The sequence below is a fragment of the Zootoca vivipara genome, chromosome 4, assembly GCF_965207765.1.
Source record: "Zootoca vivipara chromosome 4, rZooViv2.hap1.1, whole genome shotgun sequence".
Taxonomy (NCBI): domain Eukaryota; kingdom Metazoa; phylum Chordata; class Lepidosauria; order Squamata; family Lacertidae; genus Zootoca; species Zootoca vivipara.
In genome coordinates, this window is record NC_142587.1 from 66,723,482 (window position 1) to 66,774,890 (window position 51,409).

Below are 51,409 nucleotides of genomic sequence, written 5' to 3' on the forward strand. Positions count from 1 at the left end.
ATTCCTGTTTCTGTCAGTGGATGTTAACTTCTACTGTATTTAAATGTATACACTTGAGGGCTCACCTGGATGTGATATTAAATCTGTGTCTAACTTGTAGCTTTATAAAACCGCAAATCACACAAGCTGTGGGTGCGCACATCATTATTGGGATCACAGCAGCTGTGGAGTGGGGATTTAACTCTTTCCTGGCACCAATGGATTGAATCTAGCCCAAGGGGTGCCAATGAAATCGGTGTGAAAAGTGAATCGTGACTTTAAGACCCAGTGATTTCAGTGGGAGCTAATTGCTGCTGGGATCCAAACCAGTCAGGAATTTCCTAGCAATGCAAATTTGAGCTTTATGGGAGGGATTTTCCCAAGGAAGGGTTCAATTGCTCCTGCTGTGATCTTAATAATTATCAGTTTCTCCAGCTGGTGCTATTTGCATCAAAACACCACCATAAAAACCACACTTGTTAAATGTAAAGACACATTTTTAACATGACATGCAGAATCAGAGCCTTAGGGCATTTCAGGTACCAAGGAGGCAATAACCCTCCTGTTCCTGGATCCTAGCAATCATGCTCAAGATCTCCTGATAGCACATGACTCATTTCAGGCCTGGCACCAGACAACTTCTTTGTATACCAACCCTGCCCACTTCCTGTCTCATTCTAGCAAAGGTGCGCCCTGAATGAGATAGCATTGGTGTGTGGCCAAGGTTAGTGTCTGACGTGAGACTTTGTCATCTACATGCTTTTATCTTGGGATTTTACCTTCTGATTCAGGGTTGAACCAGACAGTAATGTACCCTTAGGGCTTGCTCGCCAGCTCTCTGCTTTTTAAATGACTAATTTCCATTATGTAGCATCCTTACCTATAACTGAACAATACTATTTCACAATATTTCTTTCTAAAAGAAAGACAGTATGAACCAAAAGCAAGTATCTGATCTGCGCATGAAGCCTCCTTCTTCTTGGCAAGGTGCATTGGAAGGAAAGGCAGCTGGGTTAAGACTGTGTCTGTGGTGCATTGTAATTGGCTTGCAGAGGAGATGATCCTATGAGGACTGTGCCCCAACATGCTTGGAAGCAAGTTTATAAGGCCACTGTATCCAAAAGGAGCTTTTAAAGAAACACACACATATATATGTGCAATTTTATACACTAAAATGCAATGCTAAACTTTGGAATTTTAAGTAATAAAGGTAAAGGTAAAGGGACCCCTGACCATTAGGTCCAGTCGTGACCGACTCTGGGGTTGCGGCGCTCATCTCGCTTTACTGGCCAAGGGAGCCGGCGTATAGCTTCCAGGTCATGTGGCCAGCATGACAAAGCCGCTTCTGGCAAACCAGAGCAGCACATGGAAACGCCGTTTACCTTCCCGCTGTAGCGGTTCCTATTTATCTACTTGCATTTTGACGTGCTTTCGAACTGCTAGGTGGGCAGGAGCTGGGACCGAGCAACGGGAGCTCACCCCGTCACAGGGATTCGAACCGCCGACCTTCTGATCAGCAAGCCCTAGGCTCAGTGGTTTAACCACAGCGCCACCCAATTCTCATTGTAATATTTGAACATGCTAATTTTTTGGGGGGTAAAAGAGATATTTTATATAATACCCCACCTTTGAAGCAGATTACCAGTGCAGCATACAATAAAAGCCATATAGGTCTCACCTGGGCAGCCAGTAGAGCACAAGACTCTTAATCTCATGGTTGTGGGTTCAAGCATTGGGCAAAAGATTCCTGCATTGCAGGCGGTTGACTAGATGAGCCTTCGAACTCTACAATTCTACGATTCTACGAATGTGGCTTATTTCACATAGCTTCCTGTGGCTCCTTCCTATGTGGCATGCAGCAAAACAAGGGGTGCATAGGTACCCCCTAACCAGTCAAGGTGTTTGCAAATTCTGATTTAGACATTCCAATTGCTGGCTTAAGAAATACTGAACATTCTCCTAAACTGTTCCAAATAGTGCAGCCAAATATTGCTATTGCTAAGGATTAGGTAAAACCTCCTCTTATGAAACTAAAATAGCAAATAGTAGTAATAATATGGCTACTCTAGTTCAGGTATTTTAATCCACTTGTTTGCTTTACTTTTTTGAACAGTACTTTGGACTTCATCTAGTGGATTAATCTGAAACGTTGGTTTGAGAGGATGAACACCCTTTTTTCCAGCTCCAACAAAGGCAAGTACACTTCAGATTGTTGTCCCCCCCCCCAATTCCAGTTAACAGAGACCTCCTGCCTTGAGTGAATGATTGACCTTGTTTCCAACTGAATGTGGCTGGAATGCTAAATTAGTAACCAACATTTACTTAACTCTACAGGTTTCATATGCGCTGCTTACCTTAAGAATAAAGTATGTGCAACAAGACCTGCTGGCAAACACTCCACGGCCCCAGCTGGCTTTCCTTCAAAAGGCATTAAGAGAGCATTTTCCATCCCCAGCCAAGGGCTCTGTGATGAGTATTTCATAAGAGGCAAATTCTCTGCCATGTGCCACTCAGGAATGTGGCTGTCTTGAAGCAGCAACCATGAGGCTTATCACATTGCCAAAAAGCCTTTCCACAAGGTAAATTAATGAGCTGTTGCACAAACCAAAGTACTTTGGGCTGCTCTGTAATGAAGCTTAACTCTTTTTCTTAAATGCCTTTCTCTAGACAAAAATAACTGGATAACCTTTAATAATAATAATAATAATAATAATAATAATAATAATAATAATATGCTAGAGATATAATGCTGTGGTGGCCTCACAATTTTCCATCCCCATACTGGTCCCCTCACAATTTTTATTTTAAAAATGAGTGGGTTTCTGCTGTTGCTAGCAGGGGCGTAGCCAGGATGAAAATTAGGGGGGCAAGGGGTGGGGCCAAGGGGCGGGGGAGGGGCCACAGTGGGGCAAGGAAAGCTCCCTTCTCCCTTGCCAGCTTTCCCTCCACCCGCCCCGGCGATCGTGGAGGGGGAGGAGGGGGCGCCAGGATCATCCCGAAATCGGGCTGCTCCGACTCCCTCCTCCCCCTCCGCAATCGGCAGGGGCGAGGGGGCGCCAGGATCAGCCCGAAATCAGGCTGCTCCAATCCTCTCCTCCCCCTCTGCGATCGCCGGGGCGGGTGGAGGGAAAGCCCCAGAGCCGTGCAAAGCGGTTGCCTGGCTTTCCCTCCGCCTGCCCCACAGCCAGCCGGCTAGAAGGGATGTCTCCCTTCTCCCTTGCTGGCTGTGGGGCGGGCGGAGGGAAAGCCAGCCAAACGCTTTGCGTGGCTCTGGGGCTTTCCCTCCACCCGCCCCACAGCCAGCCAGGGAGAAGGGAGACGGCACCGGGCGGGCAGCAGGGCAGGCTGGCCAGCGGCCCTGCTTCTAGGGGGGGGTAACTGCCCCCTCCTGCCCCCCTGCCTACGCCCATGGTTGCTATGAGGGTTGGCCTGCTTTTTCCCCTTTGTTTTATTTATTGTGGGGTGTTTAGTCTTTTGTTGGGGGAGGGGTAATCTTTACCAGATTTTCCCATAACGGTTTCTTAGCTTCCCAAAGGTAACTGCCTATAAATGTAGGCCTATTTAGACAAAGACATGCTTCTGGGACAAAATCCAAATCAAGACTCCTTTGACCACATGACCAGAAATATTGGTCAGCAAGTCTGGAAACTGGTAAAGGAATCACCAAGCTGAAAATGCAGCCACTCTTAATTTTGCATAGGGATCTGCATAAAGTCATAAGCAGTGTGACTTTTGCACTACTTTTGACCTTTGCGAGTTTCCTACACGATCAGAGAGATAGGGCAGGGCTCTGCACATTTAATAGCTCTGCAGAAGGGTAAATTTTCAGCAGGTGTTCCTCTACAGAACTGTTGAAGGTGCTGAACCCTATGTCTCAGTGCGTTCATGCAGAATACCCGGAAAGGTCAAAAGCGGTGCAAAAGTCATGCTTTCCTTTTCACCTGGTGGCTCTCTTCAAAGGCAGGATGTGTCCATGGAGGACTGGTCCTTGTTACACTCTCTGATTATGTACTTTGCCCCTTAGCAGTTCTGCTCCGTCAAACAAACAAAACTGGAAGCAGCTTTGTTTGATTACGGCAAAGCTAACTTCAGCATTTTCCAACAGCTAACGGCAAGTCATCATGCGAGCGTGGCAGTTTTGGTTTCCACCAGACAATCTGGGGGAGAATTCAATACATAAGCACTCTGATTCTGGGCTCCTTATTGCATTATGCTACACTGGAGGGACGCAGGTGGCGCTGTGGGTTAAACCACAGAGCCTAGGGCTTGCTGATCAGAAGGTCGGCGGTTCGAATCCCTGTGTCGGGGTGAGCTCCCGTTGCTTGGTCCCAGCTCCTGCCAACCTAGCAGTTCGAAAGCACGTCAAAGTGCAAGTAGATAAATAGGGACCGCTACAGCGGGAAGGTAAACGGTGTTTCCGTGTGCTGCTCTGGTTCGCCAGAAGCGGCTTTGTCATGCTGGCCACATGACCTGGAAGCTATACGCCGGCTCCCTCGGCCAATAATGCGAGATGAGCACGCAACCCCAGACTTGGTCACGACTGGACCTAATGGTCAGGGGTCCCTTTACCTTTACCTTTACCCTGGAGTACTCTATGGTGGGAATTATTTGAGATGGTTGTTCTTCCATCTCAGACAATTCCCACTATAGAGTACTCCAGTGTAGCATAATGCAACAAGGAGCCCAGAATCAGAGTGCTTATCTATTCTATTCTCCCCCAAACACCTCCATCCCTTGCTCAAAAAGCCTGACCAGTATGCTCTCTAACTTGGATGTACCTGCTTTTATTAAGGAATCTTACAAAGGATTCTTTACAGCAGGGTTTCCAAAACATGGGTCTCCAGCTGTTTTTGGACTACAATTCCCATCATCCCTGACCACTGATCCTGCTACCTAGGGATGATAGGAGTTGTAGTCCAAAAACAGCTGGAGAGCCAAGTTTCTGAAACACTGCCTTACCAAAATGAAGTTCTACTTAGAATCAAAGGTAGAGTAATTTCCCAGGCTGAAAGACAAGAAGGTGAAGTAGCACCTTTTAGATGAAAGCAACAGTAATAAACCTTGGCAATGAACTACGACATCAGGGATCACTGCTGTGGGCCACAGGCAGGCTTGTGCTCACAGAAGCCACCCCTGGATCCCACAGGGTCCTGTCCCACTGGCACCACTGCCCCCCTTCTCCCTCTGCTGAAATCACACTTGAAAGAAGCCTTCCTTAGACAACAGAAGGCATTCCCTACCAAGTCTAATAGTCGCATGAAGTGCAAGGGGTGGGGGGTGGGGAGGTTAACACTTGGGATGGAGAGTGTTATGGAATGGGTGTGGTGCCCATGACGTTTCCTCTGGCCTGCAAATGCACCCACCAGGTCAAAAAGGTCAGCTACTCCTGAATTAGATAGCACACAACTTTGCAATCTATACAACAAACTTCTTTCTAATGTGAATTCATCTGTTTATTGTTATCTGCATTTATAAGATGTTGGGAGAAAAGTTGTACATTTCCTGTAATTGCTTTGCACAACAGAAAGAAATAATCAAAATAATTTTATTACAATTGAACAATTAACAGAATAATTCCATTGTATTCAGTCATGGTGCACATACACATATAAAGTTAGAAATTTCACAATTAGAAACAAAACACCGAGTAAACTGTAGGAACAGATGTAGCCCCAAATTTTACGTACAGAAATAAAGTGAGGTATACTGGCTTTACAATACCCAGGAGTTTTGAAATAGAAAACGCAAGGTACAATGAACCAAGTCGACTTGGAACAGTCAACATTCTGGAGAGGGGAAAAAAATGAAATCTATACTTTTTCAGGAAAAGAATCAAAGGCAATTAAAGAAAGACATCAGACAAAAAAAGTGTGTAGCTCACAGAAAGTCAGATATCAGGTACTTATAGGAAATAAATAGTCATAATAAATACTTGACATCCTAATAGACCTTTTCAGATATTCTTCTATTACTTTTCTTTGTAGCAAAAAGTATTAGCTGCAGATTGCTTATGGACCATAAGGATATATTTCATGGGCTACACTGTGAAAATCAAACAAAAATCTCTCATATTTTCTGTTAAATTTTAACCTGATAGAACACAAATTCTTACAGAGTCTTTCTCATATCAGCATTGCATAGTAGAAGCAAATAGACTCCAAAACCAGACAGCACATTTGCTAACCATGCATTGGGTTCTTAAAGTAGTGTTTCTCAACCTTTTTTGGGCCACAGCACACTTGTTCCGTGAAAAAAATCACGAGGCACACCACCATTAAAAAAGTTTAAAAATTTAACTCTGTGCCGCCCTATATTGACTATAATTATGACTGTAAGAAACACTTGCCAATTGCTGTGTTGGTTGCAATCTCCTGTAATAAGGCTTCACAAGCCGTCCGGTGGGTGAGTGTTGTACATTGGCGGCCGCCAGGCACGTGACAATGCAAATCGCCCTTCTCGTTGCCGCACGTCGCGGCACACCAGCCAGCGTCTCGCGGCACACTAGTGTGCCGCGGAACAGTGGTTGAGAAACGCTGTCTTAAAGAGAGAGATTCTGCACACAAATATGCTTTCCCTTTAGCTGGCTCATAGCTTTTTCCCACCTGATCTGCCTGTCTGCTTCAAAATCAAAATGTTTCTAGCTGTTTCTCTGTTCCACCCCTGCAACTTGGATGGTTGTCACATTTCCAAGACTGCAAAGGAGTTCCAGGACATTAAAGACCATTTGAGCACTTTTGTTAAGTGTCCGATCACCCATTGCTTTGGTCAGCCAAAACCATAGTGATAAGCATATTCATGCTAATTGAGACAACCAAACTCTCACCACCACCCTTGTATATTTCTGGCTGCAGGAATGCATCAAGTTGCCCCAAGTACTAGGGCTTACTGTGCTAGGCACTGGACAAAGTATAATATTTATTCTGATTCATTAAAACAACATTTTATGCAGTCCATAACAATTCACAACATAATATGGCCCATAACAATTCCAAATGCAATAATTTACAGAAGCCTACACAATAAATTAACAGAAGAATAAATAACCATTAAAAAAATCCAATCCCTTTATATCACAAGGTCTCATCTGCACAACCACTAAATTGCACAATAAAATCCCAGCCTAAAGTTGGTAAGAATTGAAATAAGATTGACATACTTGGCCTTATTTTTGTGCCTTTGATACCTTTGCTCTTAAATGTATTCTGCATGACTCTAATGGCAAATGATAAATACTACAAACCACATGAGTGGTCCTAGTTCTGCAAACTTCCTCTGAAAAGCTGTTGGCGACCCACAGTAAGATTCAGGTGGGTTTTAATCATATACCCTCCCCATCTCCACAAGAGAGCCAATTCACAAAGCTGTGTTGTGGAAATCTGCACTTGTGCCATTGTGGTACAAGCAACCATGCATGTGCAAATCAGCCTTAAATGTTCTTTCTGAAAAGGAGTGGAGGACAGACTATGCTCAAGGGACACTTATTAAGCCAGAGGAATCAAATAGATTAGGTCCTTCATAAACCAGAAAACAGCCTCCTGTTTTATGTCTAGTTGCTATGCTTCTGATCACCAAGAGGACTTGTTTTATTATACACCAAGCTCAAATGAAAAGGACAGCAAATGAAATTCACAGTAACTGTTCGAGTTATATAACCCCCTTTCTCAAGAAAACAGACACAGACCAAGTACAGATTTCCATGTAGCAACTCATCTTCATGCAATGAGGCATGATATTTAGCATGCCAGGTCTAACTTTAATCCAATTAAAGCCAACTTGCTCAGGGACTGCATTTGCCCACAACATCAAACCATAGTTTAAAGTAAATGGTAGCTTTAAATGTATGCAAGGACTTTGTTCCTTCCCTGCTGCTGTCTGGGAGAGGAAACAAGGCAGAGTCTGGCTTGTTTTCCCAGGTTCACACTGACACCAGATTCTGCTTTGCTTCCTCTGCTGTGCAACACAGAAGTGGAGGAGGATCAGATTGCTCATGTATATTAAAATCAACACTGCATGTGAACCAGGACAGAGCGTACCACCTCTCACCAAACACTGAGGAAGCAACCAAATGAAATATTGATCGTGCAAAACAAGACATCACAAAAATCACCATGTGGTGACTTTATCATGTGAAAAAGTTTAATGAGGCCCCACACTGAGAGTCTTCTAGCATTAACATATGGTGTTCTGACAGAGTTCAACTGGTCATATCAAAGATATCAAAATATACCTCTTATATTTTCATTTGCTCTGAATTATACTTTTGCTCTGAAACTTCCATGGTAGGACTGAAAACAAACTCAAATAAATACCAAGTAAATAGAACAAACTCACCATCTTAATACAGGCAGCTATCAAACCCAACTGCATACATGTCTGTTTCAACTCCACATCAAAGTATCCACATACCTGATCAAGAACCAGAGGTCATTATCAAATCTTTTCTCAGCAACTACCTCTGTCTACACAAATAGGAAATTCCAGGCAGTTTCAGTCACACCACTGTGATTCCTTCACAGGTCACTTCATTTTTACTGAAAGGTGAGCTTATATAGTCACATGTTCCAAACAAATCAGTGTTTGACTCTTCCAACCACTGATTCACTTCTTGAATGGTATAAACAAGTTCAGGTGTGGAGTTGTCTATTCAAAGGGAACCTGTGTGAACTTGTCTCTCACCCTGAGACTTGCAACAAGTATGTCCCCTCCATATGGTAATGGGACCTCATTAGGAATAGACCTCAAAATCTTAAGCACTTGTCCCTGACCATCAATTATTTTCTCTTTACTGGTGACAAAACCATCAAATACCTTCAAAGTCCTGCTGTGCAAATGCTTCAGTTTCAAAAGGAAATCCCTCATGCCAGTTTTCGTTGCTACACTGTTTGCTCAGCAACCACATTTTGTTATATCAAACTATTATGTACAAATAAATATAAGCTGAGATGAAGAAAGAAAGAAAACACAACCACATGTCCACCTTAAATCACTACTATTAAGCCCAGTGATTCCAAGTAGGTTCATAAAATGAACAGAAACTCGGGCTCTGTATATACCTGTGAAAGCCCTTTAGAAAGGCAGGAAAATAATGCCTTCATTTCCTGTTCAAACTAATTCACACAGGTTGAAATGGTTCCTAGCATGAGGAATGGACATAAAAGAAAACTCAAGCCACCAGATTTGAAACCTGGATTTTTGGGGGACATCATTTGCAATCATTGAAAGCCTGAGATCTGAAGCTGAAATTCCTTTCAGCAAATCTGCTTTTCCCTGAAGGTCCATTAAAATTATATAATAACAGCAGATAGATCTAACCCTAAAGGGAAGAACTTCCAAACAGGAAGTTATCAAAGTCAACACAAATGTTTTTACCCATCAAGTACAAAATTCAAAAAGAGACACTAATCACATATTCATATGTGAAACTTAAAATAAATTAAGCTGCTACATGTTAGATATTGGGTTACGAAAGCAGCAGATGTAGCAGCACCAGCAAACTTTTGAGTCAAATATTGGAGGGGCAACATTGACCCACCTAAGGCTCATAGAAACCCTATATATATTGCATACTGTCTTGGAGACAAACAAGAAAATAAGCAAACTTCTGCCAACATAAAAGTAGTTTTGATCTTAGTCATCCGCCACCAAACTGCACACACATTATATAGGAATGCAAAACTCATATGGATTCTGTAGGAAATGTCCATGAGTGCTCACATGTCCCGCCCCCCAACTTCTTATGACCAAACTTCACTTTAAAAATTTTAACACCAAAAGAGGGTTACTTTCAGAGAGTGTAAGAGCAAAGATTACCCATCTTCACCTTCTGATCTGGGTTCATCTTCTGACTGGAAGGAGGCCAGGGCAATGAAGCAATTCATGCAAAGATGTAACAAACTCCCCTAATGGTAGAAAAATTGCTCCAACTCTGCATAGGGGAGTATTTGAAATATTCTGCTACAGCTGGTGCAAAACTCACAGCAGAATTAACTTCCCTCAGAAGGTGGCTAATTGGGGAAGGCAAGGTCAGACTTGCTGAGAGATGCACAATTATATCTTCTTTCATCACCCACCAGATTGTGGTACACAATCTGGGAAACATTTCCTACAAAATCCACAAACTTATTACATTCCTGTTGTACTTCATACCACCATAGATATTCCAATTGCTACAAAATAAATATCATTGTATTTTAAAATACAATAGTTTTAATTTACCAAATTTACCAAATTTTCTTAATATATTAAATTAAGAGTTCAAGTAAAAGAAAGAAAGAGGTTTAAAAGATTCATTTATACCTTACAATAAACTCTTAAAAACTCATACACGGTACTATATTTACATAAAGATCACTCTTAGCAATTGAGACGCTGTTTGTGCTTTGTATTTTAGTGACTGAGGTAGTTTAATATACAGTACAGCTGAAAGGAAGAAAGCAGAGCACATGCCTGACTGTTGTCGCCAAGAACAAAATCTTTTGGCTAGTCTGGTAAATGTGTACTTAAGAGTTCAATAATTATCTTTAGAGTTGGGCTCCTGGGTTTCATAACATGCAGGATGCACAAACTCAGCAAGTCTAGAGAGAGGCTCCTGCTAATGATTTACAGATGTTGGAGTGTCCAGCCGGCATCACATTCTGTAATTCAGCAGATGTAGGCAGAGCAGCCATACATGCAGCACAGGGACGAAGGAAGCCATGCTGTTGAGGACTGTGCAGTCCAATCAACACGTAGCCTTGTGCCTTGGCATTGTGTGAAACAGCAAAACTGATAGGTGGAGAGAGAGCTTGAAAGAAAGTTCTTGATATGACTGGACACCGTTCCCACATTAAAACTTCTCCTGTTGTCAGGATTCGTCGTCTTCTAGGAGAAGGTCATTCAATGCAATTACGGTAGCTGCGAAGTCAACTAGCTCCACAAAATCTGATGTAATTATGTTAACGCCCATGACGCCTGGTTTCTGCAGCTTCACCCAGTCCAGAATCGAAGGGAGATTCCTAAAGGGAAAAGAAAGGAAAATGTAACATGATCCTTCGTCATGTGCATGAGGCACATTGCATCCTGTATATAATCAACATGCTGGCACTGCGTGCTGGATTTTACAAATACAGCGTTCTCCCAAACTGCATTGTCTTGAACCCAGAGTTCTGTGAGTGGAGCTCAACTCACAGGGTGCACTCAGGACTCACCCCCCTTCCTCCTGCAGCTCACTATGCCCCCATCTGCTATGGAGTTGGGGATGGGGGCTCCCCAGACCAGGGGTGTGAAAGGGGTTTTGGCAAAAAATGTCCTTTCTGTACTTCTATTAATGTCATAGCTGCCAAGTTTTCCCTTTTCTCGTGAGGAAGCCTATTCAGCATAAGGGAAAATCCCTTTAAAAAAGGGATAACTTGGCAGCTATGATTAATGTAAGCCTCCTTTGGATCTAAGCCCTGTTTCATGAATGGAGGAACTTTTCATGAGTGGAAGGCTTTGGATTCAAACCATTATGCCAATAAGGAACTGTCTCTTTGAGAAACAGGGGTGGCAGCAACTCACCCAACATGAGATACAGCAGAAGCTCATAGGTGAAGTTATCAGTGGAGCAAGCCACATCTGATAATCTCTCACCTATTAAAAGCAAAATTCTGATTGGCTCAGGAACAACACAACAAGGTGTGTGAGAAGGAAATAAACAAGCAAATGTTTTGCAGCTTGTTGGAGCTATCCTTGTATCTGGTTTAGAGGCTGCAGCTAGTGCAGAATGAAACTGGCAGCGTACTTAGTTGCATGTATTATACCAGCATTGATCTGTACTGCTGCCTATTTATTACCAAGCTAAATGTCAATTACTTGAACTTAAGGCTCTAAACAACTTGGAACCAGGTACCTAGCACACCATCTACTCTTGTACGGACCAAGCCAATCTTTAAGATCTTTTGAAGAGCCCTGGGGGTCATCCATGATTAGCAGGATGTCACTTGGTGACAATACAGAAACAGATGAAATCATCTGGCATCTAAAATGCCCCCCACCTTGGGTAATTTGTGAGGCAAAGCGAGTACAGTATTGACCTTTAAGCACTTCTTAAAACCTTATGTTTACCCAACCTATCCTAGACTCTGACTATTCATTTTTATTTTGTTGTTTTGTACCCTGCTTGGCTTTGTTTGTGATGTACAATTAGGTTGTGTTTCCTTGTGTTTAAGAAATGTTACTGAAAGTTGCTGTATTTTTGTTTTTTGTTTTTTATCTAAACTGCTTAGAGGTTATCTATCTATCTAATCTATATATGCAAAAGAGAGGAACAACGTTGTGCAACATTTTTAGATTCTACCTAAGATACTAGGGTGAATGTATCAGTGTCGGAGCGCAGGATTCCTTTTCAAGGTCTAAAGGAAACCTCTGTAAATCACAGTGGCCTTGTTCTGGCACTCAAAATATATGCAATGAATATTGCACGGAGGTGGCAGGCATATGTTCACACATTCTTAGGGAGCCCCCATGTGTATGCTAAGCAGTTTTTAACCCAAGCTTCCCTTAAAAATTAATATTGCTGTATGTTATGCTTTCAAAACTCTATCTGAATGAAACAAAAAACTACATTTTGGCAGTAGACAGCATGCCATGACAAATTTCTCAGGAAAGCTGCAAGTTTAAAAGTTGAGATCATCTGATACAGTTAGTAAGTCTTTATAAATGTAATGTGGAAGTTAATTTTTTTTGTTTGAATTGTTTATAACATATGATGTATTGGTTTTAATAGTGGAAGGTATTGTACTGAGAGGAAATTCCATATTAAAACTGTGTTAATAAAATCTTTATGTATTACCAGGTTTTGCAGTAATTTCATTCCCGCTCTTTTCACTAGAAGCCTCCTTCCATGCTAACAAAAGACTACCTGGGCCATAAAGTACACATTTGGCTTGCATTTATAGTCACTTTTAAAACCAGAAATTTTCAGCAATGGCTTAGTTGCATTGCTGGATTAAACCCTGTGGAGGCCCCTAGGCAGTAGAAATCTTGGCTCTCCCCCATCACATGTGCTCTAGTGGGCTAGCATTTAACTAATAAAGCTTGATTGTACTTTTCCTTCAAGATCAAATCAATATTATTTTGGTCCGTTGTCGCAGGACCCCAAAAGGGCACGGGGCCCATAGGCCTACCCTGCCTATCCGGTAATCTAGCACTGCTTAGCTGGGTGGCAATGAGGAATTACAGAAGGAAAAGCTAAGCAAAAAGTGTTAGTCACTGTGTTAGACAGGACAATGTGTTAGTCCTGTCAATGGAATGAAGCTACTTGATTTCAATGACCCATAATATTTGGTTGAACAAATACCATGCAATTTATACTGGGTATTTGTATCATTTCTGAATTGGCATGGTGGTGGTAATCCAGTCTTTTTACATTTTTGCTATTAAACATTTGAGTAAGGGGACTAAATGCACAAAAGTTCTTAATCAAATACATTTGTTCCTGAGAAGGGGGGAAAGCACTTTAGCACCATCTAGTGTCTTATTATTGCAGAGACAACTACTTTGGGGAAGTGGCATTGACAAGTTGCAGATATGAGCTTCTACTTGTTGAGAATTCATTCTGATTTGCTTGTACAGTATGTAGCTCATGTGGAGGTTAGACTATATTCAGTCTTTATTAACCATTCATCCTGATTTGTTTGTGGGGTATTCAAACATCTTCCTGTTCATCATTCATCCCACACTTTTCAATGCTTTCTCATCACCCTATCAACTGCAAAAGCCCACCCCCTTTTAAAGTGGATTATACTAAGGTGATAGAATGATTTAAATCATTTTAACTGCACAAACCTAAATCTCCTGTAAGTGCTTGGGTCCCTCTCACAAAGTAGTGACAGTCTGAAGGCAATGTATAAGAACTGTGACAGAGATGAAGATACATCAGTGACATCCTAACCCCATGTATGATTTTACTGTTAAAATTATGCATTTTCCATTTGCAGCCAGTACAGTATTGCTAGTTGCTACACTAGCACACCATGCCACTGTAGCTTTAATAGATTGATAGCTGTGTTGAATTAAAAGTTCATTTCATTTCAATGAATGCAGTGCTTTCTCGTTTCATTCAGAGAGCATTCTGAAAGTAATTAAAGCATTACATGGCTATTTTAAATTTGATTGGTTAACCAAGAAATGAAATGAAAGCCATCACTACTTCTTAATGTTAAATGCATGGATATGAGGATGTGATATGATAGGATATGGATATGAGGAGAAATGGGCTCAATTACTTACTGTGGTCTGTAGGTGGCAGAGTTTGCAACAGTATCGGCTACCGTTTCTAATCACATCAACAGAAATAAGTAAGCCTACTAATTTCAGTAAAATGGAATAAAGTTTTGAGCACAGAATTGGAACTCACGGCATCATCTCTCTCTCTCTCTGTGTGTGTGTGTGTGTGTGTGTGTGTGTGCATGCGTGCAATGGATTTTTGCCTTCTTAGTGAAAACATTTGATCTGATTCAAACTCCGAGCAAAATGGCTGCAGTTTAATTAAACTTTGCCATCCTTTGAAATTTGCACTGCTCTGAATTTTGCAAAAGCATGCAACATGAGCCTATCTGAGGAGAAATTCCACTAAAATGCTGATGAACTGCCACAAAGACTTTTTAAAAAATTGCAAGCTGATGTGGAAATGCAGTAAACTGAATTTAAAACTGGGGGGGGGGGAATGAAAAACAGAAAAAATATGAAATTTACAGATTCACCCAAACCTTCTTCCAGGTAAGTGTGAACAGGATTGCACCCTGAGTAAATTAATAAGTGGAGTCAATTTATTCTTTCTATCATCTATCTTCTGTTGGCTGGAGGTTTGGGAGAGGACTCTTGATTATTTTTATATGCATTTCAAGTAAGAAGGACAAGGCTACCATGTCTACTTAAAAGTAAGTCTTCTTGAATTCAGTGAGGCTTACTCCTAGGTACCTGGGTTTAGGACTGCAAGCACAGGTCAACAAGTTTTCCAAAGGAAGCTAAAACAGGCACTTACTTGTGAACAAGTGTGTTTTTCAGGCCACGGATGAGATTCCGTGCAATGGTTTTGACCCTTGGCGTAAGAATAGCTTGAGAAACATGGAAAGTTCCGTGTTTTGCCCGTTCCCCACGAGTAGTGTCCAAGAACTGCAGCAGTTTATGTACATTGGTCGTATTTGCCCATGGTGCTGGGATTTTATTCCCTGGCCACAGAAAGGGATATTGTTCATAGAGACAATGATGGTAGAAAATGAGAACCTGAGAAATTGAGAAAGAACATATCAGAAGCCTTTTTCCCCACACAAGCTTTTCTTTCACTTACATTCAGCGCTAAAAAATAATTTCACACAAAATGTTGCTTTTTATACACTGGGTAAGCAGGATAACACCATTATTGGTGTCAATATTTGCCACAAATAGGGCTTACACAGAGGTTAAAAGCAGGAGCTGGGGAGTTCAAGACTCACTTCAGCCGGTAGTTCACAAGGTGACCATAAGAATGCAACTATTGCTCAGTCTGCTTTTTGGATTTCATCTTTGGGCTGTGAGGAGGTGAGGATACTTCCCTTGGGTGATTGTGGATGGTCTTACTCCTAGGTGAGAGACTGGTGTGTGTGTGTGTGTGTGTGTGTGTGTGTGTCACCTTGGCTTCTAAGTGAGAGATGAAATGCTGGCTGCATCTGTGTTAAGTGCATGAATGCAGCTAACCAATGTATATCCAGTGTGACTGCTGATTTTTCATAGTGTTTTGATTGGTATGCTATATTTACTGTAGTCTTCTTTTGTATTACTATTCCGTTCACTACTTTGGGCCAAAAAGCAGCTAATATGTATACTGTAACATAACATGCAGAAAGAAGAGGATTTGCAATGACTTCTTGTTGTTGTTGCCATAATTATATGTGGCACAACACTAAGTACATTTGCTTAGAAACAAGTCCCTACAAATTCCATGTGACATACTTTATCAGGTGTGTTTTAGGACTTCACCTTTAGTGGCACTACATCCCCTGCTATACTCATAGAAGCCACCAGGAGGAGCTCCTTTAGCACTGACTGCTGTGCTGTCAGCCTGATCGGTTACCAAGAAAAAAGGGAACTGAAAATCAAGTGGAAGAGAGCAAGACAGTTTCAGGGGGTTGGTGCGCTGACCTTCTGGAAGGGGTGGTGGTAGGTACAGGTGACCATGTCTGCAGCAATCCACAGGACCAACAGAACATGATAAGTTGAGAAGGGCAAGCAGAAGCAGGGCTGTCACCACAACTAATAAATGAAAAGCCACAGTAGCTCAGGAGAAGAGAAAGCATGGAGTAACTGCACCAGGCACTTGTCCATAGGAAAGGCAGTGACCAAGGAAAGCACAAGAGCCCTGCTGTACTAGAACACATGTCCATCTAGCCCTCCCCTTCTCACAATGGTCAACCAGATGCCTATGGGAAGCCCTAACAGCATTTTCGCCACCTGTGATTTCTAGCAATTGGAATACAGGTGTGTAATGCCTGTGATAGTGGAGTATAATATAGCCATATCCAGCCTTTATGAGATGTGGATTTCAGACTGGAATCACACAGCCCACAGGAGCAGAGCAGGGTGGGGACTGGTCACTCGGATAGTGGGGTACTCAGATCATGATGGGCAGGGGGTGTGGAAGGTGATGAGATACCAGGTGCTTCAGAGCAGGAATGGGGAGTCTGTGGCCCTCCAGGTGGACACTGTGGACTCCAAATCCCAACATTCCTGCCTAATAACTATGCTGGCTGTGGCTGAAGGGAGCTGAAGTCCAACCACCGGCTTCCAAGCCCTACTTTAAAGAACAGCATTTCAGTTGCCATACCATGAGATAGGTTTCAGTTTCATCCAGGCCCCCCAGCAGTCTTTTAAAGGGGTGAGGGCCCAATAAGGAACAGACGCTATGAAAGATCGCAGCCCAGAAGTAATCCTAACAGTATTGAACACACACAGTTAATGAGTGTTATAGACAGGAATCAAACTGGGGCTTGCCTTACTGGCCAAGCAGAGTTCTGTTCACAAAGGGACAAGGTATTATGCTATGCTTCTGAAATGCAGGATGAATTCAGGGGGAAATCTCTTGCTTCTCTCTCCAGCTCAGAGCAAGAAAGGTCCACTGGCTTGCCCAGCATGCCATGCTTGCCTCCCCATTCCAGCTTCAAGCAAGACACTTTCAATTCTAAGAGTTCTTTGAATTATAGAAATTTGTTGCCAAATGAGAAACACTTTCCTACCTGCTGTTGCTTTTCCCAGAGGTTTTGTAATGTGACGTTTTCCACACACTCCTTTGGGCAGAGTCTCGATCCAAAAACCTCTTGGATCCTACTGATCAGGTATGCATGGTGGTTGTTATCCATAGCGTAGAAATGGTTGAAATCCAGGAAGATCACTTCCTTAGGGTGGTGTTCTAGGAAGGTGTTGATCTCCATCAGCCCATCCCATACTTTGATTCCGAACAAGCCATGTATGAAGTAGATTTCTTGTCCTGCTTCACCTGGTTTGGAAGATACACGGAGGTCAAAGTAGCGGATTCCACCTTCAAGCTGCTCCTTGAATGTTAGGTTTTGTGTCACTGACCATTTCTTCATTACCTTCCTCACCAAAGAGATTTTAGCCAACCGCTTGATCGCTGTGGCTTGATCTGGTCCCACAGGAGATTTCTCATCAACCCAGTAGCTGAAGGAATCATGTGACCCTACAGAGAAGAAAGACAATATAATTTTAGTCCTACAACCTGGGGGTTTGCCAAGTGCCCTTTGCTAGAGCAGATTCTGAAAAACTGGATTCCAATCTTGTGTTGCTCATTTTTAACACTGGGAAAATCACTTAGGGCCATTTGTTAACACTTCTAAATCACTATACACAGCTGTAAATGGGGTTATAAGACCAGACGGAGCTGCAGCTAGGATGAGTTTGGTTCAACAGAAATGGAATACCATGAGCCAGGCTCACCTCCGATTAGGGTTGTTGGGGGGAAACGCAGTTGCAGTCACTGACATGGCATCTCTCTCTCCACATGTTATTCAATTCAAAAGATTTATATTCTGCCTTTTTATACCAAAATGCTTAAGGCAGTTAATTAAAATCAAAACAGTAACAGCCACTAATATGCAGCGTTACAAAAACATAGAAATGTTACTAACAATTCATTAAAAAAAACAAAACACCATCATAAAGGACAGCTACATGTATCCTCAGTGGAGGAATTTTACAGCCTGAATTGGCCCTTAGTTGTGGTGTTTGTTTTTGTAGTTGCATTCTGGAAGCTGGGATTTGGAGAAACAGAAGCTCCAATGTTAGATGTTTTCCACCTCTGTCTCCCCACCCAATATTTGGTGATGAGAAAATGTCATCCATGGGTCATCAAAAGAAAGCCTTTGTCAATCTGCTGTCCTCTAGTTGCTTGGGACTACAACTCTCATCAGCCTCAGCCAGGACAGCTAAGGGCACCAGGTTGGTGAAGGCTGCCTAAGGAGATAAGCAGGTGACCAGACTCCTGTGTAGAGTCTTGGAAGAACCATGCACACAAAGGAGAAAAACAGATATTTTCAGCTTCAATGTCAGGATTCACACACACCTTTACCACCAATTCAGCATTTACCAACTCAGAATTTAACAAAACCTTGAACTTCATGTTTCACTACCAAGACACTTTTCTGTAAAAGTTACTGATATCCCCAGCTGGGACCTTGTCTAATGAGAAATGGTCATACAGAAATGTTAGAAGCTGACAAGCAATAAACCCATTGTTCAAATGTCATTTTTTGTAACTACAAAAGTGTGTTCAGGAATGCAGTTAATGGGTTAATTCTCCACGAGTCAGCAGAGACTACTTATTCCCCACAATGCAACTGCAGGCATCTTGCTACTCTCTTATCTGTGTTACTTGGTAAGTAACTTTGTATATTAAGGAGCTCAGGTTACAGCATACTGTGTGGGTCCTGGTGGGAGATTGCAGGAATTGTTGATGGCTCTCTGCTGGAACTGTGGATTCGAGTGAAGACTTTTTCAAGAGACTGAGGAAGGATTTGGAAAACTGCCAGACTTTAGAACTCGAGAGAATTCCATCAGTTGCAGGACTTTGAAAGCAACTGAACTAAAGACCTGGCTGTGGACTTTAACACAGCAAGCACTTTGAAGCAGAGAGCCCTCCCTAGCAGAGAGAAGACTACTTATAACATGAGTGCCGCAACCCCATAGTCGCCTTTGACTGGACTTAACCATCTAGGGGTCCTTTACCTTTACCTTTACCTTAGTGTGTGTATGTATAGTAGAAGTATAGTGGTGTATAGTATAGTGGTGTATAGTATAGTGGTGTATAGGACCCAGGTGGCGCTGTGGGTTAAACCACAGAGTGTAGGGCTTGCTGATCAGGAGGTCGGCGGTTCGAATCCCTGCAACGGGGTGAGCTCCCGTTGCTCGGTCCCAGCTCCTGCCCACCTAGCAGTTCGAAAGTACATCAAAGTGCAAGTAGATAAATAGGGACCGCTCCGGCGGGAAGCTAAACAGCATTTCTATGCGCTGCTCTGGTTCGCCAGAAGCAGCTTTGTCATGCTGGCCACATGACCCGGAAGCTGTCTGTGGACAAACGCCAGCTCCCTCGGCCTATAGAGCGAGATGAGCGCCGCAACCTGAGTCGGACACGACTGGACCTGATGGTCAGGGGCCCCTTTACCTTTGTGGTGTATCTGAAGAAGTGTGCATGCACACGAAAGTTCATACCAATAACAAACTTAGTTGGTCTCTAAGGTGCTACTGGAAGGAATTTTTTTATTTTGTTTCAACTATGGCAGACCAACATGGCTACCTACCTGTAACTAGATGTATGTATAATAGTTTGTGTTCGTGTTGACCTAGTAAAGACAACTCTGCTAAGCAGCTGTTTTCTGGGGTGAGCTTAATTGCTTGACTGAACTTCCACAGTGTATACACCCAACACACCCAATAAGGTGCTCCAGATAAAGCCATTCATTCCTATGATGATTTATCCACTGACACTGTAGCCTACCCTAGCCTAGGAAGGCGACAGCCTATGTCTGCTATGCAATTGTGTTAGGTGAGAGAAATGCTTCCTAGATGTTTTCAGATCAAAGGCTTTAACTGCACATTCCATGTGCTAATATTGGACTAGTCTTACACTGGACAGTCTTCCAGCAACAGGCACCTGCAAACAAGTCAGAGATAGGGAGTGGCAAGCAGTCAGTTTACCATTAGCTTTTCACTCTGGATTACCTAGGCTACTTCATTGAATACTGATCTTCTCCTCCTCTTCTTCTTTGGCGATCACTTGTAGCCGAATAAGATTGTCTTCCATAAAAACGATTTTAAGAATGGGTCCATAAGTGACTGTGGAGGCCAATTCTGGATCCACGCGTCCTTCCACAGTGGGGACATTGGTTTCCAGGCAGGAGTTGATCACGGTGTGGATTTGCCAAGCGTGCCTTCCTCTTAGCACATTTCTCCTTTGCGTCCTGAGTTTCTTCAAAGCCCATGACACCTTTGGTAAAGGCTGTTCTCCAACTGGAGTGCTCACAGGCCAGTGTTTCCCACTGGTCAGTGTTTATACTACATTTTTAAACATTTGCCTTGAGACTTTAAACCTCTTTTGTTGACCACAGCATTACGCTTTCCATTTTTAAGTTTGGAATATAGTAGTTGCTTTGGAAGATGATCATCAGGCATCCGCACAACATGACCAGTCCAACGAAGTTGATGTTGAAGAATCATTGCTTCAACACTGGTAATCTTTGCTTCTTCCAATACACTGATATTAGTTCGCCTGTCTTCCCAAGTGATGTGCAAAAATTTTTGGAGACACCGTTGATGGAATCTTTCGAGGAATTGGGAGATGGCGTTTATAAGTGGTCCATGTTTCACAAGCATATAGTAAGGTTGGTAGTACAATAGCTTTGTAAACAAGCACTTTGGTTTCCCTGCGAATATCCTGGTCCTCAAACACTCTGCACTTCAATCGGGAGAAAGCCGCACTCGCAGAGCTCAGGCGATGCTGGAACACTGATACATAATGTATCACCACTGTCTTGTTATCTTAATAAATATCTTCTTCTTAAAGGTAGATCATATGCTAAACACTAAAGAGCACATGCTGGTATGATGACACTTCTACGCTGCTTCAGCATGTCATGGAAAGGCATAAATCATAGCTTACTGTGCATGTGCAAAACTGTACTCACTTTGCTCCTCCTGGCTCACAGAAGGATGAAAGGAAACATTATCTGTAGCCAGAGTTTGTTCTTGGAACATATTCATTGTAACTAACATATTTTATTTTTAATTTCACCAGTTGTTTCCTTTAAAAATCAAATCAAAACACCAAACAGTAAAGTTTACAAAAAGGTTCCTTTTGCAAGGAGTTATCAGACACATGCCATTTGCTGGGGGAGGAGGGGGTTGGAATCCACCTAATGTGTGCTTGCATGCAGACTCTTCAAAAACATGTCTCCTGCCATGCCCAGTTTGAGCTGCAAATGAGATGAAGGTCTTAAATGGATTACCTTGTTAGTGGCATTGAATCCACCTGGATGCCCATACTGTGTACAAATCAAAACATCAATGTGCCACATTCTGAGAATGCCAGCAACAATCAGCATCATGAAGGATTTACGCTCCTTACTTCTTTGTTTAGGACGTTTTTAGTTTTACTTTACAAATTTGTTAAAAATTGGTTCTTTTGCTTTACACATGGCATTCTTGTTCAAAGCACTTCACATATTTGATCTTCAGAGACCGAACAACAGAAGAAAAATAAATGTTGAAGAGGTAAGAGCTTCTTTCGCCTGAAGCCAGAGCAGATAAACAAAGAAGAATTTCTTCCTCTGTGACTGAATATAAATGAAAGTGAGCTTGCACAAAAGCATGTAAAAGGAAAGATGCCAGCTAATGAGAGTTACTCATACTCTGATCATCCAGGAGGAACTAAACTACATCTCAAAAGCAGAACAAATCCAGCTCCCACACAATTCAAGGAAGTGCTCAAGAGCTTTTCAACATGCACTTATCTGGGAGCAAGTCCCATTACATAAGACCATAAGAAGAACCTGCTAGATCAGGCCAGTGGCCCACCTCGACCAGCACCCTGTTGTTACAGTGGCCAATCAGATGCCTGTGTGAAGCCTCCAAGCAGGAGCAACAGTACTTTGCCCATCTTCAAGTCCCTGTAACTGCAATTCAGAAATATTGCCTCTGACAGTGGAATATAACTATCATGGCTAGTATCCAGCCAAATACTCAGATGTGAATAAACATGCACTGGATTGCACTGGAAAGTCTAGAAAGCCGGGTGTAAGGGGGTGGGCTTACAGGGAACAGCCACCCCTCATCAAATCCAGCTCTTCAAATGGCTCTGACAACAGCAGAGGGACAGGTGACAGGAAGGAGTAAGTGAGCGGAGCGGGGCCGGGCTTAGGCAGCATCCCAGAGCACTACCTGCAGCCTGTGATACCAGCAAAGAAGGAGGGGCCAGCAGAGAGTTTTAGCGGGGAAACAACAGAGGGGCGTCCTTTCAAATTCACCCCGGAACTAAGGCGATCAGCGGTTCGTAAACGCAGGGGGCGGAGATTTGGGGTCCCCAAACTACTCTGCTGGGGGAGGAGCCAAAAAGCGTCATTGGGAGAATCTGATAGTACTGAGTAGACATGTTTTCATGAAGCTCTTACACTGTAAATAACTTTCACAATAAAAGTATTAAAGACAAGATGGTTTGGAGTGTCGTTGCTCAAGGGTAGCCAGCAACCCTCCCTGATACCACCAGTGCACATATGCCCTTGGAATGCAACATAGCAGGGGCAAACAACTTTTCCACAACCTATTTGCATGTTTCAAGCCACAAAATTAGCATATGAGCATATCATACCCATATTAAGCTTTCCTCCAGCCCTCTTATTTTTTTAATCATAGAAGGTAACTGCAGGTGCATAATTTCCTAATTAATCTTCTTGTTTAGTAAGTACCACAACAACCATTCTAACAGTGTGGTGGTAAAAGTACTTGTGAAAGGGTTCAATGTAAATTTAGCTTCATAGCCACCCCATGCTCTTCAAGGCTATGAATGCACACAGATATTCCCCACCCATCCACACATAGAGCTTGATAGCAATATACATGTGTTCAGATTCTTCTCAATATACAGTCATACCTTGGTTTAAGTACGCTTCGGTTTGAGTACTTCCAGGTTAAGTACTCTGTGGACCCATCTGGAATGGATTAATCCACTTTCCATTACTTTCAATGGGAAAGTTCGTTTCAGGTTAAGTACACTTCAGGTTAAGTACAGACTTCCGGAACCAATTGTGTACTTAAACCGAGGTGCCACTGTATACTGGTCTCCATGGAAAAGTTATTATTCCAATGAAAACCAATAAATGTTACTCAAAAAGAAAGAAAATTAATGTTGCCATTTCTCCCTTGCAAGAATTTCAGAATGATAATGGAATGAAGCTGTATTAGCTAGCAAACAGAGAACAGAATTAAGTACAAAGATTTGCGGGTCTGTCATGACTATAAGTACCTCCAGTGTGAAGTGAGGCTAATCCCTTATATGTATATTGGTTTTTCCATCTGTAATCTACCTAATTCGTTGCACTGGAAGAAGCTAATATTCACAATCCACAAAAGCATTTTAGAGCCAGCTGATTCCAGCAAATCATGCACACCATCAGTCAAATGGTTGTATTAAAAAATCTAAGAAAGATTTGCAAAATGCCCTCTCCCAGTTTTCCAGAAAATACCGGTAAGCTTTTCTTTTTCTTTTTAAAAAGGACTAAGCCGTGAAGGTACAGAATGTTGAAGTCCTGCCATTTGAAAAAGTACGTATCATAAGGGAAAATGTATGTTAAAACACACATATTGAAAAGAAAAAAAGAAAACTGATTTTTCTGCCATATATTTGAGAAGAAAGTGAAAAGGTTGGGCTAGTTGGGCCAGTTGAGTCAGAGAGAGGGAGAGAGGAACAGGGGAGAGTGATTGACTTTGCTTAATTTAACCTGTCATGCCCTTTGGATAATCCCTTTAGCCTTCCTAACATTCTTGCAATTAGCCCAGCCAATTCCAAACCAATCACTTGCCCATTCTAGCACCCCTTGCTATGTGGCCACAATGTTGAATAACACCAGCAAATATATATACAGAATATTTGTAAATTATTTCTACCATTATTTCTAAAGGAGTTACAGCAGCCTCATTTGAACTTGCTGTAGAGTGTATGGGTTATTCTAAACACATCTGTCCAGGAAGCGGAAAAGGAACTACACATCAAGGAGCAGACAAGTCTATCTGTGTGGGCCCTATGTTCGGGATGGAAAACTGGTATGCCTCCATATGTTGTTGGATTCCACAAACCTTCAGTCCTGGCAAGCATGGTCTATGATTGGGAAATACATCAACATCTAGAAGGCCACAGTTCTCCATTCTTGTCCTATGCAGGAAAACAATGATTCCCAATCTTGGGTCTCCAGCTGGTTTTGGACTACAATTCCCATCATCCCTGACCACTGGTCCTGCTAGCTAGGGATTATGGGAGTTGTAGTCCAAAAACAGCCGGAGACCAAAGTTTGGGAAACCCTGCAGTAAAAGGATAAATATTATTTTGGTCCCAGAAATCTGTGGTTACTACCCTTTGTAGTATTTCCAAACAACACCATATATTTTCAGAATAGCATGTGCTTTAAAAAAGGGGGGGGAAGACTACAGTATATGAAAATATGTTGCATTTTGTTCTCAAACAGTAGATAAAGGTAAAGATACACCACCATTATTCTTCATCAAATGCCCCCTCAGGTCAATTGTGGAAAAGTGCTGTTTTTTGTTTTGTTTCCTGACTGCCAGTTTGGCACTGCACTAGCATGGAAGCAAAGCTGACCTAGTTGGAAATGCACCCAGTAAAACCTCACGAGGCTTGAGAATTCAGATCATTAACAAGCCGATTAGTATCTTAAAACCAGCCTTTAAAATACAAGCTAACTGAACTGCTCATTTCGCTTTGGTTGTTAGAAGGCTTAGGGCTGGAGGAAACATTGTGTTGACAAATTAAGCTAAATGACCTGTCTTGACAAGCACACCAATTCATAGAGTTCTCTTCAGTTCTGTAGCAAAGAGGCCATCAAGAGCTTACTTCTTAGGGCCAACTTAAATGTTCTGCACAGTTGGGTTGGGTTTCTTTTTTACAGCAGACTCAGTGGCTGCATTTGAGACTGGGAGAATGATGGGGCAGAGGCTGCTTAACCATTTCCCTTCTTCTTGCTATTTTTTCCACTTTAAAAATGCAGTTTCTAGGGAGATTTTTCTCTCACACTTCAAAGCATTCGAATGCTTAGGGGGTTCTGCTGAGTATTTTTAGACCATGTTCTCATAGCCACATAAGGGCATAGTAGCCGTGGGATACATACTCAGCTTCACTCCTAGCCCCTACCCAGGGCATGCTGAGTCAATAACATGCACTCACTGCCATTTCCTGAATCCTGTTTGCAGCACCCCCATCACTAACCCACATTAAGAAACGTTTGCAGACATAGTTCAGCAGCAGAGATCAGCATGATGTGACAATGCACAGAAGATAGCAACATGGGATTCTGCTGAGCATTCACACATGCTCTCTTTCTAAGAGGCAATTTTTACACTGAATTGGATCTTTTGAGATAGATGCTCAGTGGTTTCAAAACACTTATTCAAATTCAGCCCAGGGTCATTTGCTGTTTGAAATCAGCAGGTCTAATGCATAAAACCATTTTTTAAAAATAAAAATAAAATAAAAGATCACCATTATCTTTCTGGGATAAAAGTGAAAATGCCATACACAGCAAAAGTAGCAAATACACAATACTAGGAAACTAACAATATTCTGGATATTGAATTTTGTTGCTTTTCCAGGGGGATATTATTTCAAGATGATGATGATAATGATGGTGATGATTTTTACAGTGGTTCATCCACCTCCATCTCCTTCCTCAGAGATATGTTCTCGTATCTGCTTTTAGAGGTGTGATGTAATGTTGACTTTTGTGCACTTACTTCTTTCCCATATAGAAATCGAAGCAGAAGTTGTAGGCTATTGATAAATGTTATCATACGTATGAATTTGGCATACTAGAGCTGAAGGCTAATCTGACAGCAAAGTCAGTATCCGCTCCTTTAGGGATAAATCTAGAATTCCCTGCAGCAGGCAATTATAGACTGACTTGCTCACTGCACCACACTCTTTGGAAGCCCAATTAACCAGCATCGAGCTTTTAAGTATAATGTTTGTTCTATTCAAACTGTCTTAATCATGCTGCTGTAAATTGGAGATTAAATAAAGCAGATTTTTGTGTGTGTAGTGGTGTTGCCTTCTCTAGATTTGCATCCCTGCATTTTCATGCTGACATGACCTCCAAGAAAACAGATGGTTAAGCTTAGCTGCTTTGCCCTTCAATGAATCTCTTCATCAGCCTATTCCAGACTGGTCCCCATGCCATAGGAGTAGAAAGCTGTTCCCCTCTTAGCCAAGCTTTTAAAGGGAAGGATTTGTCTTTATGCTTCCTACATTTTTCCTGGGCTGTGTGTATTTTCATACTACAGAAAATGATTTTGCTGTGGGTCAGGGTCCAAGATTCAAAGTTAAACCATGAAGTATTTTACAGTCATTATCTGTTACGAACATGAGTTTGTCCAAACTGCGGGAGGCAGTGCAAGACAGGAGTGCCTGGCGTGCTCTGGTCCATGGGGTCACGAAGAGTCGGACACGACTAAACGACTAAACAACAACAACAATCTGTAATCTTCTGTGAGTTCAGTTCCACATTGTGCAAGCACATTGCAAGGTTATTACTTTCCATGAGTATATATTACTCGAGTAAATGAAATGACAATTGCAACAGCATTCTAAGCCCTGCCCCAAAAGTGACGTAGGGTGGCATGGAATCTTCAAATGATCTCACTGTATTGCAGGAACTTTATTTTGTTGAATCAAGGGAGGAAAAATGTGGAATAGAAAATGCTGATGGCAGAATTGCAGCATATGTCAGAGAAGTCAGAGGTCGCCTCTTGTGCAATGTTAAATAATGTTTCCATTTAACCAAGTTTTGTTCGAATTTCAATGCTTAACATGGAATGCCTTCTGTCTTTTACTTGATGATCATCAAGGTGCAAAGGTAGTTTCAACTATGTACATGTTAACTTGGGGAAGTGGGGAATTAGCAGTGAGTACCCACTTTAAATATTTCGTCCTTGTCTCATCAATGCACACTTGCCCATCAACACCTGTTCTCTTCAAATTTATGCTCACCACATTCTCTCTCTCAAATTGAAATCCTGGAATTGCAAACACCAGAAATATATGACAAGCAAGTCGGTAATGGAACTTCCTCATTACCACTGTCATAGGGTTTAGCCCTCTCAGGATAACAGCTTCAGCTTTTGGGTGATTTCAATAGCTATTGAAAACTGTTATCTCAGGTGACACATGCATAATCTCACTGAAGGAGATCCACATAGTAATAAGCCTACCACAGACAAGATTTTTTGATGCCAGTACTTTTCATAACAAAATGAAACCATAACATGGTTAGGGTGTGTGAAGGTTTGTAAGTGGTATGTGTGTTTGTGTGTGTATGGTGTGTGAATACATGTGCATAAGAGTGTGGACCTTACCGCATTTTGGCTATAACCACTCTGCTATGCAGCCCCCAGACATGTTGCAACTGAGTAAAGTAGCCCCTCAAGCTGAAAAGGGATAGCTATCCTTGGTTTACTGTGAAGCCTTAACACATCCCGAGTAAGACTAATATAAGCGTGGACAGCTCAGTTGGTTAGAGTGTGGCGCTGATAACGCCAAGGTTGCAGGTTCATTCCCACATGCGACAGGTGCATATCCCTGCAATGCAGTGGGTTGGACTAGATGATCCTCAGGGCACCTTCCAACTCTACAATTTTATGATTCTATGATTGTGTGCAACAGTAATTTGTAAGAATAACCATTTACACCAAGAGCAGATCAGTGTGTATTAAACATTAAACTGGTTTTGAAATTGTCTTTGTTGGGCCGTATTGCAGCTGTTAAGATGAATGTATTGCCAAAGATGTTATTTTTGTTTCAATCATTGCCAATAATTGATAAGATGGATTGTTTTAAAGAGTAGCAAAAGGTGCTCTTGAAATTTATATGGCAGGGGAAAAAACCCAGGATTAAATACAAGATTTTAACTGATAGTAAAGATAGAGGGGTTTTTTCCCTGCCGGACCTAAAGATATATTACGAAACGGCTACATTTTGCTGGATGAAAGAATGGTTTATGTTAGAAAATACTGATGTATTAGATTTGGAAGGCTATGACAATGCATTTGGTTAAAGACCTTTGGAGGTCTTTAAGCAGAGGCTTGACAGGCATATGTCAAGAATGCTTTGATGGTGTTTCCTGCTTGGCAGGGGGTTGGACTGGATGGCCCTGGTGGTCTCTTCCAACTGTATGATTCTATGATTCTATGACAAGGTGAAGGTTCACAAAGGCTTTAAGAACTATATAATCAGAAAATCATTGTATAATGTTTGGATTAGATATAAAGATCTGTTAGAAAGAAAAACACCTAAATGGATTTCACCTTTGGAGGCTAAAGCACATAAAAGATTGAATATGGAAACCAGTTGGTTAAAATATAGGGACATGTCGATAGAAGAAGGAGACCAATTTAAGTTAAAAACATATGAACAGTTGAAGATAAGCTTGATGATTGGCTCCAATATTATCAGATCAATGAAGTATTTAAATTGGATAGGAAAATTGGCTTTCAATCAGAGAAGTCAAAGTTGGAAACAGAATTGTTAGAACCAAAAACAAAAATACTTTCCAGAATGTTATTGCTTGAGTGGCATACGAAAGAAGAACAAACAAAGAATGTTATGATATTGTGGGCAAAGGATGTGGGACATAATATTTTGATGGAAGATTGGGAAAAATTATTGAAACAGAATTTGAAATTTACTGTGTGTAATCTTTTAAGAGAAAATATAATGAAAATGATGTATAGATGGTATCTTACACCAGTAAAATTAGCTAAGATCTATCATAATCATGATAATAAATGTTGGAAATGTAAGAAAGAGGAAGGATCTTTTTATCATATGTGGTGGACTTGCCCACTAGTAAGGGATTTCTGGGAGAAGATTTATAATGAACTAAAGGGAGTGTTGAAAAACACATTTATTAAGAAACCAGAATCCTTTCTATTGGGTATAGTTGGAAAAGAGATTCCCAAGAAAAGTTAAATTTTTATGTATGCTACAACGGCGGCAAGAGTATTATTAGCCAAGAACTGGAAGACCCAAGAATTACCAACAGTGGACGATTGGCAAATGAAAATGATGGAGTACATGGAACTGGCTGAGATGACCGGGAGAATACGCGGCCGGGGAGAAGAAGCGACAGAAGAAGAGTGGCAAGACTTTAAAGTTTATTTTAAAAAATATGGTAAAATTGTATATTGAGATTAGATTTAGAAGTTTATAGAAACTGAGGGTTTGAGAATTATGTTAAGTAAATTGATGTATGAAAGATTTGAAATTGCAAGGAGTTTTAAACAATGAATTGGAAATTGCTAAAGATGAATGAGAAATGAACCGCAAATAGAGGGAACTCGAGGAAGTCCCCTCTTACAATGTTAAAGGAAAAGGATTGTGGTATTTTGATTTTTGTGTTTTTATTGTTATTTGTGTAATGTTATTTTTTCTTGTTATTTTTGTTTGTATCGGTTGTGGTTAAAGTGTTGTGTTTCTCTGTAAAACTAATAAAAATTATTTTTTTAAAAAAACACACACACGTTAAACTGGTTTTTAAACAAAAAGAAAACAACCACCCAGAAATGGTTAAAAGCATTTGACAGACTTTTAGCTTTTTATGCAGCAAATTATTCAAAGTAGGGAAATAAACACTTGCAGTCATTATATTCTTTCCCCAAGACATAGCACCACAGGCTGTAAGAAACATGATTTTGCTAAGTGCTGAGGGAGGGACAAGAGCGGAAGGGTGTAGTGTAGGCTGTGAAGAGAAACAGCGGAGCCTATCCTCATGGAAAGAATTATGTCAAAACCCAGTGAAACTATTATCCAGCATGCACACAGAGAGATGAAAGGAAGGGAGGAGGGGGCTGGAACAGAGAAGGGACAGTTCAACAGATGCCACAGAGATTAAAGGCAGCAGCTAGCAGATCATCATTTTTCCTGGAGTTAGTTCTAATACTGGGAAAACAGTGCAGAAAACATAATTCTTGAAACTTGGACCATAAGCCACTCTTTCTTATGTTTTATTCTGCATTACACATTTTAAATTTTTGATGAGTTATTTTAATATTTTGAAAAAGCAATGGTAACATATAATTAACCATTGTCATTTATTGTTTTCTAGTTGAGCAGGCAATCAAATAATTAAGCAACCAACACAGACTTCAAAAGAACCTGTTGCTATTTGTTAAACTTCAGACAAAAGTGGTACAGATGGAAAGGAATGCAATGCAACTTATTTTTTTATTATTGGAACTAATCCATGCTGGTTCAAAACTATTTTGAGGAAATTGTAAAGAATACCTTATTTATTGCCCTCATACAAGCACACACAATCCTCTTACACCATGTCCCCAAAGTAATTTACCATGCTTTACCAGGCATTAGGTGTTGGTTGCAGGTGTGAGGTTGTTGGCGGTGAGCCTTTTGGCTCGAGTGGCGGTTAGGCATTGGGTAAGCCTTGTTTATGGGAGGGGAGGTTGTTGCCTCCACCTGCCCCTCCTTATTAAGGGTATCCCATTAAAGGGATCTGGGTGTGTGGTTCCTGTCCAAAGCCTGGGTGTGGGCTAGGGCCATGCCACAACCCCATTGGTGACCCTGGGGGTGCTCTCAATTGATACATATCATAGGGCTCTCCCTATCAGTGGTTGACCTTTGAGAGACTTCCTGCAGATGGGCAGGAGAGTCAGGATATACAGTAGTCTGGCTTCACCCAAATGCCTAAGCCAAACAGCTAACATCTGTAGCCAATGAAGTTGTGACCTAATTTATCCCATTAACCCAACATACTCGTGTCTGTGTGTTTATTTCTGAGGGGAACTTCGGGGCCTCATTCTGAATGAGTTACACTAGCCAACTTGCCAAAATGAGTTTACTTGTTTACAATGGTAAGTTAAAGGACACCAAATGGCCTGTCATCTAACTGGCTAGAAATTTGGCCCAGCAAACAGACATACTGGTGCCCATGAATTTGATTGTTAAGAGCCAGTGACATAAAATGTCATGTGGCTATAAGGAAGTAAAGCATTTGTTCCTGATGTATACTGGTTAAGAAAAAGTTTAAAAGGCAAGTCAATAGCTTGTCAGTATTTCCCTGCATCTTCCTAAACTTGCTGCTAAAGAATATGAACCTTGTATGTGCCATCACCCAATTCCATGTGTCTTGTTTAATCATATGCCAAGCTTGGATGAGCATCTATTAAACTTGATGATTTAACAAGCACCTACGTACTCAGCACACTGCTATCAACTCTTCTTCATCACAGGGATTACACTTGCACAGGGTTCATCCACGCTTCTGTTGGTGTGACAATTTCTAGTCACAGGTTCATGATTTGTAGGTACGGGTCTGAGCAGTGGGGTGGGGGTTGTCCCACTGTTTACTGTTAAATCATAACATGTGAGATAACCAGCCTCATATAACCAACATGCTTAAATCTAACGTATGAATGGGTTGATACCATAGAGTAAGCTGTCCTGGCAGGCTTAGCAAGGTCACTTCCCCTTACCTTGGGAGAAAATGCATAATCAATCCTACTATTCAACCTCTAGTCTACCTGAGAAGCTCAACATATGAAGACTGCAATTGGTCTTACAGGAAAAAGCAAGGAGTGAGATGGCTAAATATAGCTTTATCCTATATAATAAAGTCCTTGTGTCTCTGCGTCCAGTCCCTGTGTCCCTGGGTTTGCGCTACTGCGCATGTGCCCCACGACAGCCGTTGGGACTTGGAACGCAGAGCGTGCTCTCTCCCACTCTCTCTCTCGCCCCCCCCCACGCTCTCCAGACTTAGGGGAAACGTCGTAAGGAGGAGGAGGAGGAGAAGCGGCGGCGGCAGCAGCAGCCTGGCTGCACCAGGCAGCTCATGGAAAGGCTTTTCCGCTTTCTACCCACTCCTGCCCCTCCCCCAGCCCTGGAGAATGAGAGAGAGAGAGAGAGAGAGAGAGAGAGAGAGACGGGGGTGGTGGAGCTCTAGGCGCGCACTGCTTTTTGCCTCGCAGGCTCCCCTAGAGAGCTTTTCCGTGCGCGCTGGCTTCCCTTCGCAGAAACAAGCTCCTCCAGAAAAGCCTGCATTTCCACAAGCCCCTACCACCTTGCGCAGGAAGGGGTGCTTTCCTCTCCCTCTCTCGCCTTGCCTGCTTTGCCTCAACACCCCTGTGAGGGACAAGGGATACCGGGAAGTCCCTCCCATCTTAAGTTCCAGCCCGTCCCCAAGCACTGGAGAGAGTAAGGAGAGCTCTGCCTCCAGCGGAGAGTCAGGAAGTGGTGTCCGAGGCTCAGGCAAGGTTGTGGAGCCCATGCCTCAGGTGGGACAGGAAGTTGGACGCACGGGGGGGGAGGCCAATCCCCCCAACTCCCGAATTGCGACGCAAACGTAGGGGGAAGAGGTTGGGTCTGCCAAAGCTTTGGTGCTGGAAGAAAACGCGCCAATCGCCATTCGGAGGTTCTGACACCTCACCTTAAGGATGCATTTTTACCGCTCTGAACACTGTAAATAATCAGCACTTAATAAAAGCCTTAAAAGACCATGCTGGAGTCGTTACTCTAGAGTAGCCATATCAGGCCCTCTGACAGCAACCTCCGAATCTTTTTTTGGCTACTTTGGAGTGCAGCGATGAGCGCTCAAGAGGCTGAGCATTGGTGGCTGGAGGCCGAAGCAGCGAAGCAGGAGCTACGGAACCTCACAGCGCAGGCACAGCAGCAATTGCATGCCGCTCAGGAGGAAGCGCGAGGGGCGCAGGAGGAGCTGAACAAGCTGGTGGACCAGGTGAGGACAAAAGAGGAGACTGAGAAACAGCTAAGGGTGATGGTATTGGACCTGCAGAAAAAGTTGGAAGAGGAGAAAGCCGCTAGAGGTGGGGGGGCGCCCCAGCCGCAGCTAGTCCAAGTGAGAAGGGGACAGAGCCTAGTCACCAAGTTTAGCGGCGACCCTAGGGAGTACCTAGGATTCGAGACAGAAATAAATTATGCGCTGGAATTGCATGCAGCAGAATTCCCAGATGACGCGCACAGAGTCTCCTTTATCATAGAGCATTTGACGGGGGCCGCCCGAGAATGGGTAAGACCGCTCATCGCGCAAAAAAATCCTTGCATGAAGAACGCAAAACTATTTCTAGAAGCTTTAAAAATAATGTACGCTAGTGACAGTGAAATGGAGGCCACTAAAGAGGAGCTTCATAACTTAACACAAGGAAAATCGACAGTTAGGGACTACTGGGCGAGATTCACCATGCTGGTGCACAAACTGGGGTGGGATCTGCAAAGTGAGCCAGTGAAATCAGCCTTCTACCTGGGTTTGCACGCAGACGTTAAGGATGAGCTGGCAAGAGGTCCTAAACCGCGAACTATGGATGAGTTAAGCAAAGCGGCGCTAGCGGTGGGGGTGAGACAGGAATCCAGATGGAATGACAAACAAGCGACGCGCGCAGCAAAACCTTGGTTCCCACGCTCCCAGGACAGACCACATCACCAAACCCCACCCCAGGGCCCGCCCCCAGACCCGCCCAGACCAAGTCCAGAGCCGGAACCGATGGAGATCGGTGGAGCGCGCGCGGGGGCTTTTCAAACCCCAGCGGCGCCAAGACGCAAGGAGGGAAGAGGCGGGAATTGCTTTCTCTGCAACTCCCCCCGGCATCGCGTCAGAGACTGCCCTCATCGCAGAGAGTGGCAAGGAAAGGCGGGAACGGTTGTGCCCTCCCCCACTGACGGTGCACCAGCAGCTCAGAGAACACTTGGAGAGGGCCAAGGAAGCGTACAAGAAGGAGGCAGATCGCCACAGGCGACCGGGAGAGGTCATCAGGGTGGGGGACAAGGTTTGGTTATCCTCGGAAGGTCTTCCCACCAGGGGGCGATGCAAGAAGTTAGCACCCAGGAGGCTGGGCCCCTTCACGGTCACGCAACAGGTCAACCCGGTAGCCTTCAGGCTAGCACTGCCTGAGGACATGAGAGTGCACCCAGTGTTTCATAGATCGCTGCTGTCGCCGTACAGAGAAAGTACCAGGTTCAGGGACAGCGATCAGCCTCCAGAGGGAGAGGGGGAGACGGGAGACGCCCGACAGCTCAATGAGGCAACTGAGATTTTAGACTCAAGGAGAGGGGTGAGAGGGCTGGAGTACCTGATAGCATGGGAGGACACTCCGCCGTCCCACAATGAGTGGATACCGGCCACGGAAGTACCCGAGGAATTTTTAGTGGAAGAGTTCCACGCCCTGTTCCCCCACAGGCCCAAGCCCTGGCACATGGAAAGGGAGGGAGAGGGGGAGGGGCGGGAGGAAGGGATCGCAGGCAGCAGCTCTCCATGGAGATGGGAAGCGGAATTTGAGGATACGGAAGAAGAGGTGTGGGTTTCACCGAGGTCGACTACGTCAGAGACAGGAGAGGACTGGCAGAACATTTTTACTCCCACCAGCTCTGACGCCACTGACTTCTTGGGATTCCCGTCTTCTCAGGGGGAAGGGGAAAGATCGCAGGATTGGGGGGAAATTTTTACACCCACAGGCTCGGATGCCACAGACTTCTTGGGGTTTCACTCGTCCCCAGCAAGCAGAGAGCCCCTAGGGAGGGGGGGAGAGGAGCCTGGGAGGGGGGTGGATGTGAGGGACAAGGGATACCGGGAAGTCCCTCCCATCTTAAGTTCCAGCCCATCCCCAAGCGCTGGAGAGAGTAAGGAGAGCTCTGCCTCCAGCGGAGAGTCAGGAAGTGGTGTCCGAGGCTCAGGCAAGGTTGTGGAGCCCATGCCTCAGGTGGGACAGGAAGTTGGACGCACGGGGGGGAGGCCAATCCCCCCAACTCCCGAATTGCGACGCAAACGTAGGGGGAAGAGGTTGGGTCTGCCAAAGCTTTGGTGCTGGAAGAAAACGCGCCAATCGCCATTCGGAGGTTCTGACACCTCACCTTAAGGATGCATTTTTACTGCTCTGAACACTGTAAATAATCAGCACTTAATAAAAGCCTTAAAAGACCATGCTGGAGTTGTTACTCTAGAGTAGCCATATCAGGCCCTCTGACAACCCCCCTCCCCACCGCACTATAGGTAGGCATTGCTTGAGGCGCAAATACGGTGCCCGAGGTGGCTCTCCCAGCAAGGGGCGGGAGGGTGAATGCAAGAGCCCTTGCAAGGGGGGGGGGGTGACGGAATGGTGTTGAGGGTGGGGTTTGCAAGGGGGGCGGCAGTCCGTCAAAGTGGACTGTCTAGCTGTAGCAGCTTGTGCTCTGTCCCAACAGGACCCTGGAATTCCTGCTGCGGCACCTGGCCCGCATGGCTATCCACAGTCAAAACACCAGCATGCATATCCACAACTTAGCCATCGTTTGGGCACCCAACCTGCTGCGGTGAGACGCCCAGATCAATGGCCCTGCACTGGCACTCCCCACCCCACCCCATGCCTTCCCTGTGTTGCCACGATGCTCCTCCGCCTTGCACCCTCTCCAGCTCTTGCCTGCAGCACTCTTTGAATCCTCTCTCCATGCTACCCACGGCATTTCCCCTGCGCTAACACCAGCCCTTACTCATAACTCTCTGGGGCATGAACTCGACCCTTCCTGCACTCAGCCCCAAGGGATAAGAATCCACAGCTCTTAAGCACCTCTCTATTCCCCCCATTTCATCCCCAGCATATTCTGGCACTCTGGCTCAGGCTTTAGACTGTGTGAGATTGGTGTGTGTGTGTGTGTGTGTGTGTGTGTGAGAGAGAGAGAGAGAGAGAGAGAGAGAGAGAGAATCAGAATTAAAGAGCTGGAAGGGACCTGGAGAGCCCTGTAGTCCCCTTCACTGCAGTGTAGGAATCTTTTGTCCAACGTGGGTATCGAACCCACAACCCTGAGAGGAAGAGTCTCATGTTCTACCTATGGAGTTCAGGGCTAAGAGGTGTGTGTGTGTGTGTGTGTGTGTGTGTGTGTAATAAGGGGGTATGGTTTGGCCCTGCTCACCATCTGAACGAGCTCCCCAAAGCTTTCCCCCCAGAGAATGTCTTTGTCAGGTTCCCCACCCCTACCTTCAAGGGATTGTTGTGGGTCCCTAACCCCAGGCATTCCTGTTTAGGGCCTCTAGCTCAAAGATGGCTAGCGGGCAGGCTGCATCTGCCCCGCCCCCCCATGACTCTCCTCCCTTGCAAAAAAAAAGTTGTCATCCTTTTCACTGCTCCTGTGTTTCCCTGCTGTGAAGCCATCATGCCAAAAGGGCTTTTTTGTGGTGCCTCAAGGCTACCCACTTCCCCAGTTCAGTCACACCAACCTACATATGTTTCACCACATATGTTCTAGCACCCGTTAATTGAAAGGGCTTCATGATACTAGTCATGTATAATGAGATAAGAATCCAATGTCTGTATTCAGACATATTCAGATATTCAAGATACAAGTGCTTTTTTATTGTCACATATAGGATACATAACTACTACTGAGGAATATAATTTAGGTTTGATGCATCCCTTCCACTGTGCCATGACTCATTACTAATATTCAGCAGAAGACAGCATGTAATTTCAGCATGGTCAGTTATGTAAGGTACATCAAGTACTATAACATATTCATATTATACCATAGGAAAAATAAGATCCAAGGAACTGAGGCTGAAATCCTCTTCCCAAATAAATGAGAGTAAGCTCCATTGATCTCAATGGGACTAACTTCTGAGTAGATATGCATAGGATTGCATGGTTAAATAGATACACAGACGGCTTAAGTTGCTTAGTGTAAATGCTGCAAAGTATCTGGCTCATGATGTAATAGGAAATTATTCCAGTACTCAATGTGACTTACCAATGTACAGCACCACACAGAGTGAACTGATATGCTATGCTTACTGGGGGGGGGGGATGGATAGTATTAACTTCCAGGAGGGAGACTAAAGCGAGTGAAAGAAATTGGTTATAATTCAGCTGTGAAAACTAGAGATATGGGGAGTTAGTCAATGTTAATCATACTTGAATAAGAAGAGATACAACAGAGGTACAGTGGAACCTCTACTTACGAATTTAATGCATTCCGAACGCACATTTGTAAGTCGAAAAAATTTGTAAGTCGAATCCCACAGGAATGCATTGGGAGAAAAATTCGTAAGTAGAAGCAACCCTATCTAAAAATCCGTAAGTAGAAAAAATCCTATCTAAACCACATCCAAGATGGCGGACGGAGCTCCATTCGTAAGTAGAAACATTCGTAAGTAGAGTTATTTGTAAGTAGAGGTACCACTGTATATAGAATGATGTGGAGAAAGTGGAGAAAGAAAAGTCCCCCCTCTCCTATAATACTAGAACTCAAGAAGAGCCAATGAAGCTGAATGTTGGGAGATTCAGGACTGGAAAAAAACAGTACTCATTCACACGGCTCACAATTTATCATGTTATCTTTACGTTGAGGCACATCAATGGAATGACTAGAATAAACAGTAGAAATCATTTGAGGATTACTCATTATCAGCATTATGGCATGTGCCTATTTATGATGTAAGCATTAATAACTAAAAGCAAGCCATACCTAAAAGTTCTCATTGCTGGCTAAGTTTCATTCTATATATGCTTTGACTGAACACGAAGTCCTAAAAGACTGAAGTCTCAAGCAGCCTCTGGGGCTAGAAGTGCCTTTGCCTAGCCAAAGCTAGTCTCTTAGCTATGGCTTCTCCTGAACCCAGATAAGAGAAGCACCATAGCTCAGTGGTTAGATCATCTGCTTTGCATGCAGCCCCTAGTTCAATCCCTGGAGTCTTCAGGTAGGGCTTGGCAAGAATCCTGCATGAAATTATGGAATGCTCCAGCCAGGGAGATGTTCTTTTCTCTCCTCATTCTATTCCATCAGCAGCATACACAAGGCGTCTCACAACTAGCTAGAGGAACTAGATTGGTGTAACCAATGTGGCCCTCTACGTTATTGAACTCCACTTACCATCAGCCCAACCAATCTAGCCATTGAACAGGGATGATGGGGGTTGCGGTTGAACAATATATGTTGGCTATCCCTGAACTTTTGGGAGAAAAGCAATGACAAACCTAGACAGCATCTTAAAAAGCAGAGACATCACCTTGCCTACAAAGGTCCGTATAGTTAAAGCTATGGTTTTCCCAGTAGTGATGTATGGAAGTGAGAGCTGGACCATAAAGAAGGCTGATCGCCGAAGAATTGATACTTTTGAATTATGGTGCTGGAGGAGACTCTTGAGAGTCCCATGGACTGCAAGAAGATCAAACCTATCCATTCTTAAGGAAATCAGCCCTGAGTGCTCACTGGAAGGACAGATTGTGAAGCTGAGGCTCCAATACTTTGGCCACCTCATGAGAAGAGAAGAATCCTTGGAAAAGACCCTGATGTTGGGAAAGATTGAGGTCACTAGGAGAAGGGGACGTCAGAGGACAAGATGGTTGGACAGTGTTCTCGAAGCTACGAACATGAGTTTGACCAAACTGCGGGAGGCAGTGCAAGACAGGAGTGCCTGGCGTGCTATGGTCCATGGGGTCACGAAGAGTCGGACACGACTAAACGACTAAACAAACAAACAAACATCCCTGAACTATAGAAGATCTGCAAATTTTGATAAAGAGAGCCTCTTTTTGCAACATTATAATTATAAGTTTTCTGCTCAATTTTAGATGTTGAGCCATTTTGGAAAATGCAGGAGCAGGATCTGAGTTTGGAGAAAGTTCTTTCAATAAGCCAACCGACCTCTAAATTCAAAGCATGTTTTCATATCTCTTCAGTCTCACTAGACATTAAAACGAGATTAGTTTTAATAGGGATACACTCCCCATCCCTTATCAAGAAACATATGGGGGATTATGAGCAGACATTTACTGGAGCAGTTGTACTAGCCACTGTTATGCCCCAACAGGGCCTTTCATAGATTTATTAATATCTTGAAGAGCAGGGCTGAAGCTGTGGTTCTACTGAACTGCGACATTCCTTGTTTGACAAGTGTCCTGCAAATGCAAAACATGACAAACCAAATGCCAGGTCGTGCCTAGCTGTGCTTTGCCAGTTCTGGGAGATGAACAGACATGGTCATTACTACAGCAGAACAATGATTCATCTAGTCTGGTATCCTGTCTCTAGCAGAAACCAACTATGAATATTTCTAAGAAAAGGTCACCCTTCCTAAATAATAAGCCTATAATTGCAATAATACACAGTCTACACAGGCTGTGTTGGGGAATGTTGTTTGACCTCAGCTAGTTATCCAATTACATCCTAAAGCCGGAGACAGTACTGAACATTTTATCCTGGTTAACCAGGCTCATTTACAGTAATGTTCAACCACCATTCTCTTTATCTGAAAAAGGGGGAAATATTATTCTATCACACCTTTATGGGCACTGGGCAGAGAAGCTTATCATGCAGAATCCATATGCACATGAGTATGTATGTAAGTGTTTCCTCTCCCACTCCCCAGGAACAAACCAAGTATATATAGTCAAATTGTTGCCTGCATCTGTGACATTTGGATTCAGTTAAATAACAAAACATTAGGTCACAGGAAACCCCTTTAGAGAACAGCTTCACCTTTTTGATAAGACTTTGGCATTGGTACCAAGAATGAGTATTCTCTGCAATCAAATGTCAAGTTTTGTGCATATCTTCTCATTAAATCCTTCACATAAATAACTCCAACTTTCACTGGGGCAGTGACATGAAAGCTATTTAGGGAGCAGAAGCTCAGGGGGGAATTATGGGGTGTATCCATCCAAGTCCTCTTTGAAAGTGGACTTCCGCTTGTGCAGTGGAACTTTCTCATCCCTTCCTCTCCCCTCCCCACATCAAAATCTAGTCCAGACTGCCATGAAACCTTGCAGAGCAAGGGGTAATAAGCAAATCTCTGCTTTCCAGTGCTTAGCTGAGTTGTCCCCATCTCTCTCTCTCTCTCTCTCTCTCTCTCTCTCTCTCTCACACACACACACACACACACACACATACACACAACAATGACAGATACAGGTGGGAATTCTGCCTCCACTGATGGTTCTACAGCAGCGGCTAGTAGTCCCCATTGGAAAGCTTCTTCACTACAGCACTAGTATGAGCGTTTGAACAGGCCTTTACTTATTCAGAGGCTGTTTGAGGGGGATACAGGGTTGGGAACCTGAGCAACAAGCCATTTAGGTAGGCTCTTTTTAAACAAAAAAAAACAACAAAAAAAAACAACCAGTCTGTATCTGTACTGGACTTGATTTTTTTGTTTTTTCAAGAAAGCTTTTATTGTTGATGGGTTTTTTTAAATTGCTAACTACTTTTGAGATGTTTCACCAGAATATATTCATAAATGAAAATGAACAAATGGTAAATAACCATACTGTAACCAGGTACAAAAGTTACTGGTAAGGTGGTCCATTTCAGGTGGAAGATTATAGGATGCCCTTAAAGGGCAAGACACTGACAAATAGTTACCACAGATTTAACCACAAAGAGTGGATCGTTTCTTGAATGACACCAGATGGCTTTGAGCCACATTTGACTAGTGCTCAGGTATTTAACGAATGAATATGTGATTGGGAGGATGGAATACCTCTGCACCAAAGAGGGTGAAACATAGGAGGAAAACACATCCAGACCACTAAGCTCTTCCCAAGATATACCGGTATATTCAGAGTCAACACTTTCTAGTCGCAAATGCATCTACTTCTTGGATCAAGCACTAAGCAACTAGTCTAGAGGGTTTATGCTGCAGCCCTAGAAGCACCTTGTTTCCTTCTTTTTTGAGGTTTTAAAAACTTTGGTGATTACCCCCATTTCCAAAAACTCAAGAATTATGCTGCAGATTGGTATTCTGAAATAATCACTCACTCTCTCTCTCACACACACACACAAATATTCATTGAGAAAAATTGATTGAAAAGAGCAGCTTCTGCTCCCAAACCTTCCTTTTGGGTACCCTTTCATTATTTGTTGTTCTGCCTTGCCATAAGATTGGAGAAAATACATTAGGGAAACAATAGTATTCCAAAATGTTTTAGTTACCTATGGAGTATCTACCTGTTTCCACTGAATATCCTTGATTTAGCTGACAGCATAGAATAAATCAACAGTAAAACCTGAAACCCCATAAACAGGAAAGGAAAGACATCTTAACCCACCCTCATAAATAAAACTGCAATCAGAAGAACTACAGTATATGTTTGTGTGTTAGTCACCCCACCAAAACAGTACAATTTAAGATCTGGTTTTCCCCATTGTGATAGTATGGTTTAAGATTTATGATTTACCCCATGAGTGCCTAACAACAGCAAAACTGTACTAATACTTCACAGTTTGTACAGCACATTAAAATGTTTCACAAACATTATGCAACATAGCTTAGTTGGAGGAGCATGAGACTTTATCTGGGGGTCGTGGTTCGAGCCCCATGTGTAGCAAAAGATTTCCGCATCACAGGGGGTTGGACTAGATGAGCCCTATGGTCCCTTCCAACTCTATGATCTATTATCACATACATCCAGTGCTTTTTTTTCAGGGGGGGGGACACGCATACCCCTAAACATTTGTGAATCTTTGTACTTTTGTCCATTTACTGTATTTATTTTCCCCGATTTGAATTATAAAATGGGGATTTTCTCGAGTCAAAATGAGAGTACCCCTAAAGGGAAAAAAAACACTGCATACATCTGCAATCCTACAAGCGAAACCAGCGTTATCCCACAGGAGCGGTGCTGGTGGTGCTGAAATAGAGAGTGGCTCCCCTGGGATTTCCTAACTCGTTCGGCTAAGTCTCTTAACCACTAGGCTACACCGGAAATAGCTTTAAAAAAAAACCCCTCCCTAGTAATTCGGCTGGATTCCCCTACACAAGCAAGCCAGGAAGGAGCAGGTGCCGCCGGGAAACCCTGGAGGAGCCCCAAAGCAGAGCAGGGTCTTACCTGGGATGGCCAGATTGGCCAGAGGAAGGGCGCTGAGGGCGGACGGCAAGGAGCCCATCCAGTGCGCGCTGCTGCTTTCCAGCGCCATCCTCTCCGCGGTGCTCCGTCGCCCGTCGCTGCTCTGGCTCGCCGCTTCACCCAAGTCTTCGTCAGCAGCGGCGGCGTCTCCTCGGAGGTCTCGTCCACCTGCCGCGCTCTGGGTCAGCCAGCGCCCGCGGCTCCCTTTCTGCCATGCTCCGAGCGGCTGCCTCGCCGCCTCCTCTGCCTCAGACAAGCGGCTTAATCCCGCCTTCGCGCCCCTTCGCTCCAAAGGGGCTCTCTCAGCACGCCTGACCTCGCGCTCCCTCCGCCAGGGGCTCGAGCGGCGGCCACGCCCTCCCCGCTTACATCACAGCGCGCGGATCCCCGCGGCGCACCTGGCAGGCGAAGGCAAAGGAGTCCCGCCTTTGCGCCAAAAACAAGCCTGAGGGCATCTCCCACGGGAGGGAGGCGGGGCGTGCGCGCCAGCGAGCGGTCAAAACAAATTATCGCTCTTCGGCCAAGCCTCGGCGCGCTGATTGGCTGGCGACGAGCTGATGGCACAGCCCTCCCTTCGTCGCGTGTCAGGAACGCTGGCGCAGCCGGTTGGTACAGTAGGGCAGTTCCCAGCCAGCCGCCCATTGGTTGAAGGCTGGCTCAGCGCTAATTGGGCTAATTTTCTCCCCGACGCGCCCAACCTGCTCACGCTTCTGGGAGTTTGCGGGTTCTTTGAGGGCACGTGGCACTAAGGTGGGAGAATCATCGCACTGGAAGGGACCCCGTGGGTCATCCAGTCCAACCATAGCTGTCAAGTTCTCCCCCTTTTTTTTAAGGGAAATTTCCTTATGCTGAATAGGCGTCCTCGCGAGAAAAGGGAAAACTTGACAGCTATGAGTCCAACCCCCTGCACTGCATGAATCTCAACTGAAGCGTTCCTGGCAGATGGCCATCCAACTTCTCCTTAAAAACCTCAAAGGAAGGAGAGTCGGCAACCTCCAGATGGAGATCATTTTGTTGTCAAACAGCTCTTGCTTCCAGAAAGCATCATCTGGAGGGGCCACAGGCTTCTTATCCCTGATTTGAAAGAAACATTTAAAATGGAACTCCAGGATGCACCTATGGACAAACATCTGATGAAGTTGGTTCTCTCCTCAGCAAAAGCTTCTGCTGCAATAAACATGTTAGCTGCAAGGTGATACAGGCCCTTATTTTTGTGTGTGTATGTGTTTGTGTGTGTGTAACTGCTAGTGTCTCTGTAGTAGCAGTGTAGTAGCCAAAATGATATTCTGAATTTCCTTTGTGGCCTTTCTTTTAAAGTGGAGGAGGAATGAGGATCATCATCTGACTGTAATTTGTGAGAGAACACCAAAATTTTACCCACTTTTCCAGAAGTTCCCTTTATCTGTTTTGTCAAGATCCTTACTTATTAAAGGGGTGGGAAAGCATTGGAAAAAAATCATTTTTGAGATAATTTTTTAAAAATTTTTTATCATGGTGTGTAACTATAAAAACAAAACAGGACCAACACAATGAGGTTGGAACCCTTTATCTAAAATAAATAAATAAAAAGAAGCCTTTCCTCTGTAATCTCATTTCAGCTGCCCTACTTATTTTCAAAGCCTCGACAACACGCTTCTACCATTTCTTTTCTGAAAAGTAGTTCAAACTGGAGCAGCAGGATAAATAAAGCCACGTTCTAATGTTTGTTGAAATGTGAGTGGCTGTAGTTGCAAGTCTGCTTTGAAACAAATACTGAAGCATGCTCACTCTGTTGCTTCTTCTTTTCGATGCTGGTGCATGTAATAAAGCTAAAGGCAAAACTGTTCTGAATAGTTATAATCTGTTACAAAGATGGGGAACTGGAGTTCCTCCAAATGTTGTTTAACTATAACTCCCATCATCCCTGACTTCTTGCTGTGCTTGCTGGGGCTGATGCAGTATAGAAGCAAACAACATCTGGAGCGACAAAGGCTACCCACCCCCCTTCAGCACGAAAACAGGAGATCGTGCTACTGCAGCAATAGCAGTACAGCTGAAACAACAGTGTTTCCACAAAGATTTTTGAGGCTAGGTATGTATGCTACTATTCCTTCTGATTAGCTAAAGCAAAATCATCATCATCATCATCATCATGCAAAATAAGAGGACTCGGGCAAATATGCATTATTTATCCAGGTTGCAGAATTCTGCTTTTTTGTGGGATTTGGATTAGCCTGGCACAACAGTTTGATTATGTTTTGTTTAGCACAGAGAATGCACAGCTCTGTTGGCCACTCTGAGAGCAAAATGATGAACTGGATTGGTCTTTGGTCTGATCCTGCAGGGATCGCTTGATGTTCTTAATGTTCCCCTCTATTTTCATGATCAAATCATCTGTCCAAACTGTTATGTTCCTCAGTGGTTAAAAATCAAAATAAAGACACTGGTCTTTATCATGCCTGTATTCTCTCTCTGAGATAGCAACATGCCGATCTTGTTCAGAAAAATAGTGCAAGAGAAAGGGTTATGTATCCCCTGTGGTCTTCATCACAACAGCCAATATAGTTGCATTTAGGATATATCTTGCAAATGTCATCGCAGAAAGTTTGACCTCTTTCTTGTAATTCCACCCTTCCATCTTACTTTCAAAGATAAACATATGCACTTTGCTACCAGTAGGCCAAAATACGCAAGACCCTGCATAACAAACATTCAGCTGAAGTTAACTCCGATTGACAGTGCAATCCTATTTATGTCTAATTGGAAGTAGATATGCCTCTACAGTTTAGTTCAATGGTGCTTATTCCCCGTAAGTAATCCGAACTCCCATACCCTACCCTGTGCGACTTTATGGTGTGATAGGACTACTGCCACATGTGCATTCTTGCTTTGCAGAGGGCAGCAGTACTGGGGGTGGGGGAGGGACAGCTCCATCCAATTCAACTTCCTCCCCCAGCCTGGCATCCCAGCCAGCAATACAACTTCAGTTTGTTGCAACCAATTGGTTCTCTGGGGTTCAGTGGAATTCAGTCACAAGAACTAAATTTCAATGGGCCAGAGCCCATCTTTTTATTCCTGCCATCCAAATCTATTAATAATAAAGCAGAGCTCAGGTTTCCGAAATACTGCACAGAAGTGAATTTTCTCTCTCTTTCATCTGTTACCTCTTGAGCTTAGAAAATAATAGGCACAAGTGATCCCTATCTTAACTAAAGCCCTAGGTCTCTGAGACACATAATGACTAATGTGTTGCTCATTCACCTTAATTTAGGAGTGTTGGATTTTGGGGAAAAAATGTCAGTGTTGAAGCTGAGCACATGAATTTTTGGTGTGACCTGGAGCAAACCTCTTGGGTGTTGCAATGAAGTCATTGCTTTATTAAACTTATGGAAGCAATTGGAAAATGCAAAACCTTTATACAGAACCAGGATTGCATTCTGAGGTGCCTGGAAAATTCTCCAGTGGCTTTACCTTATGTCCATAACCTTTTAGAGATTACAGTTTTTCATCATCAAATATATTACATGGTTTCGTTGTCACTTCCAGAAAATACTTCTGATCCCAGAGACTCATTTTAAATATGTGTTAGATGCGACACTTTGGAAAAGAGCCCAGTCTCTGCAGACTGAACGCCACGTGTACTTTGCCAAAACATTTCAGGGTGTTATTTTCACTGAGGCATGCATGACTGCTATGTTCACTATACTGACAAGGATTCAGAGCTGGATCCTGCTGCAATGATATCTGTCACATTGCGAGGTGGAGAATGAATTCACAGGATGAATTTCATCCCAGACTGTGGGATCAACTTAAAACTGAATTACAGTGGAGCTCTTTGTTTGACACACTTGTATGCAGTACTGTTTTTTTGACTCCCTACCCTTCATGATGGCAAGAGGGCACATGCGGGGGGGCGGGGGGGGGCGGTGAACTTCCAAATTAACTCTTAAGACTGTTTCACAACATTACAGATTTGATGCCAACAACACATGCCCACGAGCACCTACCTGCCACTCTCACAGCATGTGTTAAAACACAGAAAAGATGTAAGTGATATACAGGTGGTGACTATTTTGCATGGGGGTTCCATTCCTGGCCCCCGCGTGCATTAGGTGGTGTGTGCCCTGCTCTGTTCCTCCCCACCCACGCTCTTCCTTCTTCCATGTCCAAAAGGACCTGTGCATCGGCAGCTGTACGTCAATTGAAAGTGCCAAATATGGTCACCTCCTGTGGTATAACATTACAGGGGCCAGTCTTCCCTACAGATAAGAAATTTGATGTGTAATTTTAAGGTAGTGACGGGAAACCTGAGGGCCACATTCTCTTGTGAGTACATGCCAATGGGGCAATGGATATGATACCTTTATACAGTAAAAGTAGAAGGTAAAGGACCCCTGGACAGTTAAGTCTTGTCAAAGGTGACTACAGTATGAGGTGCAGCACTCATTTCGCTTTTCAAGCCAAGGGAGCTGGCATTTGTCCACAGACAGCTTTCTGGGTCATGTGGCCAGCATGGCTAAATCGCTACTGATGCAAGGAGGACTGTGACCCTTATACAGTAGGCTGCATTCCAGGCATGCAAATATCAGAGTTGTTGTTGTTGTTGTTACATACAATCCTCCACCCAGGAAAGCAAGAACCATGGAGTCTGGCCTCACCATCAGCCTGACAAAGACCAACAACCTGGGTTGGTAACCATGTGCTTGAGGTGGTCGACAATTTTGTCTACCTGGGCTCATTTGCCTCGGCTGCAACAAAACATGCCTCTCCTGCATTGGTCTCTACAGCCACAGCAGGTGCTGCAACCTTCCAATAGTTTGACTTACAATCATAGAATCATAGAGTTGGAAGAGATCACAAGGGCCATCTAGTTCTTGTAGTTTGAATCCATTGCTCCGTGTCCACTTCTCTGGAGCAGCAGAAAACAACCTTTCTCCCTCTTCTATAGGACATCCTTTTATATATTTGAACATGGCTATCATATCACCCCTTAACCTTCTCTTCTCCAGGCTAAACATACCCAGCTCCCTAAGCTGTTCCTCATAAGGCATCGTTTCCAGGCCTTTGACCATTTTGGTTGCCCTTCTCTGGACACGTTCCAACTTGTCAGTATCCTTCTTGAACTGTGGTGCCCAGAACGGGACACAGTAATCCAGGTGAGGTCTGACCAGAGCAGAATACAGTGGTACTATTACTTCCCTTGATCTAGATGCTATACTCCTATTGATGCAGCCCAGAATTGCATTGGCTTTTTTAGCTGCTGCATCACACTGTTGACTCATGTCAAGTTTGTGGTCTACCAAGACTCCTAGATCCTTTTCACATGTACTTCATGCCCAAAGGCACACTTTTCCATTGTCTCCTGAGACAGACATGCTCTAATATGTACAACAATAATGTTGTTTTCAGGATCTTTTTAATGGTAAATATGACATGTCAGCATTGGCTGCACAGCTGTGATGGACTGAGACACGAAAGGCTTGTTTTATCTGTTATTCTCAGTGCTGTGAATGCAAGTCAATAGCCAAAGTATAAAGGAGAGGAAGGGCTTTGATGTGGAATGAGTTAGTTTCAAATGAAAACATGCACTCAATTAGATAAGGCATCTTGGAAGGAATTGGATCCACTTTCTATGAGAATACAAAAGCTGGAATGTGCACTCTCTCTCTCTCTCTGTGGTGGAGACAAAGTTAAGAATGCAGTAAGATATCAGCTGTTGTCCGGATGAAATCTCACCCTCTCCTCCAGGCATCAAAAAAGAATCCCTGGCTTCTGGTGGCCTGCTCTTTATGTTCTCCTGAGTCAGCCTGCTTATGTTTCCCACAATTCCATGCAACTTCCTCCTCCTGCAGCAGCTGTCCACACAGCAGTGGAATAAAGTGATTGCCTTTCATTCTTAATGCATCCATCCTCAACCATGCTGGTTTCTATATACCATCGTAAAATGTAAAACGAGAAAGAGTCAGAGATAAGGATTAAATAGGATAGCACATGTCATTTATACAATAGGCTATATTACATTGTCGTTAAAAAGGTTGACAAAGTATTATCTTCCAAATCCTTTAACTGAAACCTGCTGTATGGCAAAGTCAAGAAAGCAGCAATTATGACTACAAAAAATGTTGTACTGCAATATTACTGTGTAACGAAATCTATGGACAGCAATCATGGGGATTTACTATACGTATTTTCATTTAACATGTAGTTTGGGTCTTGCTTCCCTTGACACCAAAAGGGAGTGTATAGTCTGAAGGTGAATGAGGCCAATACCTTGCTGAAATTAAGCAAGTCTGGGACTGGTCACATTGGAAGAAATGCAGGAGATATACAGTCATACCTCGGTTTAAGTACACCTCGGTTTGAGTATTTTCAGTTTAAGTACTCCGCGGACCTGTCTGGAATGGATTAATCCATTTTCCATAACTTTCAATGGGGAAGTTGGCTTCAGGTTGAGTACGCTTCAGGTTAAGTATGGACTTCTGGAACCAATTACACTCATACCTCAGGTTAAGTACGCTTCAGGTTGAGTACTCCGCAGACCCGTCTGGAACAGATTAATCCACTTTCCATTACTTTCAATGAGAAAGTTCGCTTCAGGTTAAGTACAGACTTCCGGAACCAATTGTGTTTGTAAACTGAGGTACCACTGTATTGTATTGGGGGAGGGAGTTGTCTGACTATATATAATGTGTAATAACATACAATATATGTATACTCCATCTGGTACACAGGCTGAGACCCTACCTGCCCGCAGACTGTCTCTCCAGAGTGCTGCATGCTCTAGTTATCTCTCACTTAGACTACTACGATGTGCTCTATGTGGGGCTACCTTTGAAGGTGACCCGGAAACTACAACTAATCCAGAATGTGGCAGCTAGACTGGTGACTGGGAGCGGCCGCCGAGACCACATAACACCAGTCTTGAAAGGCCTACATTGGCTCCCAGTACATTTCCGAGCACAATTCAAAGTGTTGGTGCTGACCTTTAAAGCCCTTAATGGCCTCGGTCCCGTATACCTGAAGGAGCGTCTTCACCCCCTCGTTCTGCCCGGACACTGAGGTCCAGTGCCGAGGGCCTTCTGGCGGTTCCCTTGCTGCGAGAAGCCAAGTTACAGGGAACCAGGCAGAGGGCCTTCTCGGTAGTGGCTCCCGCCCTGTGGAATGCCCTCCCACCAGATGTCAAAGAGGACAACAACCACCAGAGTTTTAGAGGACATCTGAAGGCACCCCTGTTTAGGGAAGCTTTTAATGTTTAATATATTATTGTATTTTAATATATTATTGTATTTTAATACTTCTGTTGAAAGCCGCCCAGAGTGGCTGAGGAAACCCAGCCAGATGGGTGTGGGCTCAACAGCCTCACACTGATAACGCCATTTGGTACTCATCAGCACTGGAGGCCGAGGAGGAAGGAAGTAGAAGCAAAGCAGACAGTTGCATGGGAGCTGCTCAGCCTTGTCCTCCTGCTTCCTCTGCAGCTCGCCTGGACTTTAGTTTGTAGGGCAAATTATACTGGTAGGTGGCAAGGAAGGGCAAGCTAGGCTGCTGGGATCAGGAATGGGACCATCGTGTAAGTGTGCTTAGTATTGCAGCCTTAGGATATTTAAAAACACCACCTGGAGGGCAAGCATGAGTAGGGAGAGGGCTAAATGCCTCTTTAAATAGTCATTTATTTAAAAGCATTTATAAACCACTGAATATTTTACAAAATCCCTACATTTCTGATGGCCTCTGCAAGCTTTGGCAGATGGTCATTGCACATGTGTGATTTGGGCTTTAGGCTGCAATCTTGACCCCATTGAACTCTGTACTGACTAGGAGTGTTGAGTATTGCCCTGTTGAACCTTTGGTTTTACAAATAGTAAAAAACGTTCTCCCAGCATTATAATACCCTTTGCAGGTAGCAGATGTACTTTTTATGCTTCAAACACACACACACACACACGGGGGGGGGGGGGAGAGAACTCTATATACTCCATAGCACAAAATACAATGAATGTTCACAGACTGCTTCTGTCATTAGAATCTATGGACCCAGCATAGTTCATGTCAATCCCATTTATAGGCAATGTTGCATTTTGCTTTTAAAGCAACTGAGGTCAATCAGAGGACAGCTCAGGTGCCTGGAGCAGGAACGAGTGTAAGGCCCCATTAACCCAAAGCAAATCCATAACTCTGCAGCTCTGAAAATTGGAATTTTTCAGGAACAGAAATGCTGCTTTAGAAGAAATGTAGACCAGGAAACAAAAGCATCTGGTGAGATGTATCATCCATAATAAAAGTGAAACAAATTGTTTCCACCTCCCAAGTGTTCCTTTGTTTTTCAGGTAGGAACTACTATCGCTTACACACACAATGCCGCCAAACTGCAAGAAGAGAAGCTGCACTTTGTAGGAACATGGGAGCCTGCTGTTTACGGACTCAGTTTGTTGATCCATTTAGCTCAGTATGGTCTGTACTGACAGGTAGGAGTTTTCTAGGGTCTCTCCCAGCCCTATCCCAAGATGTCAGGGATGGTGCCTGGAACCCTTTGAAGGTAAAACATGCCCTTTACCATATATAAACAGTCACTCTTCCTTCATCTTCCACACTGATCTAACTATCCCTAAGCATATCTCATTCACTAATTGATTATTATTTTTTTACCAAGTCTGTCCATCCCTAACTCTTCTCAAGCATGCTGGAGAGACCCCCTTGAAATCAAGTAGGTAGCCATGTTGGTCTAGCGTAGTGGAAACAAAAAATCCCCCCCCCTTCCCAGTAGCACCTTAGAGACCAGCTAAGTTTGTCATTGGTATGAGCTTTCGTGTACATGCACACTTCTTCATATCTGAAGAAGTGTGCATGCACACGAAAGCTCATACCAATGACAAACTTAGCTGGTCTCTAAGGTGCTGCTGGAAGATTTTTTTTATTATTTTTGTTTCCCCTTGAAATCAATAGACTTAAGTCTTGATTTCAAGGAATCTGCCCTACAACTTTGTATGGCTATCACCCAAAGATAATTAAAACAATAATTCACTGAATTGGAGTGTGATTGTACTCTTCTAACTTACGGTAAACAACAAAGCAAGGAAACAAAGTAAACAGAACAGAAAAGAAGGTTTTAGTTCAATGTAACTATTGCAACAGTCTTATTCCATTTCTTTTGGGATCACCTCATATAGAACTAAAGTGCAACACTGTGTTTCTGCTTTACTTTGAATGTATTTTTACATGATTAGTAGAGCTTATTAGCAAACCTTTTGACTTCCTGCCAATAAAGCTCTTGGGAGCCATGCAAGGAGAAGAGTAATCAGTTCATATTCACCAGGGATCATATCTCAGATGAAGATCA

The 51,409-nt window shown here is 43.4% G+C and overlaps 1 protein-coding gene across 1 annotated transcript; it reads right to left on the reverse strand.

Moving 5' to 3' along the window:
• Positions 1-8,097: 8,097 nt before the first annotated feature.
• PLCXD2 (phosphatidylinositol specific phospholipase C X domain containing 2) lies at positions 8,098-42,752 on the reverse strand. Its single transcript, XM_035116497.3, has 4 exons — positions 42,076-42,752; positions 17,208-17,668; positions 14,981-15,222; positions 8,098-10,973 (listed from the first exon to the last, which is right to left on the reverse strand). Exons 1-4 carry the CDS (start codon positions 42,161-42,163, stop codon positions 10,823-10,825), a joined length of 942 nt encoding a protein of 313 aa, XP_034972388.3. The 5' UTR covers positions 42,164-42,752; the 3' UTR covers positions 8,098-10,822.
• Between the last annotated feature and the right edge of the window lie 8,657 nt (positions 42,753-51,409).

Coding starts and splice junctions, on each gene's coding strand:
- PLCXD2 (XM_035116497.3), bottom strand. CDS start 42,163: ATGGCGCTGGAAAGCAGCAGCGCGCACTGGATGGGCTCCTTGCCGTCC. Junction 15,223..17,207: donor TCTGGGAAAAGCAACAGCAG/GTAGGAAAGTGT, acceptor TCAATTTCTCAG/GTTCTCATTTTCTACCATCA. Junction 10,974..14,980: donor AAAAACACACTTGTTCACAA/GTAAGTGCCTGT, acceptor TTTTCCCTTTAG/GAATCTCCCTTCGATTCTGG.